Source organism: Aspergillus mulundensis (genome assembly GCF_003369625.1).
Source record: "Aspergillus mulundensis strain DSM 5745 chromosome Unknown scaffold_8, whole genome shotgun sequence".
In the NCBI taxonomy this organism is placed as follows: Eukaryota; Fungi; Ascomycota; class Eurotiomycetes; order Eurotiales; family Aspergillaceae; genus Aspergillus; species Aspergillus mulundensis.
The window spans coordinates 1,369,572-1,438,603 of NW_020797896.1; the positions used below are offsets into that span (position 1 = coordinate 1,369,572).

At 46.3% G+C, this 69,032-nt stretch overlaps 16 protein-coding genes across 16 annotated transcripts in view; 7 read left to right on the forward strand and 9 right to left on the reverse strand.

Annotated features, from left to right (window-relative positions):
• Window positions 1–1,229: 1,229 nt before the first annotated feature.
• Window positions 1,230–2,421, reverse strand: DSM5745_07828 (putative C6 finger domain protein; the record flags this gene model as incomplete). The annotated part of the gene is made up of 2 exons (XM_026749844.1): window positions 1,230–2,251; window positions 2,304–2,421. The coding sequence occupies 2 exons, from the start codon at window positions 2,419–2,421 to the stop codon at window positions 1,230–1,232; spliced, it is 1,140 nt and encodes a 379-aa protein (XP_026601876.1).
• Window positions 2,422–9,997: 7,576 nt separating this feature from the next.
• Window positions 9,998–10,974, reverse strand: DSM5745_07829 (dienelactone hydrolase family protein; the record flags this gene model as incomplete). Its single annotated transcript, XM_026749845.1, has 4 exons — window positions 9,998–10,602; window positions 10,675–10,722; window positions 10,810–10,880; window positions 10,946–10,974. The coding sequence occupies 4 exons, from the start codon at window positions 10,972–10,974 to the stop codon at window positions 9,998–10,000; spliced, it is 753 nt and encodes a 250-aa protein (XP_026601877.1).
• A 1,918-nt stretch (window positions 10,975–12,892) lies between these two features.
• Window positions 12,893–15,741, forward strand: DSM5745_07830 (putative C2H2 finger domain protein; the record flags this gene model as incomplete). Its single annotated transcript, XM_026749846.1, has 4 exons — window positions 12,893–12,900; window positions 13,047–14,334; window positions 14,422–14,720; window positions 15,345–15,741. 4 exons carry the CDS (start codon window positions 12,893–12,895, stop codon window positions 15,739–15,741), a joined length of 1,992 nt encoding a protein of 663 aa, XP_026601878.1.
• A 1,601-nt stretch (window positions 15,742–17,342) lies between these two features.
• Window positions 17,343–18,917, reverse strand: DSM5745_07831 (uncharacterized protein; the record flags this gene model as incomplete). The annotated part of the gene is made up of 5 exons (XM_026749847.1): window positions 17,343–17,963; window positions 18,024–18,137; window positions 18,195–18,429; window positions 18,487–18,719; window positions 18,780–18,917. 5 exons carry the CDS (start codon window positions 18,915–18,917, stop codon window positions 17,343–17,345), a joined length of 1,341 nt encoding a protein of 446 aa, XP_026601879.1.
• A 1,310-nt stretch (window positions 18,918–20,227) lies between these two features.
• On the forward strand, window positions 20,228–22,279 carry DSM5745_07832 (flavin-binding monooxygenase-like protein; the record flags this gene model as incomplete). The annotated part of the gene is made up of 2 exons (XM_026749848.1): window positions 20,228–20,267; window positions 20,346–22,279. The coding sequence occupies 2 exons, from the start codon at window positions 20,228–20,230 to the stop codon at window positions 22,277–22,279; spliced, it is 1,974 nt and encodes a 657-aa protein (XP_026601880.1).
• Window positions 22,280–23,183: 904 nt separating this feature from the next.
• DSM5745_07833 (uncharacterized protein) lies at window positions 23,184–25,778 on the reverse strand (the record flags this gene model as incomplete). Its single annotated transcript, XM_026749849.1, has 2 exons — window positions 23,184–25,327; window positions 25,379–25,778. 2 exons carry the CDS (start codon window positions 25,776–25,778, stop codon window positions 23,184–23,186), a joined length of 2,544 nt encoding a protein of 847 aa, XP_026601881.1.
• A 950-nt stretch (window positions 25,779–26,728) lies between these two features.
• On the forward strand, window positions 26,729–27,421 carry DSM5745_07834 (uncharacterized protein; the record flags this gene model as incomplete). The annotated part of the gene is made up of 1 exon (XM_026749850.1): window positions 26,729–27,421. One exon carries the CDS (start codon window positions 26,729–26,731, stop codon window positions 27,419–27,421), a length of 693 nt encoding a protein of 230 aa, XP_026601882.1.
• A 1,420-nt stretch (window positions 27,422–28,841) lies between these two features.
• Window positions 28,842–30,211, reverse strand: DSM5745_07835 (uncharacterized protein; the record flags this gene model as incomplete). The annotated part of the gene is made up of 3 exons (XM_026749851.1): window positions 28,842–29,199; window positions 29,511–30,034; window positions 30,098–30,211. The coding sequence occupies 3 exons, from the start codon at window positions 30,209–30,211 to the stop codon at window positions 28,842–28,844; spliced, it is 996 nt and encodes a 331-aa protein (XP_026601883.1).
• A 1,562-nt stretch (window positions 30,212–31,773) lies between these two features.
• On the forward strand, window positions 31,774–33,670 carry DSM5745_07836 (uncharacterized protein; the record flags this gene model as incomplete). The annotated part of the gene is made up of 5 exons (XM_026749852.1): window positions 31,774–31,935; window positions 31,994–33,143; window positions 33,213–33,293; window positions 33,358–33,435; window positions 33,507–33,670. The coding sequence occupies 5 exons, from the start codon at window positions 31,774–31,776 to the stop codon at window positions 33,668–33,670; spliced, it is 1,635 nt and encodes a 544-aa protein (XP_026601884.1).
• Window positions 33,671–34,157: 487 nt separating this feature from the next.
• DSM5745_07837 (glycoside hydrolase family 3 protein) lies at window positions 34,158–36,869 on the reverse strand (the record flags this gene model as incomplete). Its single annotated transcript, XM_026749853.1, has 2 exons — window positions 34,158–36,590; window positions 36,660–36,869. 2 exons carry the CDS (start codon window positions 36,867–36,869, stop codon window positions 34,158–34,160), a joined length of 2,643 nt encoding a protein of 880 aa, XP_026601885.1.
• Window positions 36,870–37,341: 472 nt separating this feature from the next.
• On the reverse strand, window positions 37,342–39,535 carry DSM5745_07838 (Zn(II)2Cys6 transcription factor; the record flags this gene model as incomplete). Its single annotated transcript, XM_026749854.1, has 3 exons — window positions 37,342–37,968; window positions 38,014–39,322; window positions 39,384–39,535. 3 exons carry the CDS (start codon window positions 39,533–39,535, stop codon window positions 37,342–37,344), a joined length of 2,088 nt encoding a protein of 695 aa, XP_026601886.1.
• A 377-nt stretch (window positions 39,536–39,912) lies between these two features.
• Window positions 39,913–41,002, forward strand: DSM5745_07839 (uncharacterized protein; the record flags this gene model as incomplete). The annotated part of the gene is made up of 2 exons (XM_026749855.1): window positions 39,913–40,746; window positions 40,808–41,002. The coding sequence occupies 2 exons, from the start codon at window positions 39,913–39,915 to the stop codon at window positions 41,000–41,002; spliced, it is 1,029 nt and encodes a 342-aa protein (XP_026601887.1).
• Window positions 41,003–42,045: 1,043 nt separating this feature from the next.
• On the reverse strand, window positions 42,046–44,167 carry DSM5745_07840 (uncharacterized protein; the record flags this gene model as incomplete). Its single annotated transcript, XM_026749856.1, has 8 exons — window positions 42,046–42,499; window positions 42,591–42,673; window positions 42,697–42,818; window positions 42,853–43,109; window positions 43,155–43,278; window positions 43,321–43,848; window positions 43,923–44,009; window positions 44,071–44,167. 8 exons carry the CDS (start codon window positions 44,165–44,167, stop codon window positions 42,046–42,048), a joined length of 1,752 nt encoding a protein of 583 aa, XP_026601888.1.
• Window positions 44,168–63,668: 19,501 nt separating this feature from the next.
• On the reverse strand, window positions 63,669–65,160 carry DSM5745_07841 (NAD(P)/FAD-dependent oxidoreductase; the record flags this gene model as incomplete). Its single annotated transcript, XM_026749857.1, has 2 exons — window positions 63,669–63,930; window positions 64,049–65,160. The coding sequence occupies 2 exons, from the start codon at window positions 65,158–65,160 to the stop codon at window positions 63,669–63,671; spliced, it is 1,374 nt and encodes a 457-aa protein (XP_026601889.1).
• A 1,249-nt stretch (window positions 65,161–66,409) lies between these two features.
• On the forward strand, window positions 66,410–67,684 carry DSM5745_07842 (aromatic ring-hydroxylating oxygenase subunit alpha; the record flags this gene model as incomplete). The annotated part of the gene is made up of 1 exon (XM_026749858.1): window positions 66,410–67,684. The coding sequence occupies one exon, from the start codon at window positions 66,410–66,412 to the stop codon at window positions 67,682–67,684; it is 1,275 nt and encodes a 424-aa protein (XP_026601890.1).
• Window positions 67,685–68,131: 447 nt separating this feature from the next.
• Window positions 68,132–69,032, forward strand: part of DSM5745_07843 (putative C6 transcription factor) — a gene marked incomplete at both ends in the record, with an annotated part of 2,345 nt that continues 1,444 nt past the window's right edge. The window contains 4 exons of the mRNA XM_026749859.1: window positions 68,132–68,299; window positions 68,350–68,405; window positions 68,450–68,850; window positions 68,899–69,032. The exon at window positions 68,899–69,032 is cut by the window's right edge and continues 774 nt beyond it. Of these exons, the coding sequence (XP_026601891.1) occupies window positions 68,132–68,299; window positions 68,350–68,405; window positions 68,450–68,850; window positions 68,899–69,032 (759 nt within the window). The remainder of the gene's footprint in view (window positions 68,300–68,349; window positions 68,406–68,449; window positions 68,851–68,898) is intronic.

Here is a 69,032-nt window from a genome sequence, read left to right on the forward strand (position 1 = left end):
AGGTGATGATGGTTGGAAGTGGAAGTGGATGAAGCCGGGAAAGCTCCGGATGACGCTCAACAGCCTCGAGAATCGAGTGGACGTCACTACCTCAGTGCTGGAGTCCTCCAATCACCGTCGTTGCATCTCGACCCATTTCGCATATAAAACAATCATCCCCCCCGGTATAACCCCAATTGCGGAGGTCTTCAGCAACACCTTGCCTGGGTATGCATCTTATCTTCCTTACATGCAGTGCCTCTACCCTCTCTCCGTTCCTTACTATTTATATCTATAACGAGGCGTCCAGGCAATGCTGGTCTTAAAAACACCATTATATGGTATAGCTATAATACAACTAGGGTCAGATCGCAAGTACTCAATATCCCCAACTGCCCGCCTGCCTACCTCGTCTTGCCTTTTATCCAATAGTCTCAATCACCAGGGCGTCAAGGTATAGAGCACTATAGCCCTCGCCTCCAGCTTATTCCACAGAGACTCTTCGTGTAGCCTGAATGTGTGGGCACTTCGCTAGTATAACTGCTACTCCTAAGTCTAGTCTAGGATCATGGTGTATGGTAAACCTATGGTACACTGGGATTATCAAGTAGCAGCCAGGCACAAATCTGATAAGGAGCATAATTGATGTGAACGAGAAGGAAGACCGGTATTAATGTATGCAAACATATTGCGCTTATAGCATATGCTTGGGAGCTCGGTCATGCGTAATCCGTGGGTACATAGTAGATAGCGTTCATATATACCCGATGTAGTTATAGAAGTCCCCCGGCCAACTGGGAAGAAACCCAGTTCTAGGCAGATTGGTAATTTCAATTCGCAGGTACAGATGGACGTAAACCTAGCCAGAGAGAGAAAGCGTCCAATGATTGAAGAACTCTAGTTGTATTGCGATGCGATGCATACCAAGCAAGACAGAGGAAAAACATGACCCAACCTTTATAAACAGTAAAAAAAATGCCACCCAGACCCTCCATTGCGCCCGCTAATGCTTAGCTTCCAGTATATATAAGTATAACCCCATCAGACGGAGATTTATGAAAAAAAACCCAAAAGATATGCAAGATATGCAAACCCTATATATCCAGTCGAAATGGGTATATTATGAGAAATCGACCGAAGGAAATCAAAACCGAACCCGAAACCGAAACCGTTGCTCCTTGCCGGATCGCCTTTTCCTTTGCCTTCCTTGTCTATGTTATGTTATGTTCGAATTGTATTTCGTTTGTTTGTTATTGATGGCCGTGAGCTGAACCGGGAGGCCCCATCGGCGGACTTCCATACGCGGCTTGCTGTGCGTCCGTGTAGATTGGATATGGGACCATGTTCACGTTCGGCAACCCACTGACCTCCTGCCAGTTGGGGTATCCCATTGCTGCTGGCTGCGCGGCGTACGTAACCGGGACCGGCGTGCCCTGCATATCAGCGGGCGGACTCTGCGGGTGTATAGGGTAGCCTTGCCCGGGGCTCGTGACTCGTCGCTTAAGGTCGGGAGGCATGGGCTGTGCGAAGCCACCGGGACTAGGGTACTGCGCGGGCATATTCTGCTGCGCGGGGAACGTCATGGATCGGGTCGGGGTCGGGGCCATTTGCCAGACCGAGCCGTCTGGTTGTACGGCGTATGGCGATGACGGACTGAGCGGTTGTTGTTGCGAGGGGACGGTTGGTGCGCCGGGGAGCTGGGCGTTCGGCGGCATCGCGGCGATGGGGGTTGCGGGTTGGCTCCAGACGTGAGGATGATGAGGCATGTTGACGTTGACCATAGGCTTCCCTGCTGCAGCCATATTTGCTAGCATCTGCTGGTCTGGGGGGATAGTCGTGAACTCGTCCCAGGGAACGGTGGAGGGGTCCATCGGGTTCGGCGCTGCTGCATCTACACCTGCACCATACCTCGTCAGTCGCGATCTCGACTCAAGCTGAGGCGGATACCCACTTGGCGCAAATGGAGCAATTGGACTCGGGTAGTGTGCGGCGTTGAAGGTCGCGACTTCTGGCCCGGCGCTCAAGGGCATATGTTGGTAATGGTAGTACGCGTCCGTCTGCTCGCCCATCGTTGGGGGCGAAGACGACGCCGTCGACGGGTCATTCGAGATCGTCTCGATCCGGGAGTTGGGACGCGACTTCTTCTCGATGGGTGGTTGTTGGTCGACAGGGAAGAACTGGCACTCTTTGCGCAGGCGAATGCAGTTTTCGCATCGGCCTTGGGGGTCGTCTGCAGCGACAAGACACCGGATTTTGCGCCGGCGGCAGTGGACTAAGGGGGGACATAAGTAACAACGTTAGAAGGGCAATCAAGGGCAACTAACCGCATGCGACTGAGGTACGATGATATCCCAGCTTGTTGCGCTTCTTGTCGGCTGAGGGATCCATGACGGCGGGTTGTGTGAGAGTGATCGATGTCATGCACTCGACAGCCGTAGTCATGCTTCGTGAGATAGAATCAACAGGGTCGACCTTACAGCAGGCGCATCAAAGCCGATCACCGAGGGGCAGTGGTGGAAGCTGGTCTTGAGATGGGACGGTTAAGAAAGCCGGCCATACAAAGACAGGACAAGGGTGGCGAGGGGCAAGAATCGTAGTAGACGCGAAACTCGGCTAAAGAAAGTCGCGCATAAGAGGCCAGAGGCAGAATGCACGATGGTTGGCGTGATAATAATAATAATCGTACTGTCTTGGGCGCTCGTTTCAGCAGCGGTACTCCACACGTCCGCTGAAGCAGGAGGTGCCGGCTGAATGGATTGACTCCCAAATCGAGGGGCAGGCGATGTGTTTCAACAGAATTAAGTCGAGACCCGGCACCAAGCAACTGAAATGACTGCAGTCTATAATGTCCTCGCGATTAATGGTCGTGGTTGAGATCGTGTCGTGTCGTCGTGAGGCAGATTCCAGTCGGACGTTTGGTGGAAAATCACCCACAAAGATTGATGAATTATTAGAGTAAGGAGCGGTAGAAGGCGATTAAGGGTATGAAGGAGCGAAACAATGGAAGCAGCAATCAATCGGAGAAAGCAAGATAAATTAGGTCTATAAGAGAAGGAAGGGAGAAGGAGCGTGGGAGAGAAGAGGATAAGAAGAGCGAACAAAGTCTCGGGAAATCTTCCCTTCTGCTGCTAGAGTGAGTCTATATATTTAAGATTAAGATTGGGTTGGCTTTCTTTTGCCTTTCGCTTTGAGGAACTGGTAGGACCGTAGGAAAGGAAGGAAAGGGGTTTGGTGGGATCAGGTCGAAAGGCACCTTGGCCCGAAATGTTAAAATAATTAAATTCCATAATAATATTAATGGAAAATAAGGCTGTGGAATGACATCAAAGAGCACAAAGTGGATAGTGGTAGGAGCGCTGCTGAGCATCCGGTGGCATCCAGATATCACGGTCGAGCAAATTCTAAGTCATCTAGCATGACTTGCAATCTCTGGTCATGAACGGATTGTGGTAGGGATATCCTGATTGCTGACAGCGAGGCCTGCCCAGTATAAGATGAAACATCCAGGCAGGGTAATTTTTCCCTGGATTACGAGGTACAAGCAAGAACAAAGAGAGCTTATTCCTGGGCCCGTGGAACAATGAATCTCATTCTCGATCCTGCCTTCCTAGTCGTCGATGCCACTGAGCCTGATGGGCATAAATGATCTGTCTCTCGTCTAGCAGACAGATATCCAACCCAGAATGCACGATTCACTGATTCAGGCGGACTCTGGCATCCCAAGCGAGTGAAAGGAACTCATACGTGGATAATTGGGATCCCCCGACTCAACCAAAGACATCCATGGATCCAGATCTGTGACAAGTACAACGCCCTTCTTTCGGACTAGCGGGGGTGGGGGGTCCCTGAGTCTGAGTCTGAGTCTGAGTCTGAGTCTGACGGCGGAGGGCTGAATGGCTGAATGGCATCATCTTCCAGCAGTGATATGCCACAGATAGGAACGCCATCTTGATCGAGGACGAACTCCGTGTGTGGGGGATTTGGGTTACATTTCCCAGAGTCTCTCAGCAGACATGACCTGTCCGGCTCAAGTCAGGAGGCTTGAAGAGCCTTCCGTTGCTTTTGTCGCTGCTTGGAGAGTAGAGAGTCCGGCTCTGATTGGGTGTCGGCAGTGAGTGGGATAAAGGTGCCGGGACCAATCAGGGGCCGCGACGGCAGCAGCAGCAGCCCGATCTGTCGTAGCGGCAACATGAAACAGACCCTCGAGTCTTCGAGAAGGCTGCACTCGTCAGCGTCTCCACTGCGACTTGAAGTGACGAGTGTCAGTATCAACTTATCAGGAATCGCAGTCACAGACACTGCGAATTGCTCTCCAGACTTGTTGTTACTTGTTAGAGTCAAACCTCGTATACGTCGTATTCCGTACCCAACCACTACAACAAGACTCAGCATGAATCAAGCGAAGACGAGGAGCTGTCAAGTGGGCCAGCAAGGTTTAATTAAGGATACAGCTTCACTGCCTGCAATTTCTGCAACCCGGTGGGCCTAAACTAGCCCTGCAGTGAGCATGCAGGCCTCTGCAAGGGGAAGTTGCCTGGCAAAGATCGTCCTGACGATCTGTTGCCTCACGCCTTCAACCTCACGATCAGTGGGCTGATGACGAGTCGCTGTTCAGTGCCACTGCCTTTGCCATGTCACCACCCTATCTAATTATATCTGCAAATAAGAGCACTGAAACCCAGAATGTCACTTTGGGGCCACTATCTCGGGTCTCGGAAATAGCTCCGAGCCCTGAGGCCCTGGATGATGATGAGACTGAGACTGAGGACATGTCGACTCGAAGGCACCGCTTGCTTGGCGAGCACTCAGGGTCTTGCGCCGACAGCTAGTCAATTGCCGAGCATAGCCGAGGACGCCGTGTTCTTCGGGGCATCTGGAAGGTTGGTTTGGAGTTGTCTTCAGCGCTGGCTTGGGCTCATAGTTGTCCCGGAAACAGATACCCAATGGGCAGGTAAAGGGCGCTGGTCGAGGACCCGCCAACGTCCCCCATACTGGAGCCTGCTAACCTTGTCCGGTAAATGCATAACTGCATAACTGAGTGTCGTGAAATCTGCTTTCCTCTCCTTATTAAATATGGCTGATGCTATTGGCCGTACTGCCAGTAATACGAATAAAATCGTATTAATACGGTACCTAGATACCGCTAGTCCCGCTTGCTAAGCAGCAGAAACCGCTCCCCCGGAATTCCCTCGAAAGCCGAACCATGACACTCTCCCATCCCAACGGCCACGAGCTCAGCGGAAAATCTATCCGAAGCTCTCATTGTTTGACACTTCCAGTCCTGTCATATCGCGTCTCTCAAGGTTCTCTCGGTCAGCTGGCAGTCGTTTGGTTTACTCAAAGTGGTAAGTGTTTCCTCCCCGGGCATGCCCCGCTCTGCTCTGCTCCTAACTTCCTCAGCAGCTGGGTCAGGGCGCTTTGACATTATAGAACCCAGATCATGACATCTAACGGTCGCCTAGTCCTACCTTGAGTCTCGACTCTCGCGATCAGATAACACGAATCCCCGAAGCAGAAAATAATCTCCGTCGTTGGTAGCGAAGCGGAGATCCTTCGCCTCGCAGCCGTTGCCTGTTCAGGGTCTGTCCGAAGCATCATTGTCCTTCACAATAAACTGGAGGGTCAAGCTAGCGATAACCCACGGAGATTTCTCGTCCTCAGACCCCACGGCCTCGCCGGTGTTTCAGTGTTTCACTTCCACCATGTGGTACTCCACTCACCACTCTAGTCCAGGTACCTCGACGGTTCGACCCGACCTTACGCGTCCTGCCGGGCCCTAGAGTTAGCTCACCTGCCATGCTCTCTCAATCAATCTGAATCGGAATCTGGCTTGGTTCGGTTCGTCAGGTTGATGCGGACGCGGTAAATAGCCGACGGTCCGTTGCTGGAGGGTATAACTACTAATCATGTGCATCCTGCTCGGAAATTCGAGTCTCGATAAGATCCACGGCTCTTCACTTCGGTCGTCGGTCCTTCTCGGGCTAGTCGCGATGCTTACAAGATGTCATGTTCTGGTCCTCCGGCTGGAAGACTCGGCAGTATCCTTTGTGGGGAAGCTGTGGATTGATATTGGACAACGGCGTTCATGACTCGCAGTTGGGACAATCTCATTAGAGTCGCACGTGGAACTATCGCGCCTGAGTCCTGATGAATAAGAATTTCGATAGTCGATACAATCCTGCCGGTCATAACGACCGTCGAGTCTCGACCATGTCTCGACGCTTTGTCCTCGACTCCTCTCTACTTCCAACTTCCAAGTTTCCTGGCACTATGTTGGTCCTCAATCGAACCTGCCTGGATGATTGGATATCGAAAACCTAGGCTCGTCCCTGACTCGAAAACCGTTGGAATGCGATCTCGCCCACTTAGCCTTGCCTCGCGCAGGCCCAGATGAGCTCTTCCGAGTCAACCGAGTCCAACCATGATGCCATAGTATCCGCTCTCGCATGTCTACAACCTGCTCAAGAGTCAAGACCGCGCGCTCGAAGCACCAAGCCATGACCCTGGGTCGCATGACCCGAAAGAATTTCCGAGTGGATAGAGAGCAAGCCCAACGGCTATCGGATCGCGACAATCCCGCGAGAAATCAATAGTTCAACGGGGATCAGCTTATGTGGAGCCCGAGGATCAAGTTGGTAACAAGTGAATAGACTACTGTTGGTCGCCTTGCCAAGTTGAGCTCATGCATGTTTGCATGCCCACCGCGCAGGGCTTTATCGACCTTCGGAACTGAGGGCGGCATATGAGAGATGGGTTGGAAACACAGTACATACGAGGGGAGAGGATATCGGGTTTTTCATGCGTGATTTTGGAACGAGTCATGACTGCAGGTTCAGGGCTACCATTAGCCTTTCCCGACTATCGCAATTGATATCGCGTGCCGTGATGATGTTGGCCATCGGACCTAGATCGAGATCGATCTTGACCGTAGCCAACGGCTTGATGTGCTGGCGACATCCAGAAGGACCAATGGCCTCCTAAGCGATCGAGCTCATGGTGGCGGATTTGGACTCGAGAACCTATCATGCCTGCCCTGCTGATGCTGGCCTCCCAGGATACGATGGTTAGCTGAGACATTCATAGCAGTGACTCATGTCAGACTCGGTACCTGGTTAGACATGGCTTCAGCCTAAACAGCGCCTCATCGCTGGCGTGCAGTTCCTAGGACACATGTGGATCACTCAGCCAACAACGCCTCTCCCAGCTTCTCTCAGTCGTGGTATGAAAGCCTCATTGGAGCTCTGCCTTAACCATAGTATCGCTTTTTTGGAAGCACTCAGTCAACGATTCCCTTCCATCACGATAAACCTCGTTTCGCCCTTGGGATCGACCGAAGAATGTCCCGATCATCATTCATGGACGAGTTTCCAAAGATGAGTCGGCGGTATACTGCAAAAGGTCACCAATAAGGCGCGCTACTGCAGCAACGTGAGTACCCTGCATGAGTCACTTTGAGATTCATGTCCTCGACCTGTCATCGGCAATCACACCGTGGTCTTCACTCGTTGGCGCCTGAGATAGAACGCTGTCTCAGCTGAGTGGATCGGGGTAACCTGTCATCAGATTCATCACTGGAGTTCCCGTCCATACCTCCTTTCCCGTCCATATCCTGCCCTATCTTCGATCATCGCTACTTACTTATATCGACGTTCACATCAGTGTCAATACTTAGACTTGCGTCGGAAGTCCACTGGGACTCAAATGACACTGAGATTTCAGGAGTGACTCGAGCCGATCCTGACCGTTCTGATCTGCTAATTGACGCACCGCGCCGCCTCGAGCTGCCCTTCGAACCCTATCGACTCCGCTATAACAGCTCACTTATGGGCAGGTATATGAGCGGCAATTCGGTTCAGTACTTTATGAATGGACCAGAGTCGCAGGGCAGGGCACGCAAACACGACCACATTACTCTTCCACCCGTGGCCTGCACAACTCAGGTAGCTCAGCGTCTTCCTCGATATGACGAAGGCGGATGCTGTGCGCATTCGCATCCGCATCTACCTCCACACCCATGGCTCGCTGTTCTCAGAGAACGGTCGAGTCGGGAATTGTCATTTTTGGCCACTGGTATGCCTGCAACTGCAACCATGCGACACCGAATACGTGGCATGGGGTGAATTCTTCAAAATCTCAGTTCAATACGATAACTGCTGGCGCGCCTCTTGGGCAGCATCGCTTGGGTGAAACACGGCGTCTTCTTAGCTCCCAGCTGCTGCCCGACGCTGAGTTGCCAGGAATGTGTGCCAGATGGTAAAATGCAGCTACATCGCCAGTATCCAACATCAGACTCAAATTCGATCTCGAACATCCGGATGCCGGCTCTACGAAAGAAAACCCGTTGATAACGGCACCGTCGGCCATCGATTCGCCAGCAAGATATCATTCGCATCTGAATCCGACCGTGTCGAATCAAGATCCGCGCTTCTACAGTACATGGAGATATCTTCATATGCAGCGTGACCAGACTGTCAGAACCAGCTGAACTGCGTGGCTGATGGATATAGTTGCCCGTCCCCGTTCACCGCCAGTCCAATTGAAGCAGGCAGGAATGGAACATACGGACCAAAGAAATCAAATCTAGGCAGTCTCCGGGTTTCAATGCCAATCTTGCTTATCGTCAAGGGGAAGATGTTGCGTGCTCGGAATTCATTCTACGCTCCCCCTTGCAGACAAACAAGCTCAGATCGACATCGACACTTGGACACTTTAATCAAGCATCATCCCTTGCTCGCGTACCGTATACTTCACTCGCAGCAACTGTCCCTTACCCGGCGAAGTGGTACAGGTCAACCTTCAACGGGACGAAATAGGATTTCAGCCCCTTTTGTGCGACAACGACCTCGAGCGATCTAGGTCTCGATCCGGAATGCTGGTAGATCGAGGCCCCGTCCAGTCTGTGTACGATCCTACGATGCATGAGCGGGAAAACTGGATAAACGGTCGATCTACATCCTATGCGCAAACAACGTGCTTTCTGCTTCTACTGGCCGGGTATCGGATCCGGAATATCACAATAGGCAAGCAATTTTGCGCACCGAAGCTGGCTATCCTACTGCGGCGGCATGGACTGGACTTGCCCCAGCGCCCAGCGCAATCCACCCTTCTTCGCACCTTCAGACTCAGCTCGGGCAACCCCGACCCACCGTCCGTCAAATTAAGCTATCCTGAACCCTCTTCCCAGGCCCAAGGTTCACGCAACCCCAGGCTTAGACGGCATTGGCGGCACCGCACCCGTAACCTTAAGTATGAACTTACCGCGCCATGCTTAACATATGATCAAGGGTTATCGGCCATGAACTTACCACTCACCACTGACTTTTGGATATCCTGCAATGATGTCTTCCAGAAAGCAATGTGACGCAAACTCGTCATTGCATCTGAACATGACATGACGGGCTAGACTACACTCGACGGCACTGCCGCACTGGGCGGGTCGAATGGAAAGGCCGAGTGAGGTCAGAGCTAGGGCTTTCTCACCGTGGATCCATCGGTCCACTAGGTCCAGCGGGAGAAGAGGGTCGGCCCCGGGGGTTCCTGGTTAGCTCCGTGGAAGTGGTAAGGAACCTAATATATTATTCTTACGCTGCCAGTAAGAGATAAGCCCGTGCTGTATGGTCGGATCTTCTGAAGCATCCTCAGGTGTCTCCGTACTACGAGTAAAGGTGCTCGTCACTTCGCTGAGTCTGGTTTGGCCGAAGGCTCAGCGGAGTGACGAGTAGGTAGGTGACTCCGGGTGCGCGTAGGGCTGGTAAGTTGGCTTTACAAGTCGTGGTTGACGTGGCGTGATAGTGCTTTAACTATGATTTGATTCAATAGTTACGTTTACATCTACCGTTCCTAGGTCTTCCGTAGGACGTTAAGAGTCACTTCTGCATAATAAATCTTGTCGCAACAGCGATCCGTTCATGATCAAATTGTCATCTTAACATGGGTAGACATATATACTCGAAAGGGATAGCAATACCTCGCCAACCTACCAAAGACCCAGCTAGCAACTCAGTAAAAAGCAACTAAACTAAGCATGCTTCGCCAAAAAGTCCAACGCAGTCTGATACCCGCGCTCATACTCCTTCTTCACCTCGCCATCCTCAAGCCGACTCCTCGCCGCCATCCACCCATGGATCTGGCTCGGAAAAGTCTCAACGTAATGATCAACCTTCAAGTTCGCGCCGAACTGGCTCACATCATCGGGCTTCTCGTCTTTACTCGCCAGCAACGCCATGGGGATATTCACGTTCTTCGCGTCATTGGGGTCCAGCATTGCGGGGTGGCACTGCACGGCGGCCTTGAACGTCTTGTTTTCGGTCCCCGACGAGAGGACCACGATTTTGCCGCCCCAGCAGTAGCCCAGGATGCTCCAGTCAAACTTCTCGGAGGGCGCGTAGCTGTTTGCTTCGGACACGACGCCCGGGATCTTCGAGAGCGTGTTGGGGGGCGCGGCTTTTGTCTCGAAGAATTTGCCCAGTTTCTGCTTGTGTTCGTCGGTTTGTGGGGGGAACCAGGAGAGGTCGGCGGGATCGCCTTCGAAGAAGTCGGGGATGAAGACGCGGTATTTTTGCGAGCTTGAGGTGGCCAGGATGTCGGCGCCTTGGAGGGTTTGCGGGTAGAAGCCGAAGATGTCTGTAGATCACAATTGTTAGTTTTGTTTAGTTTGGGTTGGTTTGGTTTGGGTTGGAGGCAGTGGAGGCGCACCGTAGATGACGAGGATGGCTTTCGTGGCGTCCGATGGGCCCGTTACGTCTAGGTTCGTTAGCTGCTATTTTATTTTGACTTGGGATTGCCAATGCCGGTGCATAGGGAAATGCGGCGGTGCGTTGGAGGACGAACAGGTCTTTAGGCCATTGATGGTCTTGTACTCGCCCTTGGGCTCGTAGCCCTTTGCGACGATGGGAGGGATTCTAACGCGATCGAAGGTTAGCTGCGAGCGAGCTGGAGATAGGATCGAGGATGTTTCAGGACGTACGAGCAGCAGGCCTTGCTGACACCGGACATGACGGAAGAGCAGCGGATTGGGTTCGGTTGGAATTGGAATTGGAACGGGGAGCTCGACAGACGTTGCCGTTGGCGAAGCGAGGTGAGGATCGACCTACGGAGCGGGTAGGTTAGAAGCTGGCGGGAGGACATGAGACAGGTAACAAAGAGAGTGAGACGTACGATATTGGTTGGGTTGAGGTGGTTTGAGTTGGGTGAGTTGGGAGATGGAGGACGTTGGAGAGGACAGGCAGGTGAGGGTGACGTTTAGACACCCCGCGTTGATGTCATCGGCTAGAGTGGTGCAGCTACTAGGTGGTGCTACTGTCGGCTGCGGCTTCGGCATTTCATACCATCGTAGTGCTGGATTCAAATCTATCAAGAGTACGGAGTTTTTACTATTGGATTTGTGTTAATTGTGTATGGAAAGCGTGCTTATTATTCAATTGCTGACTGGCATTGTTCCTGGGAGGATCAGTCAGACTGTGACTGTCAGATATATATTTCTCGGCAACGGAGTCCGTCCCCGTGCCCGTCGCATACTCCGGGCCGCTGCATCTGACGCTCGACGCATCCTGAGTCTGACAGCGCCCGGACTTTCTCACGCCAACGCCTCGTCTCGTCTCGGTTCTTAGTCTTACCCAAGCCAAAGGCAAATAAACTACCGCCATGTCGATAAACTACAGCCACCGCGAGGACCATGAGGACGCCACCTCACCGCAGCCACCGCGCCATGGCCTTGCTTAATCTCGGGCCAGCGGTCCAGGTCCAGGCTCAGCGCATTCCAGCAGGGAGCGATCGGCTGGGTCTAGACTCTGCTGGGAATGCTCAAGTTTGGGAAGAACCGGGGTCTGGCCTGAGACCTTGCAAGCGAGGCGAGCTGAATACGAAGACAGCAACAAAGACAGAGTTGACTGGTCAGGTCGCTAGCAAAGTCTGAGCAGTCAGGCAGGACTCAGTCCGAGTCGGGGCCGACCATGGGAGGAGGCGAGAGGCGAGGAGGAGGAGGAGGCGACTCTGCGGTGTCATGGCCGCCATGACCCACCGGCACCGACAGCATGGTCCGGAGCGAGCCTTTCCGCCGGTCAGAGGTCTAGATGCGACAGTTGTGCTTGTAACTGATACGGAGTAACTTGTGAGGAGGGTGATGAGTGAGCGAATAATCATTTAATGATAATCCCTCTGGGATCGAGGCTCGAGTTGGCTCGACCCGACAGGCCCGCATTTCTCCGAGCGCAATGCGCAAACATGCAATCTGACAGGTTGGGATGCCAAGGCCGCTAGGCTGGACTCGGCTAGTGGCATGTACAGCCTAGGCCTGTTGCAGACTAGCGGCTGGCAGCGATTGGCCTCCCGCCCACCTGACCACCCATCGCTTTCTTTCTCTGCTGCCCTGGAATGCCATTCTCCTGGGAGCGCTGACCGTGGATACGAGCGTTGTCTGATCGATCTAGACTAGACGGTGTCAGGGTCAGCTGCCAGCCTGCCAGCCTGCCTCGGACAGTCTGCTGGGTAGAGAGACGACTCCCGCAGGAATGGCAGCTCAAGCAGCTCCAGCTAGGCCCGTGAACGGTGGGACTTCCCTGTCAACCACGTTGCCGAGGATCAACAGAGACGGAGACGGAGGGAGTGACGGAGAGTGACTGAGCGACTGACGAGACTCTGGAGTCTGGAGGAAGAAGAGCGACTAGGTCATAGTAGTAATCTCTGTCTAAGAATGGGGTCCAGGACTAATAATAATAACAACCAGACGAGAGGATTAGCTCTGGCCTCTCGTTTCTTTTTCCTTCTTTTGCGACTCCTTTTTCTCCCATTTCTCCTTCTCATTTTTCACCCCCGCGTTGGCCAGACCGCACCAGACTCGACCTTTCTCTCGCAGACTCCCTCGTATCAACTCAACTGCTGCCCTCCTCTCCAGACACAACAGTTCTTCACGGTCATGTCTTTGTCCCTGCTTTCTTCCTGACTTCTTCTTCACCTCTGTGGGTAATGGTATGCCTAGCTAGTTCCCCCACCGCAGCTCAGCTCTGGCCTTATCTGGCCGATCCTTAACTGTTTGAGAGATCAACCCTGAGATCGCCTCCTGTGTTCAGATCGCTCTCGCAGCCTCGCTCGTCCATTCAAGATCGCTCTCGCGATCCCCTCGCCCTGGATCCTCCTGACCTCTCCGCCCTCTCTGGGAACCGACTCTGGCTGGGCGACCTTGCCTTTCCACAGACCACCCTCGGCCTCCCTGTCTCCGTCCTGCCTTCCGCCCCTGCCCCGAGAGAAGCTGCCGCCAACCTGGCGACCCTCGCGATCCCCCCCGGCATGGGGACGGGCCTGGAGGTCCAGCAACCGCTGAGTGCGCGGCGACCCGCCGCTCCCCCGTTGCCCACCTTCGAACTGCCCGCGCCGACCTTCACCGCGACGCCGGGCAAGTACCCTTCGCAGGCGCATCCGCTGAACCATCCCCATCTCCCTCCTCCAAATCCCACGGTCATCGCATCGCAGCCAGAATCCACCGCGACCGCGACGACAACGACAGCCACAACGACCGCCGTGTCATCGTCTCCGGAATCGACCTCGTACTGGGCAGGCGGCTCATATAGCGGGAGTACCGGTACAGGCCGGCAGTGGACACCGAACCTGGGCTCGTCGTATTCCAACCGAGATCCCTTCAGCCCATCCTTCCATCGCAATCCGGCGACCTCCACCCCCGGCGCCGACTCCATTCCGCAGCCCCAGGCCCCGACATACGACATGAACCAGCTCCCTCCGTTCCAGCAGCCGCTCTCAGCAACCGCAACCGCACCACCCGCTCACATGCCCGCCCACCCCATGCTCAGCTCCCACCCCCCCGTCCCCTCGAACGACCCGTACATGTCCAAATCCTCCTCCGCACCCGCCTACGGCGCCGTCCTCTCCAGCCCACCGGGCTACCAATACCCTCCTGCCGCACCGACCGGCCCACCACCACTACCCATGCACCATCCGCCACGCGTCGCGTCGAATCCTCCCCCACCACACCTCAGCTATCCGCCCCAACCACGGCAGCCCTGGCCGTCATACAGCCTGCCCGCGATGACCGGTCCCGTGATGACGAACGTGCACTCGCCCGGCGGGCAGATGTCGCTGATGGGCCCGCCGCAGTCTGGGCTCCTGCCGGGTTTTAACAGCGGACTGGCGGCCAGCATGCAGCAGATGTATGGCGGGCACCATCCGCACATGATGCACGGGGCCGTCGGACCGACCAACGACCGGCCGTTCAAGTGCGACAAGTGCGGGCAGAGCTTCAACCGGAACCACGATCTGAAACGGCATAGTCGCATCCATCTGGCGGTTAAGCCGTATCCTTGCCATAGCTGCGATAAGCAGTTTTCGCGGAAAGATGCGTTGAAGGTAGGTTTCTGAAGGCGGCCGAGGGCGGTCTCGGACCCTTTTTCCGGAACTTAACTGACATACATTAGCGCCATCAACTTGTTAAAGGATGCAAGGATCCGAATGAGCCAGAGAGATCGGTCAAGGTCGAGGGGGGCGAGCATTAACTTATTCGCTCTCGACCCGCGTTGGCCCATCGCAACGTATCGCAAGAAACGCAACACGGCTCGAACCCAAATCGTGCGCTCGTCGAACACAAACCGGCTATCCACGTTGAAACTGCACCATGTCGATGACGGTGGAAATAGGACAGAGGACAGAGGAATGACGGAGGATATGAGAGGAAAAAGGCAGGTCGCAGCACTCGAAGCACTCGAGCCGCAGCCCGCCGACTCGGAACGAGTCAAGTACAGACTGGGACAATTGTCTAAAATGTTACCGGCTAGAGACAGGACAGACGGACACAAGTACACGGAGTTGTCGAGAGGGATATGGCATGATTATTGGGCGTTTTTCTTTCTTCCCCAAAGACGAACTGACTTTGACTTTGACATTTTTGATTGATTCCACACGTGGAACGCCGGGATTTTTGTTACTCAAGTTCGGTTAGTGAGATTTGACTTGTACTGGGCTGGGCTGCGCGGTGTTTGGTGTCGACGACTCTTTTCGTTCGTTTTGTCTGTCTGTCTTGTCTTGTCTCGAGATGTACCGTATGTTGCACGCAACAAATGTATGTATCTGTAGCACTGGGAACTGGGATCTATTTGTTTGTCTGCTGCTCTTCATTTGTCTAGGCTTATTATGTCGTGCTGGGCTCTGCTATGTCGTGCAGGTGTCACTGCTCCAGGCTTGTATCACATCGCTGATGGGACACAGGGTAAGGTCTCCTGCACGACAGTCTCATATTACTTTCTTTTTCAGTTTATACCATCCAAGATGGGAGAGGGAATAGAAGACATTCACATAAAAAGAAGTCTATATCTCCTCCCTCTCCCTCTCCCTATATAGCGACGTCTCACCCCGCTCCACAGCAACCCCCCCTCGACCTCTTTCTCCTCTTCAGCACATACCAATCCACCCTCGAGTCTCGACGCCCCTACTCCCCAGCTCCAACACCTCCAACAAGGTTCAACTGGTTGTCCTTCTTGCCATCGGCGCGAAACACAAATGCAAGTGTCGAGTACGTTTACGTTTAGGGATGCCGGAGGGACGGGCTCGCTTTCGTTCCCGTCTATCACCACGCACGACTCTCCTCCGGCCCCTTCTACCACTACCAGGGATAGCTGGAGTATGGGCGTGGATGTGGATGTGGATGTGGATGTGGAAGAGGAGGACGGCGAGGACGTGGAAGAGGAAGAGGAAGAGGAAGAGGAAGAGGAAGAGGAAGAGACGCACGCCCTCTACGCGCATCCATGGCTCTCCTTCTGACGGACACACTCAGCCGCGTTCAGAGTGGAGGCGGGATCCGCGCCCCCTGGCCCCGCGGGTTCCGGCGTATCTGGCATGAGGTGGTGGTGGCGGCTGTATGGGAGTTAAGGCGAGGCGAGGGGAGGGTTGGAATACCTAGCCGCCGACTCGGCCTCGGGTGTGGATGTGAGTGAGTGTGGAGTGTGGAGCCCTGCTCAAGCTCAAGCTCAACACCCACGGACTTCAGCGATGGCCTTGCGCTCGACGAGAGCAGAGCAATGGACTCGGCTGCAGGTGGTGGGGATTCTCGCTGGCGACTGTCCGTTGATCTTGTTGGTAACGGGGGCCCGGGGGGAGACTTGGTGTCTGGCCTTCGTGGGACTACTGTATCAATTCCATTAGGTGCCCGCACTCCCAGCAAAACTCACAACGCCCGGCGGTTCCTTGCATTTGCATACTACTTACGGTACTCGGAAGAGCGGGGGGAGATGGATGTGGATTCCAGAAACAGAAACCATTCGCAACAACCATGGAACCCCGATCCCCGTGGAAGCGCATCTGCGTATACTCGGTTCCTCTGTCTGGCTCTCGTATGCCCGTTTTAGCCTTGACTCCTCCTCCTCCTCCCCCTCCTCTGGTCCGGAACGCAAGAACAGATAGTAAGCTCGTTCCACTCGCGCGACGGGCAGACCGTGCGTTGGGGTGTGAGGCTGGCTCTGGGTTTTAGCCCGGCCACGGAGGAGACGGAGGATCGGATTTGGTTCTCTGGCATTTTGTCGGGAATCGGAATGAGGAGTTGATGGGGAAGGTGATGAAAGTGAGCTTGGTTGCGTGGACATTCGGCGTTGGTATGGTAGTGCCTTTTGGTACCTGGCTTAACTGTACGGTGATGGTGATGCTAATGTATTCTATGGGTAGCAGGGAAGGGCTATGACAAGGTGTGGATGGTGGCCAGCGCATTGGTTTATTAACAAAGCACGGCCGGGCACTCATAGCCTCACAGCCTAAGATGGAGTGGAGGTTGGTTAAGGCAAGCTAGATTAAATATCTGGGGTTTGGCAAACGCTATCGGGATTCCATTCATGAACCGTGGTAGTCAGGGTACATCTAGGTAGGGCTTGGGTAAAGCAGTTTGAAGGTAGAAGTTCCCCCCAATCTCAAGCTATTGGATTATCTCCTATAAGCGTACTCTTTAAGTATTTCCGCACGTAAACAGGACTGTAGTGCCGTTCTAGGTGAAGTGTTGAGCCCTTAAGCTCCTTAGGGCCGTGTCGTTACATGTGGTCAGTTCTGTATATCATGGTCATTACTGAGCAACGAGATGACCCATACGCGTTTCTTTAGTTGCGATTGTTAATTTAGCGGACAATAGCGCTTTGAATTGAGTAAAAGGTACCATATATATAAATCCCGAGAACCGAACCCCAGAATGCACATGCAAGGCAGCCCATCGCATCGACCCGACCAGACCCTAACCCTAGAGAGATAAGAAGAGAAAAATAAAAAAAAGAAGGAAAAGGAAAAGAACACTGTAGACGGGAATGAATGAACCGATCACATCATAAGGAATAGGAAATATCCAAAAGAATGGCTGGAAGACAAGGTGACGAAGTTAGTAGGGATCAAACATCCCTCCTCTCAACAATCGTCTCCCGCACAACCTTAATCCCACTCAACTCCTCGTCCCGAATCGAATCCAGACTAGAGGCCAACGTACTCGACCCCTTCGGACTCGCATGTGTCCCACTCGTAATAACCGCCTCGGCGGCCCCGGCATCGCTCCGGAACGCCTCGAGGCTCATCTGTCTCTGCACGCTCATCCTTCCACCCGTCCCAACGCCCATGCCATACTGTCCCTGCGTGTGGTTGAACTTCTTACTCAGCATCGCCATCTCATCGCCCTCCTCCTCGCCCGCAACAGCAACAGTCGTCTCGGAGTCATCGCGCCACTGCGTATCGGGTATGGACAGCGGGTGTCGGAAGCGCTTCTTCTTGCTCGCCTGCGACATCCCCATGAAACTCTTCCCGCCGCCGCCACCGCCCCCGTTGCCGTTTTTGTCGTCGGTTGAAGCGAGTGGGTAGGATTGCGAGTGCGCCGTTCGGTGCGTCGTCATGTACAGGCCTGCGCGTTTTGCGATCCGCCGCAGGAACGGGTAGATCATGGGGGCGTTGCCGATGATCACGGCGACGAAGGTCTCCCTGCACGCCCAGGAGCCCGCTTGGGAGGCGCCGTTTGCGCCGGCCTAGATGGCTGTTAGAAGGCTTCTTTGTGGTTGGGGAAGGGAGGGGTGGACATCGCGTACGGTGACGATCAGGACGCAGCGGAGGATTCCGGCGGCCATGACGAATGTTCCGCCGGAGAAGAGGACGAGGAGTTCGAGTTTCTCGCGGATGGGAAGGCGCGCTTTGAAGAGGATCTGTCCATCGTCCATGTCAGTTTCTTTCCTTCGGGTTCATGGTTGGGTTGTGTGTACCGGCATCGGGATACTCAGCAGGTAGATATCCGTCGCGACGTTCAGCGTCACCGTAACGTAGACGTCGATCTTTGATACTGCGGGTTGGCAGTAGTTGCCTGGGTCGGGGTAGATCTGCCAGTTCTTGGACATGGGGTGGCACCCGAACAGGATGGAGCAGATGACGGCGATATAAGTCGCGCCGATCATGGCGTATGCGATGCGCACGCGCATGCGCATGTTGATGAGGCCAGCCCTACACAAAGGCCATCAGCAAGCGTGTTAGCAGAGTGTTTGGGATGTTGGGACGCACGTCAACCGCCCGTAGAAGACCGCCATGCAAGCCTTCAGCAGCCACAGCAGGGTTGTATACAGCGACCAGCCCAGCACCTGCGTCTTCGACCCGCCAACGCGCAGATGGTATTCCTGGGAGTCGGGATGTTTGCTGAGTTCCAGGCGCTGCGCGTCCGTCATGCTGTTGTTTGCCAGCCCCATCCACCATGCGCCAACGCAGTACGCGGCGCCTGTTTCAAGGCCGTAGACTACCTATCCGCCACAACAACTGTTAGCATCTATATCGGCAAAAAGCGATGGGAAGGAACGCACCCCCGCCAGCGGCATAAGATAGTCATCGAGCTGGAAGTTCTTGGGCCCCGCGATGCTCCATCGTGCAACGACACGGAGGACGATGGCGACGATGGCGAGGGCGAGGAGGGTGAAAGCTTCGACTTCGAATTGGGCCATGTTCGCCTTGCCTTTCCTCGAGACGGTCAAGGGTTAGGTCAAAGGTTCAAATTGACTCGACGCCAGGAACAGAACAGCCAGGGACAGTCAATGTAAGTGAAACGGGACAGGAACCATGGAGACGGGAGAAAGAAACCTGCTGGAGCCAGAGCAGAGCAGAGCAGAGCAAGAGCAAGGGGCCGGTCCATTTTTCAACATCCATTGTGCAGCGTATCATATCATATGCCTCCTATTAGCATTGCAAACTCCACCGCTGTGGCTGTTGCCGTGATCCATCCGACCGGAGACCGACGGAGGACGGAGAGCTGCATTGCATTGCCGGAGTGGGAATGGCGACTGGGGATCAAGTGACGGGTCTGGATGGGATATGAGGCGTCGGGCTTTGTTGGCGAGATTGAAGTTATGCGTTGGGTCTGTCACTGATCGGCGGTGGAGTTGTTGACACTGACACTAGGAGAGTTGACGCCGAGTCTATTCTCGGCGAACCAGAAGTTTCTTCACTCCGCTTCTGCCACGCTCAAGCCGCCCGCTTGCATCCTCCAGCTGCCCAGCACTGCAGACTCGATGAATTGACATGCATGACCCTAGGAAGCCATCCATCACATCGACAAGACGAGAGTCGAGAGCGAGTGCGCACAGACCGGTCGTTTCTTCGTCAGTTCAAGTTTCAGCAGTTCAAGACTGAGCAGTTCAGTTGAAAGAACTCCAACTCCAACTCTATTTCTTTCAACTCGAACTGCTCGATTCTCGAACTCGGCAGATCCCAGATCGCCCAGCCCGGCCTACTGCAGCTGTATGCAGCTCTGCATCCCATCAAAGCAATCCCTGCCGGAAAGTCCCCCCGACCAGCTGCAGCCTGCACTCCGAACTCCCTAGTCCTATCAGATCCAGCGTCCTTAATTTCCGCAGTTCCCGGAAAGCTACGGAGTAGACCATGAGTGACACTATTTAATCATTTCATGTCTGGTGCCGCTATGGAGACTGGAATGTGGGGGTGTGGACGACCGTTGTGCCGCCCGGGACCACCTTGCTTTTCCAAGGAACTCTCGTCGATGTGTCCACTTGGAATGGCCTGGTCGGATGCAAGATGACTAGTCTGGTGTTGTCTCCAACTGCTGGGAACTCCGAGCGATTGGAGTGCAGTCAAGGGATCGCACCGTCGACCAACACTGCAGGCGATATATCTCCAACCTTGTCCGGGGTTCCCTGCAGCCTCGAAACGTACTTTTACTCCGTCAACTCTCCGACTCGTCTCTTGCACTCTGCTGCATCTCGGAATCTCCCTCTGCCGCTGTCACATCAACGCTGCAATGGAGTCTGAGACGCTTGACCTCCTCATCGTTGGCGCCGGTACTTTCCTCCTCGCTCTCCCTTTCAATCTGCTAATGAGAGTAAACATGCTGAGAAAACATGCTAATGAGTAAACAGGCTGGAGCGGCCTCGCCGCCCTCAAAACCTACCGCCAACTCCACCCCTCCGCGAACGTATGCCTCCTCGAAGCAGCCTCCTCGGTCGGCGGCGTCTGGGCAAAACACCGGCTCTGGGACGGCCTCAAGAGCAACAACATGCGCGGGACGTACGAGTACTCTGACTTTCCGATGGACGACTCGTTCGGCGTCAAGGAGGGACAGCATATTCCGGGGCATGTGCTGCAAAGATACCTGGAGAGCTACGCGGAGCATTTCGGTGTGCTCAAGGATGTACGGCTAAACTGCCGCGTCGAGACCGTGGAGCACAACGAGGATGCGCAGAGCGACCTCAAATGGACGGTCCGCTACACCGATTCTACATCGGGAGAGGAACAAGAAAAAGAAATCACCGTGCGCAGCCGCAAGCTCATTCTTGCGACCGGCGTAACCTCGCAACCGTACCTCCCGCACATCGAAGGCCAAGAGACCTTCGCTCGCCCGCTCTTCCACACAATCGAGATGCCAAAATACCTCGAGTCCACGCTGCAACAACCCACCAACCGCATCGCCGTGCTGGGCGGCACAAAGTCCGCCTGGGACGTCGTCTACGCTGCTGCGACAGCCGGCGCCCAAGTCGACTGGATCATCCGCGACAATGGGCACGGACCCTGCTGGATGGCGCCGCCGTACGTCACGCCGCTGAAGAAGTGGCTGGAGAAGCTGGTGACGACGCGGCTGCTTACGTTCTTCTCTCCGTGTATTTGGGCCGAGCAGGGCGCCGAAGATGCGCTCGGCAACAAGGCGCGCGCGTTCCTGCATGGCTCGTGGCTTGGCCGGAAGATCACGGACTCGTTCTGGAAAGTGCTGGGTGACGACGTCGTCGCGCTGAACAAATTCGACTCGACCCCGGAGCTGAAGAAACTGCAGCCGTGGATCTCGCCGTTCTGGGTTGCGTCTGGTCTATCAATTCTGAACTACGAGACGAACTTCTTCGATCTCGTTACGGAGGGGAAGGTCCGAATCCATGTCGACCATATAACCCATCTCTCCGAGGGAACAGTCCACCTCGCAAAAGCCCCCGCACTCGACAATGTCTCCTCCCTCGTCGTCGCATCAGGCTGGTCTCCAACACCAAACATCACCTTCGTCCCATCGACTCTCCCATCGCAACTCGGTTTCCCCAACGCCACCGACCCCCTCCCGACATCTCTCGTCCAAGCCGCAGACACCGAGATCCTCCGCCGTTTCCCCAAGCTAAACGAACACCCGACGCACAACTCCCCCGAGAAATACGAGCCCCTAGCGCCCGACGCACAGACCGAATCCCAGTCTCTGCACCCCTACCGCCTAACGCGCTTCATGGTGCCTGCATCAGACCTCGGCCGCGAGCGCAGCGTCGCGTTCATGGGCGTCGCAATGACAATCAACACGCCGCTCCTCGCGCAAACACAAGCCCTCTGGATCTCCGCGTTCTTCGCCGGAAAGGTCTCGCTCGACTCCATAGCGACAGAGACGTGCCCCGAGCATCTTGCGGCCATCCTATCCAAAACAACATCGCCGTCCATCGACCCGGGCGTCGACACCAAGAAGCCCGCCGTCACAACAACAATCACGAGCCCAAGCCCCGAGTCCGAGTCGCAGTCCCAGCCCTTGAATGACAAGCAAGGGAACGGAAACGGCTACTTCAACACCCTCTACGAAACAGCGCTGCACACGCAATTCGGCGTGCACCGGTACCCCGGCGGTCTGGGCCGCAGAAATCCGGACTTCGTCTTCGATGCCATTCCGTATGTTGATATGCTCCTAAGGGATCTGGGACTCTGCGGCGCTAGGAAGAAGGGCGGGTTTAAGGAGCGCTGGCTGAGCCCGTATGGGGTTGAGGATTATGTTGGCGTGCTTGGGGAGTGGAGGGAGAGGGAGAGGAATGGGGGCAAGGAGGTGGAGGAGGTATGAGTGAGTTATCTATATCGAATCGAAACGGAGGTTGGAGGAGGTTTGATTTGCTTGTTTTTTTGGCTTGTTCTGTTGCGTCGGTCTCTTGATTCTTGCAGCTTGCATTGTGGACATGGACATAGAAACGAGGGCTTGGGTGCTGGGCCGGGGTGCTTAAGCACCTACCCTATCCTATGAGACGCCTCGGCCAGGTGAGGCATCGCGCGGTCGGTGCGGGTGCGGGTGCGTAGTGGCAGCGTGCGGTTTTTCTCTCTTTTCTTTTCTTTTCTTTTCGTTTCTTTTCTTTTCTCATACCCAGTTAGGTACGTACCTAAATCAAGTATTCATTCTGCACTTGAGCTGTTACTCTGAACTGAAGCTGGCGAGTTGCTTACTTACCTACTATGCTACCATAGCGTACCATAGCCACTTTCCCATTTCCAGGCCCGAGCATACCATACCTACCACCTGCATACTCCGGTGTAGGCTGGGTAGCTAATCAATCCCGTCACGCTGCGTTGCTCCCCGTCGTCTCCGTGCATTATTCGCATGTCCTACGGTAGCCCTGGAGGTACGACAATGTGTCCCAGTACCGTAGAGCGGTTTCATAGGAGATTCCATTCTTGGGGCTTTCCTTCAAGAACTAAGACCGATTGAGATAGATGGCAAGGTAGAGTAGTGTGACTGTGTGCTTAGCTAGGTAAACTAGGATGGGAATCTGGATACGTGGACTTACACTCAAACGGATCACTGTATCTACATTCAGTGGGCGAGAGAGAAATGGGACTGCGCTGGTTGAACTGGGTACTGTAAAGGTGCAGATGAAAAAATGTAGCTTTTGACATGACAATCTTATAGTAAGAGATGGCATGAGGCATCAGAACATGAGATATAGACCCGAAATATTGTCTTGTGATGTTCGTTGTCACCAGGAGTCTGAAAAGGCATCCGAGTCTTCAGAGGCTTCAGAGCCATCCGAGTCTTCAGAGGCATCCAAATCCTCAGAATCCTCCACAATCCCACCCTGCACTGGGCCCAACTTCTCCATGAACGACTCCAACAGTTTCGCAGTAGCGTAATGACAATTCTCCCGTGCGAACTGAACAGCGTTATTGTATTGCCTTCTGCCGAATCTGCCATGTATCAAGGCGCCGTGCTCGAGAAGCAGGTGGACCATGTCAATCCGGCCATGTTCCGCTGCACCTTCAAGAGCTGTTCTCCCGGAGTACCTTGCGCCTTTCGCGTTGACATTCGCACCGAGACGGATGAGTTCAGAGGCGATAGGCAGGTAACCTTTGATTGCTGCGAGCTGCAAAGCAGTAGCACCTATCTTCTCGGCAGGCGCGTTATTGACATCGGCACCTCGGCTGAGAAGAAGGCTTATTAGCTCCCAGTTTCCACATTCCACAGCACGCTGTAATGCTGTACGGCCGCCGAATCCCTTTGCAGGGTAGTTGATGTCAATCTCATCGAGATCGAGCAGCTTGCGAACGAGGGGAATTAGTTGATGCTGTACCGCGGCCTGGAGAGCCGTGTAGATCATAATATAGATCTCATTCATGACGAAGTTTAGCCCTAAATGCCCTAAATGGTCGACCGCTATCTCCTCATTGACGTTGGGACTCAATTGGAGGAGTCGATCAACCAACTCCGCTCCGTAAAAGTAGACAGCCAGCGCTAGGGCACGACCGACTAATTCTGGACCCCAGTCATTTGAGGTCGACTGTATTACGGCCTCCAGAGCCGAACTGCTACCTCCTGCTGCTACTATCTCCAAAGCCGAATGAGGTCCAGAAACATAGGCAGTCTGCCGATATGTCCCGTTCGCAGGTTCACATGGTCGACCCCAAGAACCACAACAAGGATGCGGCACGCCCGTAGGGTCTGCGCCTGTTGAAAGAGTGAGTTGTAGTAGATCCAATCTTCGCCCAAACCCAGCGAGTGCGACTGCGCTAGGAGCACGGCCTCGAAAGTTAACTAGTAGGCGTTGAAGCACGTCAATGCTACCGCCTTCGTTTTGGATGCAATGTACAGCCTCAACTAGCTCGCGGTCAGTCACTCTCGACCCGCGGCCAATGAGGCCTTCCACCATGGGCAGGTTGCCCTCTTTAGCTGCAATGCTTAACGGTATGTGGCTGTGGAATTTAGCATTGAGTAGGTTGACATCCCGATCAATGAGCCACCATGCTAGGTCAAGCTTTTGTTGTTCCAAGGCTTTTAGCAGGATGTTTGGGCCAGAATAATCCAAAATACCTCGCAGAGCTTCGGTTTCGTTAACATGCATTGCTGTGTCCGCGTCCTTGATCTCGTCGATACTCAGGTTACTCGGAGTCACGACGAAGTTTGCTAACTGGGCAATGAGCATATGGTCCCCTCCCGCAATGGCTGTTGCGAGCATGATCCTAACCCATCGGCTATAGTCTTCTTCGGTCTTAATTTTGAATATTTTCAGTTGGTGGATGATATCTGCGGAATAATAGTATGTCGGCAACACCTTGTTCAATGTTCGCTGGTTGCCATGAGACAGTGGATTGTGGATTTGAGCACCATTGTCAATCAAAATCTTGCATACCTTCATATTCTTGTTTTTCAAAGCACATAGAAACGGCGTCCAGCCATTATAACTGGCCTGTAGATCGACTCCCGCGTAAATTAACGTCTGAAGAACTTCAGTGCGGTTGAAATCAACCGCTATCAAGAGATGAGAAAGATAGCTTGAACTTTCCCTGACTTGGCCCGGGTTGACGAGCCCTGGGCAGGCTTGTAAGACCCGTTGAATGATCTCCGATCTTCCAGACTTCGCCGCTGCACCCAGTAGCGTGGCTTCACCTCCGGCTTTACCTTGGGCTTCATCTCGAGAAAACCGAAACTGCCTGATGGATTCCTGGTATAGTCCATTCGGATTGTCGCAGTGACTTAGAAGGTCATCAAAGAGGTCTCCCTCTACCACATTCGCAGCAGCAGCGAGACACTCGATGGAAACAACAGTCCCACGATCGCGGAGCACCTTAATGACCGCTTTGTTGTTCTTGCAAATTGCGTACAGCAAAGCGGTAGCTCCTCGGTGTGCTCAGTTGACATTAGCTCCGCAGGAAACGAGGAGTTCGCATAGCTCCACACCCTTGTCCTTCTCAATATACGCGGCCCACCCTAAAGGAGTCATGATGTTTGGAAATGCGTGAATGGGTCTATTCGGATCCATCCCAGCCTCGAGCATGGCCTTGACAATCCTGGTATCCGCTAGCCGTATCGCACTTGCGAAGAGTTCCTCAGCAATGGCCTCAGCCGTCGGCTCGTGACTAGCGAGAAGAACTTTGAAATGACTCGAGTTGTGCCAGCGGAGGCTTCGAGCTGTCTGCAATAGGTGCGCGTCTTGTGCTGCGATTGTCTCGACGGACCGTGTATGTGTATCGTGAAAGGCAAGAGCATTGGACAGCAGGTAAAGCTCCAACTTCAATTGGGTTGTTTGCAGAGCTTGGTGTTGTCCCTCGAATTCTTCTGGCATTAGAACATTCAACATTGCGCTTACCTGAGAGGCGACGCTCCTGTCAAAAGTAGGAAGGCGCTTCACGACCCCCTGTAGACGATTCATCACTTCGGCCTCCTCCAAGTAAGACGTGAATCCTATAACCTGAGACGAAGCAGCCTGAAGCGATGAAACTGCATCTGCTGGGAAAAGTCAACACGATCCAGTGCCTCCTGACCGTCGAGGCGGCAAGTCTGCGTACATTGAGTCTGTCCGCGCAAAATCTCTGTAAACCTCAGCCAAGGGATCGATGGCGTCCAGATCGGACGCAATCTTGGGAAAGATGGTTGAAGATTAACATGTGAGCTGGGAGATGACGGTGTTCGAAGAAGCACCCCATCGGGTGTTACTGGGGAAGGAGCTGTCCACGGTCTTCCGTCAGCGCTTCAAAGTCTCCTTGAACTGCTGCATCTCGGGTAGTCGGGTTCGTCATCGGAGCCTAAATTGGGCCTAACCGATCAGCCCAGCTGGGGACAGTCTGGTTGATCAACTTCGTATTCCGTTTACCAGAATGGAGTTGGAGGCTGGTTACTGCTGTCAGCAATGTGAGCACTGAGAAGCGAGGACATTTCCCAAAGGGTTGGATCGCCGCTAGGAGCAATTGCTCTGTGCACCCCGAAGTGCCTCAGTTGACCCTCTTATTGGCTATTTCCGAATCTGGCTCTTTGCAGCTGGAGGCAGGCCAACGCCCCTTCTTGGCCCATGTCTATGCACACCTCACCTAAACTGACGCCGTTGATTGGAGGAGTCAGAATCTCGGTCTCTTGGAAGGCTTCTCGAAAAGCGTTCATACTTCGGGATGTTTCTTACCGGGGACAGCCTCAACAGCACAAACCTTGTATAAATCGCCCCTCTTCAGCATTCCTCTCCAAGGATCGGACTTTCCCACCGGCTCTCACCTTCCCTCTACTGTCTCCTCCCTTTTGCCTTCGTATCCATCATCCATGGCATGGCTAAGTACTGAGTTTGAACCATCTGAACTGGAAGCCTATATGGCCACGGAGAGCTTCACTGAGCCTCAGGTTACTGAAGCGGCTCGAACACAGCTTCTGTTACCTGCAGGTGATTTCATAGACGCCCTTACCGTATGCGACCCTTTATCTCTAGACGCCACCATTGTCAGCTCGGGACACCTAACGAGTTCTGTGCGGAACCCATCTCGCAATCCAGTCCAAGTAAACATGGCCATGACATCAACCATGGAGCAACCTCGTGCTGTGTTCTCCACAAGCCATGACCCGGGAATGCCCCGCGCAGTCCCCTGCCCTATTGAACCCCGCTGTTCCTCAACGCATGCGCGCTCGGTGCCAGGCGCGCACGGCTATGCTAAACCGGCATACACAACTTTCTCGAATGCGCAGACATTCAACAGTTGTGCGTGCGCAAGCATCCGACCCCATCAGTGCAACATCGGAAACACAGACTCAATGGACGAGGACCCGCAATCGTACGTTCATCCTCCTCCGCTCCATTCCTCTATTAACATGATACCCACCCAGTCTCGCCGCGTTACCCGTATTCGAATGCAAATGGGAAGGCTGTTTGAGTCCCAAGCCCTTCCGACGCGAGGGAGATCTCATTCGCCATCTGAAGACTATACATATCTCTCCAACGAGGTATCCATGTCTCCTCAATAACTGCACCAAGGGTTTCGGGAGGAAAGACCATTTGCTGCAGCACCAAAAACGCCGTCATCGGGATTTTTAAGCGATGGAATCCAAAATTGAGCGGGATAGAAGCGCTGGGGATCTGGCTGGGCTGCTTTGGCGTTTGCAGAGGGCGTTGCTCGGGATTTGCTGTGAAAGTAATGATCAAGCGGTTTTGTGTTTAGGTTCTTTATGCGGCGTTTATCTTGCCATACTGTTGAAAATCTGAATGAACTCTTTCATAAATTGCGTTTTAAGCCATAGCCTGAAGAATGTAGAACTGAAGCCAACATTTCCGCTCATGCTACTGGTGGTTCGAATGAGTCTACCGTAGCGGAGAGGATGCGGATCACCGACAAAACCGGACCTTAGAATCGCTCAGGAGCGAGTGAACCAGGCCGCACTGCTGATAAGGTCCTTAAAGACCTGGAAAAGACATGGTGGTGGATTTCTGAGCGATGGATTGTCCTTTGAAGATTGAGCTGGGGAGACTTGAGGATGCCAAGAATCAGACCCGAGCGGGAGAGCCAAGCGGAACTGGGTTCTTCCGCGCCCGTGTCACGTGCTGACCTTCCCCTGCCACAATCGGTCTGGTCTTGGTCTTGTCAAGATTCCACTACCCACCTTCACTACTCTGTACTATCAGGCAACCAGTATCATAACAAACTTGCTTTAAATATATTCTCTGATCTATCCATCAAGCTTGTTGTGTTTATGGTGCTCCCACTTCCAGGTTCCAACTTCAGCTGTGTGTTTACGAACAGCTTCCTCTACCTACAGTTCGTCTCCACAAGCTTTCCCGAGCTTCACGGTGGACAGGTTGGAAACCGAGCTTGGGTCCTGTGGATTATCCTCTAGCGGGCCGGTATTACCGTGTTCTATCTTCAACTTCCAGAGCGATGGGCTACAGCGGAATGCCTTCAGTCTCCAATACCACCGTGCTCGCTCTGGTGCTTGACCGGACGTGAATATATAAGCCTTGACAACTACTTTCTTGGAAGGTCTAGGTAAACTGCCTCGTCTCTCTCTCCTTAAGATTTGCCTCTGGTGGCTTTAAATCATCAGGGCCCAAGACTTTAGTTAGCAGAACTGCACTGGAGACGCTCATGAGGCTGCAGATGCCCAGCCATGCAAAGACTCGAGCACACGAAATGCTCGCCTGCTGTCGGCACATTGCAGCGATGGCGGTATAGGAAATTTCCCCCCTGGTCGCTGTTGAAGGAGTAGTGGTACATATCCCACGCGGCGAGGTCAGCCTGGCGGAGGAGTCCCTCAACATACAGATCGAGATTATTGTACGTTGGTAGCGAGGTGGAGTTCATGAGGGTGATCATGGTCATTAGATCGGACGGCAGCCAGATCGTTTCCTGCACCCAAGGATCCGCGGTGCATCGACATCGTCGAGCGGCGTCTAGTCCTCGACGACTTCGCTGGCGAGGTACCGACTCTCCTTGCTTCGTGTCACGCCGGCCGTGGAAGTGATGTTGCCGAAGAAGTAGCAGTTATCGTTCGTCCCATCGCCCCACGATAACAGATACCGATCGAGAAGGTCAACGTCGCCGAAGATAGTCGGGTCCATCCTCGAGCAGTGCCGACTCTCCACCTGTGTCCTCTTCACCATGATTGCGACAATTTGGGTCTTTGAAAACATTGTTGCAGCGGGCTTTGTATCAGCCATCTCGGGGTACTCTTGTCCTTCAACCGTGTCGAATATAATTGTCAACCCGGGATAATAGTAAGATGAAGGCGGATCATCGACGATACTCAGACTGCTGAAGTCAGCGACGTACAGTCACTCGACCCTCGGCACTTCTTCGCCGACTCTATGCCACTGGATCTCGTCAATCAGAATACAAGACAGCACCGCGTCGCGCAAAGTCGCGTTCTGGTCGAGCCCCTGCCGTACCGGAACGATATGCCGGCACCCATTGCACGTCAGCGAGGTCCCGTTAGGAGTCTTGCTGCGATCGTCGCCTCACATTAGACTGGCATATCCCGCTGCGGTGCATAGTCGCAGCTTCTTGGTCAGACTTATGTCGTTGCATGGGTAGTTTTCAATAGAAACCGCCGAAGTTGGTACTTTCCAGCACAGCCGGCACGGAGAGGGTTTCGTCGGCCGCGGCGATCGAAGTCAAGGTCCAGCTGACTGTGCCGGTAATGATGGGTGTGATGAACGCCGGAAGCTTGAGAATAAGGAGCGCGATAGAGATCATCCATTGGCGCGGTTTCTGGAGGAGCCTCGACCAGAGTCGCACCCACGGTGGTAGCTTCCAAGTTCCAGCGTATCATCCAGCCCACCTGCTTTGCTTGGGTGACGACGTGGTCTGCCTGGCGTTCACTTGCCTCTATCGGGTCGGTGATGGTGGCAGTAACGGCATTGGCGAGGAGGTAATGTCTGCAAGCGTAGACGGCGAGAGTTGTCCACGCGCCAAGTGACACCTTGACGATAGCCGTCGCGGCGGAGATAAGCGTCGTTACATGGCCCACGCGGAGGACCAGAGTCCGGCCGATGTATCGTGCGTACGAAGCGGTGTCGTCGTCGAGGGTGTGGTAAGCGTCGACAGCCAGCGATGGTGAGGGCGATGGCAACGCAGACGGCTTGATCTAGGAGAAGGATAGCCCAGGCATTTTCCTTTGGAGGGAATCGCGAACTCAATTCCACTTTACTGGCTCTGGCTCCGACTGAGCGTCTGAGGTGGCGTTTTCTTGCTTGTTATCATCACCCTCAGGGCAAGGTCTTTCTGCTGTTTCGCAGAGTACTTCGTTCTTGCTCGTGTTCATGGTCGCGGTTTCACGAAATTGCGAAAACCTAACTGAACTGGGTACAAGAGCGCCAGCTGAGATGCATAGTGGATGAAGAAGAATCAGAAACATTGGGGATAGGGCGCAATTAACTGGTAAGAACCATGCTCTGCACCTCGCTGTTTTCTGTCGTGGCGCGGCTGAACAGTCCGACAGGGATATGAGTACATTGGCCGCTGGTGTCTGATCCCATCATCGCAACCGCAGAGAATACGAGGATCGCAACCGGCGACGTTGTTTGCTGCAGGCCTCTTTGCCGGCGATTGGGTGGCTCAAACGTCGTGTTGCCCTCGCTCACTTCGACAATTCATCCACGTTCGCCCGCGGAGTTCGGCGGAACCGGCGAGGCTGAAGACAATGCATCACAAGATATCTTGCCATTACATTAGATGGAAATTGAACCCGAAGGCAAGAGGCAGGACGAGCAACCACTGCCTTGGCCTCAGCCTCGTGCTGAATTTATGTCATCGGTGAAGCCGGGGGCCGCCTCCGCCAACGAGAAATAAGGTATGGTTTGATACAACGGAGTAGGTCAATTGACAGCGTTAGGCGACTCCTGCTCTTGACGAACACTATCTGCCTATACGAAGGGTATCAAGACAGTTCAGTATGAGTGCATCGGGCTCCCCATAGGTGGAGCACCTATTGCAGCACACGCATACCGCGCCCAGTCTTCAGGATAAGCCCCCTTCATGATCCGCGTTTCGTGAATCTCTCTAGCTGCATGTGGTTGTCTCCAACAAACCAGCCCCCATGCTCCAATCCATCATTTCTTCTTCAACGGCACGACCGTCGTCTCCCCATGCCTAAACACCGTAATGCCCGTCCTGACAATCCTCAACTGGCTCGGACAATGCGGATCCGGACAAGCGATAACCGCATCTGTTGTCATCCAGTCGTGCTCGTGTGTCATGCGTTGCTTTGCGGCGAGGAGGGGGAGGACCGATGCTGCCCGCCGTACGGTACAATGTTAGCAACACCCAGGCTCATTGCGGTGTATGGGCAACGGACCGAGGCTGTATATACTAATTCCTTGCCCCTCGGGCAAATACATCATTTCGCCCTTCAGTGTGAAATAGTCGCCTTCTTTGGCGCCGCAGAGAATGCGTTTCCCCTCAGGCACGATGACTTCGACGCGGAGGTCGTAGAGTTGGAAGGTGTCGTCTGCGGCCATTTTGATCCCGACAATGATCCAGTGTGGATTCACAGAGTTACTTTGTCAATTTAGGTGTTGAGCTTAAGCCTAAGCTTCTTATCCGATAAATAAGAAAATTGGAGACCGGTCTCCAAGTCTTATCTAGGACGCCGGCGCCACTAGCCCTCCATCATGCATCCATCGCGCATGCACGGGGTAAGTAGCGTGTGTTGGAGGCAAATGACTCGCTACCTATCTAATCTTGACTCACCACTTAGCAAGAAAAGATAAGCTCTTACGATCGCTTGAGACATTTTCGCTTTTATACTACCCCATACTTCTCGTCGCCCCAGTCCACCGTAAGGGGAATCTAAGACACATCTCCATCGCACACTCCACCTGCATCATGGCGGCACTAGGTTACTTCAGGGACAAGAAACACGCCGATACAACAGCAGAGACAGACCTCGAGACATACGCTGTCCAAAATGGCGACGTCGAAGTCGAGCAGATCAAACGAGACCTGCAATCCCGGCACATCAACATGATTGCCATAGCGGGGATGATCGTACGCCCCTTTGCACCCCTTCTACTTTTCAGTTAGTCACTAACGGATTGACGTCCAGGGAACAGGTCTCTTCCTCAGCTCCGGACAAGTGATCTCCATCGCCGGACCCGCCGGCGCCTTCCTAGCCTACATAACAATGGGCCTGGTAACCGCCGGCGTCGCCTACACAACAGGCGAAATCACAGCCTTTATGCCGCACACCGGCGGATTCATCCGACACGCGACCAAATTCGTCGAACCTGCTCTCGGCGCCGCAACGGGGTGGAATTTCTGGTATACAATGGCCATTAGCGCGCCGGCGGAGATCACGGCCGCGGCCACGTTGGTGCAGTTCTGGCACGTGGATGTCAGTGTTGCGGTGTGGATTACAGTTTTCAGCGTGTTTATCCTCTTCATTAACTTCTGTGGGGTTAGACTTTACGGCGAGAGTGAAGTTTTCTTCTCGAGTCTCAAGATCATGCTCATCATCGGCTTGATTATCGGGGGCATCGTGATAAATGCCGGCGGAGGCCCGAATAATGAGTATATCGGGTTCCGGTACTGGAGGACGCCCGGGGCGTTTAACGAGTACATTGAGACAGGCTCAGCGGGACGGTTCCTCGCGTTCTGGAAGGTCCTGCTCACGTCTGCGTTCAGCTACGGGAATATCCAGGTCGTTGCGATTTCTGGCTCGGAGACACGGAATCCGCGGAGTGTCATCCCCAGCGCCACGAGGAAGACCTTTGTCCGCGTGTTCCTATTCTATGTCCTCAGTATTTTCATCGTTGGGCTCATAGTGCCCTCCGACGATAAGTCTCTCTCCCTGTCAACGGGGACAGCCTCGCAGAGTCCATTCGTGCTGGCGTTTACGAGAGCCGGTATCGATGTCCTCCCGCATATCATCAATGCGGTTGTGTGCACGTCCGCCATTAGCAGTGGGAGCGGGTGTATCTTCATTGCCTCCAGAACCCTCTACGGACTCAGTCGGGACGGACACGCACCCCGGATCTTCCAGAAGTGCAACCGCTTCGGAACGCCGTATCTTGCTGTCGGATTGTCGGTTATGCTGCTCCCGCTGGGATACCTGACGCTTGGGAGCCAGGCGTCGACGGTGTTCAGCTGGTTTGTGAATATCACGACTGTGGCGGGGTTGATTGGGTGGGTTGTTATTGAGGCGACGTATTTGAGGTTCTATGCGGGGTTGAAGAGGCAGGGGTTTGGGAGGGATGGTGAGTTTGCCTTCCGAGGTTGAGTTTGGGGGACTTGTGGATGAAAGTGCTAATGGATTGGTGGCTTAGGGCTCCCGTACCAGAACTTCATGCAGCCTTATGCGGCGTGGGCGACGCTGTTTATGGTTGTTATGGTGCTGTTGTTTTCGGGTATGCTCAACCTCTGCCTACTCCCCGGACGACTAGAGAGCACTCTGGTATTGACCTCGCGTAGGATTCGACGTCTTCACGACCGGAAACTTCACAGCCTCCGGCTTCCTGACGTCCTACCTCAACATTGGCATTTTTGCAGGTGCGTCAATGCAGAAATCTTACCATTGTGGCCCTCGGAACGGAAATTCATCGCTGACATCCCTCACTTAGTGCTTTACGTCTTCTTCAAGATAACCCTAAAGTCGAAAGTAGTCCCGCTAGACGAAATCGACTTCCAGTCCGAGTTTGACGCCATTGAGCAGGAGAAGGCGACCGGTGAATACGTCGTCAGGTGTGGCCAGCCGTGGTGGAAGAAGTTTATTCGTTGGTTCTAGCAGGAGTTGCAATGTGGATAGGGGAGGAATGCGCTTTTATATCGGGCGAGCCTCCAAGTGGTTGTCGGATGGTACCATACCTATACCACCTGCTACTTATTAACGTGGACATAGACAACACAAGCCTTTTTTCCACTCTCATCCTCAATCAAAGTTGGAACCACCTCGGTGTCTGTGCCTAGCTTGAAGAGGCGGGCTTGGGGACTTCAACAAAGCACCCCTAAGTAACCGCACGGCTTACTGCAAGCTGAATGGATCACTTGGTAGCGCATGCTATTTACCAGAGCCCGGGCCGATGTAACTTGAAATCACTGGCCCCATGAGGTGGCCTGTAGGAAAACTGCTGGTAGGTATGGTATCATTCAATCCCCCAGGGCGGGCCTGGTACGAACCCTATATTTCACTATGTTAGGTGAGCGTTCAATACAACCATCCATTTGTCTACAAATAGCCATGACCATATCAAGTAGCTACGGTAGGGTAGGTATTAACGCAGCCAGACATTCATCTGCCGCTTAATATCCCGCGATGAACTTCCAACCAGGAACCCATACACCCCGGGTACAACCGTCCAGCCGCCGACCTCCGTGCTCCAAATCGACAGATCCTCTTGCGACAGATCAAACCTCACAGTCGCAGTCTCATTCACGTCCAGCGCGACTTTCTCAAACCCCCGAAGCAACTTGGGCGGCTCGTCAGCGGCCTCAGGGAAACGCACGTACAGCTGCACGACCTCCTTCCCGAAGACAGGGCCCGTGTTCGTTACGGATGCTGTGACGGTGACGGCGACTTGGGTAGAGTCAGACCTCAAGTCAAGGTCGCTGTAGACCGAGAGATCCCCAATCGCAAAGCCCGTGTACGACAATCCATGCCCGAACGCAAATAACGGCGTGACATCGAACTCGTCGTACCATTTATATCCCACATACAACCCCTCGCTATACGTCGCCGTCAGATTAACGCCAGGGAACTGCGCCACGCTGGCTGTCGGGGACTCCTCACTCGCCGCCGGAAACGTAATGGGCAGTTTGCCGGAGAAGTTGACGTCTCCGAAGAGCAGCCTCGCCGTCGCCGAGCCAACCTGCTGGCCCGGGTAGAACATCTCAATTACGGCGTCGACGTTGTCAAGCCACGGCATCAGAATCGCGGCGTTGGTGTTCAGCACCACGATGGTCTTCTTGCTGTGCTGTGCAATCAGCGAAATGACCTCGTCCTGGTCACCGGGCAGTCTCAGACCAAGCGAGCTATCGAGCCCCTCGGTGTGCGCGTCGTTCACGAAGACGATGCTCACGTCGGCGGATTGTGCGGTTGCCACGGCATGCTCGTACAGACTGGGATTCTGGGCAGGGATGTTCACCCCGACTGTGATGCCGTATGTCCCCGGGTCGACGGAGTAGCCCATGCTGTAGTCGAAGCGGATGGGGATGGCGGTGCCGGACTCGAGGTCTGCGACGCCTTGCACGACGACGCCGAAGTTGCTGCCGGCCATGTCGGCGACGAGTCTCCCGCCTAGGTATAGACTGCCACCGCCGTTTCCGGAGAGTGAGAAGTGGTAGCGGCCGCTGGCGTTCGGGTGGAATGTCCCCTCGTACCGGGACGAGAAGACGTCCGGCCAGACGGCGCCGATATCAGGGGGATAAGACTGCGATGTTATGTTGTCCGCGTGGACTGTGCGGTTTGGTGCGCCGGAGAAGTCGGTTGTTGTCCAGTATGTTACGTTCAGACCCTCTGGACCGAACATGGATGAGGGGATTGTAGGGAACGCGTTGGTCCCGGGGTATGCCTCTGAATACAGGACGGTGATGTTGTCCTGCTGAGCACGAGCCCTGATGAAATCAAGCGGTTTCTGGACAACCATCGTCGTATCAAGGACAAATCCCCCATGCAGCTCCGTCACAGCCGCTTGATCCGCTGCATCAGCGCCAAACACCGCAATGACCTTTTCTTCCCCCAGCCCAAGAGGCAGCACACCCTCATTCTTCAGCAAAACAGCCCCCTCCTCCACAATCGTCTGCGCAAGATCCAAATGCTCCTGCGTTCTAGCGACACTATCAATCCCCGCAAGTCCACTAGACGGCCTATCAACGCCCCCAACCCGAAACACAGGCCTCCACAGCCTCTCAACCATATCCTCGACCCTGCTCACAGAAACAGACCCATTCCCCAGCGCATCCTCGAGCAAACCACCGAAGAAATCCGGAAACCCATACCACTCCATCCAGTCCCCGCCCGGCTGGCTATTATCCAGCCCAGCCAGCGCCGCGCGAACCGTACTCCGCTGCGCAAAGTACCAATCCGTCACCACGAACCCGTCGAATCCCCACTGCTCTTTCAGCACGTCGCTAAGAAGCCAGGAATTCTCGCACGCGTGTTGCCCATTCAGCTTGTTGTACGCACACATCACGGACCCAGCACCCGCTTCTTGAATGGCGGCTTTGAACGCCGGGAAGTAGACCTCCCGCAACACGCGTTCGTCAACAACCGCACTGACCGCGTCGAATTCCGGCGCGAGTCCGAAGCGGTTTGTTTCCTGGTTATATGCCGCGAAATGCTTCACGCATGCGATGACATTATTACCGTCTTGTATGCTTTTCGTCACAGCCACCGCCATGCGAGACGTGAGATAGGGGTCCTCGGACATACTCTCCGCGGCGCGTCCCCAGAGCGATGAGCGGATGATGTTTATCGTTGGTGCGAGGACAACGTTCCGACCTTTGGCTTTATGTTCGGCGCCCAACGCATCCCCGAACGCCTCGTTCAGGGTTGTGTCCCAGGTCGAGACTGTGAGTATTGGGGACGGGAAGGTCGTTACGTTGGCGAGATTATTCCCTACGCCTTCGGGGCCGTCGCCCATGCAGATGCCTGGCATGTTTAGATGGGGGATTGGGGGGATGTAGCCTATGCAGGCGTTTGTTTCGGCCTACCGCTAATTAGAACTAGCTTAGGTGAGGTTGGGGGGAACTGCATGTGGGAAGGGAAGGGAAGGTACGGATTTATTCCCCTGCACCATGGCCAGTTTCTCTTCGAAGGTTAGGGCCGACAGGAAGGAGTGCAGGCGGTGTTCTGGGGTGTAGGACGTGTTGAGCCATGGGTGGGTTTCTGCTGCTGCTGCTAGGGTTGGGATGGATGTGGAAAGAAGGAGGAGGAGGATGGTCCAAGCCGCTCTGCCTCTTGCAGCGGGATCAGGACTGTAACCCATGTTGTTTCCTGGTTCAGCTGGAGGGAGGCATTCAGCTAGCTGGCCTGAATGCACCTGCAACGTCTCTGCAGCTTGGACGGGGCCGTGGTTATGTACTGTGGAAACCCGTTGATCAAAGCGAGAAGTCGGTCCGGAGCTTCGATACTGTCGGTGAGCTCAGCTACCTGACTTAGGTACCCGGGTACCCCAAGATAACGGTTGAATATTTGGAGAACACGCGGTTTAGTCGCCGGCGTGGTCTGCGTAAGGCCCCGTCTACAGCCCTGATTGAATGCCGGCCATCAACCGGTGGTATGGGCCCGCCGGGGCCGGGGCAGTTGGGTAGTTCCTGCATTAGGGCTGAATCCGTCATATATGACAACTATTTATCTATTGATACCAGTATCTCTGCCGATCACGCCAGTCCGGTATCACTACATGCGAAAACTCGGTCTTGATCTATTTGTTGAGATGTTTGGAAGCATGAAGAAAGCTATCGAAAGAATACCCCCTCCTGGATACTAAACCCCGCGCTGGCAAACATGTCATCCCACTTCTCCTCGTCGAACAGGAAGCCCAGGCCCTCACTTTCCGGGTCAAATGGCGCAGGTGGACTCAGATTCGGATGCATGGACGACTGATCGCATTCGAGTTGGCTTCTGGTATTCGTAGCGTGAGTCAGAGTGTGGCCATATGTCTGGTACAGGCCAGGGCCTGCCGATAACATTGAGGATTGCCCTGATACTCGACCAGGTTGGGCGCTGATACCAAATTGGTGCACAGCTTCTGAGCGGTTTACGAGGCCTGGTCTTGTTCTGTCGAGGTCGTTATGATGCGGAATAGGAATACTGTTACGGCGGTTCATGGTTTCCTGCAGGCTCTGTTCACCAAGCTGTGGAGCAGAATGAGATTCCACTAGGGGCCTTGGGCTATGCTGTGTACGTCCATATTCAAATAGTATTTTCTCCAGAAAGCGTGCCTGGAACGCGCAACTCGAGGTTGGAGGCGCTGATAAGCCCGCGAACGTTCCGGCCGCGTCGCGAATGGCCTTCGTTGTTACTGGCTCTATTTCCTGCCGTATTGGGTGTGGAGAGGATAGGAGGAGCTTTAATGAGGGTAGCTATTTTAGCCCTGAATACTGGGTGCTGGGGTGGAACGCACGAACCTTGATGAGAAATATAGCCGCGTAAGCAGTCATAACATGGACTGAATCCTGAGCAAGATATAATAAACCCGAGGACTCGGTCACAAGCTGCATCATATCCAGGGCGCTCTGGTAGCTAAGCCAGAAGGGCTTGAGATCGAATGTCCCATCTGCGTTCCGGATACGTGTTTCCTGTAGAGGCACTGAGAAGAGCTGTAAGCGGAGGTGTGAGCCGTAGAATGTGACCAGGAATTTGTGGCAGGCGTGTTTCCGGTTTAAGCCTCCATGGCTTGATAGCGCGCTGGAGTTACTCGAGATAATCTCCAGCCACCTTTTCTGCCATGCTTGAATCCGCTGATCTATAACCCCCAGGAGACGGTCTACCCGATGTGGTGCTGTCTTCGCTGGGCTCAGTAAATCAAATGTATCCGCTGTGATCAGCCTCAGCGCCGTGAACGCAGAAAGCAACTGATCATTCGAGTTTGCAAGGCCCTCGTCATCCCTCCACCAACTCTCCGCAGCATCAATCAACTCGTTGCGCTCAATCATCCACGGCTTACCCGTTTGCAGGCTGAGACTGCGATCATACACAAACAAAACAAGAAACGTGCGCTCGATATTCCGCGCTGCTCTCTTTTGGAGCTCACTCAATCCAGACTTACGACTGGCACTCGGCGCCAATTTGTGCCATCCCATGTCGAAAGCCATCCGAATCGCAAGGCCAACCGACATCCAAGCCCTCGTGTCATTAGGCTCTTTCCAATACGTAAGCAGCAGGATGGCCTGGACGATCTCTGCGGATTTATCCCCTCGCCTGACACACTCAACGAAGAGGTTCTCTGCGTGCTCGTGGAGCGGCGGGTATAAAGCGGACTCGAAGGCCTTTGCCGCCACGGCAAGGGCGGCTGTGAGGAGGAATGGCACTTTCTGGAGGTAGCGGAATGTATGTAATAGCGGGTCGAGCTGGCTGATATAGGGGTTTATCTTGCCCATGAAGTATTCGTGGAGGTGCGTGGCCACATGCATGTTGATTAGGCCAAGGGCTATGGGGTCTTCTTGGGAAACAGCTGGAGGTTGTGGCTGTGGCTGTGATTGTTCATCGGACGGTTGCTCACCATCAAGACCTGCAGCTTGCGTATCTGGCGAAGTGCCAGGGCCATGGTCTACGCTGAGGATATTCTGCAGCGAGAACTTCCCCTGCATGGCTTGGTGGCTCAACAGACCATGTGGTTGGAAGCCATCGGATTCAGCCCAGAAATCAGTTGGGCTGGGTTGGACTTCTTGGACGGTGCTCGCGCCATGTTCTGGTCTGCGCTGCTTTCTCGCTAATCTTAATTCAGGGTGTCAGCAGTTGTCGCTATGATTTGCTGGCCGAGGTCGATGAGGCATACCGCATCCCAGGCCTCCTCCCCCGGCAGTGCTCGCGGAAGACACATGTCAATGCCTTGCGAAGACAGCGATCGCACCTTTCACTTTCCGTACTGGTCACGCATTTCATCTTCACCTTGCGGCAGGAAAGGCATGCGTTGATACTGGGTGGCATCTTCAACCTCGACAACGTGGGTCAACCGGCACCAAACGACAAGGTGGATAGGACAGAGACGGGTCACCGAGCTCACTGGCACCGGGGCTCGGTGAAGAGCTGGCCGGGCTTATCGCAGTTCATTTGCTGTGGAGAAGTTGGAGAAGCTGGAGTTGGAGTCACCGGCGATTTACGGGTTAATGCAGCGCATTATAGAACGCCGGTGCTAGTAATGGCCACCGGATAACCAACATGGCCTTATTATTTACCGGTATCAGCTGCCCCGGCCTACCTTGATAAGCTCGGGATCTCTAAATCATCTGCATCTACATCACAATCCAGGACGGCCATCTGTCAAGTACTAAGCGTGAGTTACTGAGAATAGGAGAAGCAGCACAATGACAACCACCAAACCAAAGGCCAAAACGGCCCACGTCAACATGATGACCGACACGATAATCGGCAACCTGCCGCTTGACGGGTTACAGAGCATAATGCGCAATCTCCTTACGACACAGCCAGGCTTGACACCGATTTTCGAAGAGCAGACGCGGAATTATCTATATGAGACAGCGCACAAGCTCAGCAGGGCTGCAAACAGTGCCCTGGATACAGAGGCCTTCTTTGCAAGCTTGAGAAAGCGCATCTGTTGTATGGTGGGGTGTGGACTGTGCTATCAAGCTTTGCCGTTGTTACATGAAGTTGTTGAGAGAGTTGCATCGTTGAATGCCATTGAAGCAGAGGAGTATCGAGGTGAAATTGCGGCCGTTGACGGTGATATTGTGCAAGCTCTTACTGCAATCCAGAAGACATTGCTTGTGCCAACAGGGTCTCGAGACCTGACGGACGAAGAAGCACGGCCACTCCAAGACCTCCGAAGTGCACTGCTAGCATGCCGTGAATCCTACCACACCAAGGGACAGGCGTTTCTATTAGAGCGAGGCCTCGATGCCACAATCCAACTGCTTGACCCTTCAGCTACTTCACAAACAACGACCACTGTCCAATCGACCCTTCCACCCGAGCTCCCGCCTACTCCCATCACCGAATCATTCACCCTGAACGACACCATCCAGCTCCCCCGTATCTTCACCGGGCTGTGGCAACTCTCCAGCCCAGCTTGGGGCTCAGCATCGCGCTCAAAGATGATGGAGCAATTCTCCAGTTATGTCAGCCGTGGCTTCACGGCGTTCGATATGGCGGATCACTATGGGGACGCGGAGATTATCTTCGTACGTCCGACACATCCTTCTCGATTGTGCTGTGCATGATGAGTAACTGACAAAGTGCTAGGGCCGATATCGTTCATCAAGCGCATACTCCAACTCAATGTTCGCCGCGACGAAGTACTGCGTCTTCCACCCCATGGCCGTGTCCGAGGAAGCCGTGCGCGCGAATGTCACGGAAAGGTGTCGAAGACTGAATATGGAGAAGATTGATTTGCTGCAGTTTCATTGGCAGTTTGTATGTTCTCCTGCTTCCAAGTAATACTCTGCGCACCTGACGATAAAATGATAGTACGACGACGACCAATACATCCAAGCCCTGCAATACCTCCAGCAAGACGAGCGGGTCAAGCTCTTAGGGCTATGCAACTTCGACACAGAACACATGCAGCGAGTCGTCGAGAGCGGCGTCAAAGTCGTCAGCAACCAGGTTCAGGTGCGTTCACATCCAACAATCTACAATCAGCCGCTGATCGACCCGTCAGTTCTCCCTAATCGACTCCCGCCCAACCCTCAAAATGGCCGAGTTCTGTCTAAAACACAACATCAAGCTCCTCACCTACGGGACCCTCTGTGGCGGCCTCCTAGCAGAGAGGTGGCTGGGTCAGGATCCGCCAGATCTCTACAGTGATAAGACGACGCCGAGTCAGCGCAAGGTACGCCGTGCAACCACCCAACTTACTCTCTCACCATTACCTAGATATGCAAGAGCTAAACGTTGTGTAGTACTACGCCTCCATCCGCACCTGGGGCGGGTGGCCCCTCTTCCAGGACCTACTCCGGGTCCTGAAGACAATCGGCACCAAGCACGGCGTTAGTATCTCGAATGTTGCGACGCGGTGGGTTCTCGATTTCCCCTACGTCGGGGCGGTCATTGTCGGTTGTCGGATGGGGGTTTCGGAGCAGAGTGCTGAGAATCTGGGCAGTTTGAGCTGGAGCCTTGATGAGCAGGATCGGGGGGCTATTGAGGGTGTGCTGTGCCGGAGTGAGCGCGTGGCGATGTTTGAGGGGATGGGGGATTGTGGGGGGGAGTATCGGTAGTAGGAACCCTATCCCATGTAGCAATCATTCATGGTGCAATCCATCCTTACAATGTCTGCTGGCCAGTCCTGTTAGCTCGCTTCATCTTTAGGCTTAATAGGAGCAAAGCCTGCTGAAGCACTCATGTGCTGCCGGTGCAAGCCCTAACTCCCGACCCGGACGACGAACCCTGCATAATCTACAATATATCACAATATCAATCAAAGGTCTTCCATAATACAGAGTCTAACACATTGACTCAACAATGCCCCAAAGCATCGTCCATCAAGGCAACTCATGCCGATTACTCACCCCCCCATCCTGCAACTCCGCGCGCATCGAATGCACCGGCGCCTCCATCTCCACAACCGGAACGCCCTGTAACCCAGGCATATCCGTCTTATCCTTATCCTGGACAGTCTTCGTCCCGTCCTGAACTGGCGGCGATACATCCCCACCAGCAACGCCTGAACTGACTTGCTGCAGGTGCTTTCTCTTCCGCCTAAGAACGAACCAAACTAGGGCTAGGATCGCAGCAAGCCCTGCGACCCCGCCAACGACCACGCCTGCAATGGCGCCGGTGTTGGTACCGGACTCGCCATCTGGAGCGTCACTTGTGGGATCGTCTGATGGGGACGACGGGGCGGACGAGCCGCTCACCCGTAGCTGAAGGATCGAAGCGAGCGTTGGGTCTGCGAATCCAGCGGCCGGGATGGTTTTCGTTGCGCCGCCGGTGGAACTAGACACCTGGTTAGCGTTTACGTCCTTCAAAGGCCCCCGCCGGGGGAGGGGCATCCATGTAGGTATCGATTTGGTCGGGAAGGACTTACTCCCCCCCAATATCGCGATAGATCACCGGCGACACCTCGTACGTCGCACTGGTATGGTATCCAAACTGGCGCGCCACTCGTAGCTGGACAGATCCAGCACACGCACCGGATGATACACCTCCCCATCCTCATCACCCTCCCCATCCCCATCCCCACTCACACTCCCACCGCACGCCCCATTCTCCACATACCTTCCACCAGAGTGTACATCACCCCAAGCACCACCATCTGCGCCCCATCCCCCCGTAAGCCGTACACGCACTACCCAGCGCATCCCGTCCAATCTCCCGATCACCACCCTCATCCATCTCGCCATTCGTCACCCTCGCAACATCACTCGCGTCAATCCACTCGAACGCCGGGATCGCCAGCACATGTACGTCCTCGTAGCTGCGGCCATCGCGCCGGCTCCACCCGCCGTACGCGGTGATGTGGAACGCAGACCCGTCCGGGGCCGTCGAGAGCACACCCTGCAGCGCAGAAGGAGACGCGGTTGGTAGGCGCGGAGCCGGACGCGCGCTGCGCGTACCAGGTGTGGTGCGCGATGTCGTAGAGGTGGATTACCCTATCTGCCAGTCGGCTTCGATAGGCGGGTTTGCATTCTGGGCTAGCGTTGCGGTGATCGTGATCTGACAGTTCGGTTGAATGTGAGCCAGCTGAGTTCGTGAGGTTGGCAAGGGCATGTACCCTAGGTTAGGTTAGGTAGATAAGGAGAGGCTTACATTCCTACCCCCAACGACAACGAGCATTCCCGCCTCGGCTGCGGGGATATAGACCATCGCGGCGCCGTGCAGATTTGTGACGTCGACGCCGTACGAGCCGTTGGTTAGCGTGTCGTTTGTCCAGGAGAGATTATTCGGGTCTGAGGCGTCGAAGCGGATCAGTCCGCCCATGTGCGGGGACTGCCCGCCGGCGGGTGTGCTTCTGGGGCGCTTGCGAAGGAGGCGGATTCGCGGCGGCCGATGTTCAGAGCGCCACCGGAGACGTCGACGTCGGTCCATTGTCTTGTTGTGGTGTTGTAGCGCGAGATCCGGTTCGCTGCTGTGGAGGATAGGCTGGAGCACACCCGCCGAACGCGTAGATCGTGTCGTTGAATGTCCACAGGGCGCCGTCGGAGTCGCCGCCGTTTGAGTCTGCGGTGCTTTCGTACGCGAGTGTTTCGGAGGGGATTGTGGTTGAGTTGAGGAGGGAGGATGGGATGGGTGCTTCGACGGGGAAGGATGGGAGCTGTTTAGGGTGAGGTGGTAGAGGGATGGGGCTGGGTTGAGCGTCAGCACTCGGCTCGACTCATGGTGTTTGAAGATGGAGGGCAGGGTGTATAGGTGTACGGACAGGGTTCGACTTGGACATCCTGCCCACCAGCTGTTATGGTGCTGTAGTTGCCGCCCAGGAAGTACAGCCGGTCGTTCACAATTGTGCCTACGCCGAATGTTAAGCCATTGACTCTACAGCATCAGGTATGCCAGCGTCGGTCGCATACTTTTCGTCCCACTTAAATAGCAAATGTCGCCCTCGGCGCCGAATGCGCCATTCACGAAGCTGAGTCCTACAGCAACTGCGAACCACGTCCGGGGCATCATGGCGACACGGCGTGGAAAGGTCCCCGGGGCAAAGACAGGGAAAGCCCCGCGATTTGAGGATTCAGGACATTTAAGGATACCGTACGCAGCCCTTGCAAGGTGCCCTTGGCAGAGCGGGAGGCTGTGTGGCGTGCCAACAGCCCGAGGAGCCGCTAACATGCAGGACGCTGCCGTTCAGGGTGTGGACGAAGAAGATCCTCGAAAGCCAAGTACTAGGTAGTTGCAACCCTAAACTATGTTCGGTGTCATGGCGCGCTGCTAGCCCAGACGCTTGTCCAACGCCGAATCCTGGGGTATGTATGACGCATGCCATGCCAGGGGAGGCATTTTCACACCTGGCTTGAGGGGCATGTTACCTATTGGATTCTGGATGTCTGTATCCAGTAAGCGGTCCCAAAAGACGACTGGGGTATTCGCCTAATTACGGTTACACGTAGGCAGTTATATTCCCACTTGAGTTCTCGTAGACTGGGAGGCAGTGTCCGCAGCTATCTACATGGTCGCCGCGGGCGCTGACTGTATATAATCTTAAGGTTGGCCGTTAGAAGACTGATCATCAGGGTCCAGGTATTCGTTCAATAAATGTTCATATAAAACAGTGGTCACCTTTGTATGCCGAGTAGAAAGTGGGATCGTATTGAGATAAACCTAAACAAACACCACAACGCTGCATGCAACAACACTCTTCTGAGAACCATTCTGGGCCTCTAAATCCCGGACCTTGTACAGTACTACTGCACAAGTCCCGTTCTAATCACCATCCACCATCTGCACCCAGACTCAATCACGCAAGCCCACTAACTTTGCATGTCTCCGGACTAACCAATGCTGGGGCCCAGTTAATATATCTTTGTCTTCAAGGCCTAGGCGCTCCTACACCAGGGCGGAGGGAAGGGGAGCTGCTCACGCCATATGATTACCTAGTTGTCTAAGAAACATTCTCCGTCATGTGGAAACTAGGACGTCGCGCACGAGGCTTCTGCCCACCTCAACGGCGCGTAGGAGGAGGCATTCCGGACAATTCCAGACCTAAGGTAACAATCGGGGCCAGTTGGATGTCTATCACCTGGTCTTCCTAGCTTTTCTGCAACATTGCTTCATTGGAAAGTGGGTCTCTGAGCTCCCGACCGCGCAGAAGAGCGCGCTGGTGCTGCGCCGCGTGGCTGAGGGGGCAGCTGGTTGAGTGTGCGCGGGCGTATATCCTTACTAGTTACGGGCATGAGGCGGTTTATCGGGATGGGGGTGGCAGGTGGGTTGGTAGGGCGCAGGTTAGTGAGGAGCTGAGAGGGGAGAAGGAGGGGCAGGAGGGGCTTACGCGGGATTTGCGGGCGGGTGGGGAGTGTTTGTCGGGGGTATATTGTTCTTGCTGTTATGGGAGGGCGCATTATGGTGCGGAGGAAACGTAGTCTGCTTGTGGATGTGGTGAGGTTGACTTAAGGTTGCAGGGTGGGAGGGACGTTGTTCACTTGTGTTCGGGGTAGGGTTTGGTTCGGACGGGGACCTTCGATGGCGAGGGCATGTTTGCTTTGGTGTTTCTTTTTAGGCCCGGATTTAGGTAGGTAATGTATCTATCTCTTAGGGTACTTGACTTGACACCGGCTCTGCTTTGCCCACGTAGACTGGGGATCATATGGATATGGATGGGCTTCTATCTTGTGGCTGGTTGATTGATTTGCAGTACTTTAGGACTGCAATTTAAAAGTTAGTTGCGGGAATAACTAGGTTAACAAATTTTAATTAAGCAAGCTTTACCGTTTTTAATTAGCTACCCCCTTTTAACTAATCTTATAAATAACTACTTAAAGCTAAAGTAATATTATATAAACTACGTGTTTTTACTTTAAATTAGCTTGCCTTTTTACACGTGACCCGCAACCCTTTTAACACTAGTTTATTTTTAAATAATTTAAAACTTATTATTATAACCCCGCTATTTACACCTTTATTATTTATATTTTTTTTTATAAAATTATTTTTATTAATAAACCTTTTTTATAATTATATTTATTAAATATATATATTTTTTTACACACCTGTGGCTAGGTATTTTTTATTATAAATTTTTTTATTATACTAGCTAATAAAATTTACTTATAATATAATAAGCTTAAGTTTATATTAAAATTTATTTTAGCTAAGTATATATTAAAACTTACTATATAATATTAAAAATATTAAAATATAATAAAATAAATTATATATATATTTATTATTTTATAATTATAAATATTAATTTTATTTATTTTTTTTCTAGCGGCTTGCAAAAGTTTAATTTATTATAATTAATTAACTTACTTTAATACTTTAGTTTATATTAATAATAATAAAATAATATAATATTAAGGCTATTTTACCTAATTTTTTAGCTATTACTTATTTAAACTTTATAGCACTAACTACTACCTTATTAAATTATATAATTTTTATTTAATAAATTACTTTGCCTCCGCGGGCAGCTAGCTATTTTTAAGGTTTTTTTATTTTTTATTATTAAGGTATTTATAATTTAAATATAAAATTAATAGCTTTAGCTTATAGAAAGTAAGTAATTATTTATAAAAAATATAAAATTATTAATTATATTAAAAAGGCTTATTTAGCTACCTTTATATTATTTTAATTAATTACTTTTATAAGTATAAGTAATAAAGGCATGGCTTTACTAACTAGGATTTTTTTACTAGTTTTTTTATTAATAACTTTTTTTTTAATTACTTTAATACTAGAACCTTTTACTTTAATATTAAATTTTTTTTTATTTTTAGCACCTGCGCGAATAACTTCTTTTTTAATTACTTTAATATTAAAAACTTTTATTTTAATACTAGATTTTTTTTTATTTTTAGTACCTGCGTGAACGCCCTTATTTTAATATAAGTTTATTTAATTTAAAATATTTATTATAAGTACTTTAAGCATATTTAGTACGCCATGTAATACCTTACTTAAACCTAAATATAAACTTAAATTTAAAATTAAACTTACTATTAAAATAAACCTTATTATTAATATTTAGGATTTTAAGCTACTAGCTAGGTTAAAATATTTAAAAAAACTGTTTTAAAGCCTAAGTTTAAAATTAATAATAAGTAATTTTATTTTAAATAATAAGGCTATAAATTAATGTATTTACATAAACTATACTAGGTTAATTTAACTTTTAATATTAATATTTTTTTTTAAAGTAAAATATATCTTTTTTAAAGCACGAGATGTATTTATAAAGTTTTAAAATATTTATATATTTATACTTAATTTAAAGCCTAGGCAGGAGTTTAACCTAGTAAATAAGTATTTTATAATATTTTTATTTTTAAAAAATTAGTATAATATAGTTACTTATTTATTTATAATTTTAAATTATATATAAAAATACTAATGCTTTAAAGCATATTACCTTAAAAAATAAAAAAAAATTTAAAAAGGTTTATTATTATTTTTATTATTTTATATTATATACTAAAAATATATTTTTAGCTAAGCCTTTTTAAGTATTTTATTACTGGCTATATTTTAAATATAATAATTTATATTTAAATTATTATAACTAGTTAATATTTATAAGTTAGCTAGTAAATATAAATATAGTACCTTGCACAAGCGCTCGCGTAATAATAAATTATATTATTAAATATATTATAAAGGTAAAAATAAAAACCATGTTATATAAAAATATAATAATAAAGTTAATTTTATATTTAAATTTAAATAATCCCCTTTTTTTTATTATAATAAAATTAATAAATAAATTAATTTTTAAGCGGGATTAATTAGCGCAAGAAATTTATTATTTTTTACTTTATTTACCTTTAACGCAGGGGTTATAAATAGTTACTTATATTAATTATTATTTAAAGAATTAACAAGAATAGTTATTTACTATTAATTAGGCTAATAATAATAATTTAAAGGCTAATAGTACTTTTAAAAAAGGCCTTTTTTTTATTATTAAATATAAATAGCGCCTAGATAAGTATAAAAATATTACTTTTTTAAATTTTTTTTTAAATTATAAGTATAGGAGTGTGGTTAAAATATATTTTTAATATTAAAAAAGGCACGTATCTTAAATTACTTTTTTAAGTATTTTATTAATTAAATTAAAAATCTAGCATGTGTAAAGCTAATGCTTTATTACTAGTTTTAAAATATTAATAATTTAAAAATTATTAAAAATATTAAGTATTTAACTTTTTATAACATGTATATTATTTACTAAAAAGCCTATAATTATTTAAATAATTTTTATTATATTTTTATTACTTTAGCTTTAGATAAGAATAATAATAATAATTTTAAGTAAATAAATAAAAAAAAGTAAAAAGCATGGGTTAAGCTTGCTATATAACTTTTAAAAAATAATTTTATATATTTTAAAAATCCTAATTTACTTAAAAATCGCGATATTAATTACTTTTATAACTAAAATATTTATATTAATAAATATCCTAAAATTATAATAAAACGCGAATAATAAAATAATACTAAAATAATATTTTTAGTTACTATATTACTATATTTTAAAATATTAATTTAAAAATTAAAGGTTAAGCAGCAGGACCTATATAATTTTATAATTAAGTATTATTAATTTATTTTTACTAGTAACTTTCCGCGCTTTATTTAAGTTAACTTAAATAATTAAATAGGAATTAATAAAATACATGTAATTAAACTAATATTTATATATTTATAAAATATAGCCATGGCTACTAGCTAAAAAATATTAATTATTTATATTATTTTAATTAAAGTTACTATAAATATTATATTAAGGTATATTTTACACGCACTTTTTTATTTTTTAGTTAATATTTAATAAAAATATTAGGTATTAAATCCGTAAAACTTACGCGTGCTTTAAAGTTTTTTTTTAATATATATTATTTTATTATTAATAAAAAGTTTATGCTTAGGTTACCATGCATGCAGTAAATTAATTAACACTATTATAAAATATTTTTTATTATTAATAATAATTTTAAAAAAATTAGTTTTATTCTTGTAGGAAATTTTTATTAATTATTACTTATTATATAACGCCTGTTATTTTATAATTAGCTATTAAAAATATTAATAAGGTTCACACATGCTATTTATATTATTTATTTAATATTATTATTAAGCTTAATATTATTTAGCGGCAGGATAAAAGTAATTTATATATAAAAGCCTTTAAAACTATTTTATAAAACCTTTATTATAATAAGGTAATAAAAAATAATTAAATTTTTTTTTATTATATATATAATTAATTTATGGCAGTAAAAATAGTTTTAAAAATATATTATATATATATTATAAAAAAACTTAAGTTTTTACTTAAAATTATAACATGTTATAAGATTTAAATTATATAATTTTAGTTATTAATATTATATATAAAAATAGGGATATAAAAACTATATTAATTAAAAATATAGGTAATTTATATTTTACTTTATATTTTTATATAAGCGCCTGTGTTATATTAATAAAAATTTATTAAGTTAAAGCCAGCCTAGTAAATAAATTTTTAGGTACTATTATTAATATTAACTAATTACCTAACTTTAATCCATGTATAAATCTCCCGGGTATTATTTATATTAAGTTTAATAAGTATACTAGGCCAGGTATTACTATTAATAATAAGAATTATATTATACTTATTTATTTTTTAAAGTAAAAATTTATTAAGGTAAATATAACCTATTACTATACTTAGTTTTTTTTAATTTTTATATATATTCCTTATATTACAGTTTGTAATTAAGGCTTCTTCTACTGTTATTTGGGCTTTAATTAGTCCGTGGTTCCTACTAACACCAGGTATTTTAGTTATTAGTAATAATTACTTGCGTATTTTATTATTTTTAGCTTGTATTAACCCTTGTGTTATTAGGGTTTTAATCCCCTGGCACTTTTTTTATAAACCTATTATACTAACTTTTTTTATATATCTTACAGCTTATATGCCGTAAATTTTATTAGTGTAAATATTTATTTATGTAATTATTATTTTAAGGGCGCCTAGTTTATATAAGTAAATAGTAGTAATTAAAAACTTTTTATATAAACTAGGCCTATAGGTTTGCTTGTTTACGCGGTTTTTAAGCATAAGTAATATTTTTTATATTATTTTTACCTATTTATCCTACTTATGCTGCTATATTTTACCCTAAGTACTTATACTTTACTAGTTTTTACTACCCTGGCCTTTGCTAACCTATTTTTTATTAATTCCTACTAAAATTAAGCTATAATTACTTTTTTTACTTTTTACATGCCTTTAATAACATGCCTGGGGACCTTTATATATTATTAGCCTAATATTTATACCTATTTTTTATTATTTAATTAATAACTTACTAGGAGTATGTCCCTATTAATAGGTTTTTTATAAACTTTATAACTTGTTTTTACCCTTTTTTTTTTTTTACCTAATATAATTAGTTTTGCGGGTATTTCCGCCCCTTTACTTTCTAGGATTATTATATATTTCTTGTAAACTTTTCCTACCCATGTTTTACTTAAGTTAAACTTTTGTACTAGTAGTAGCTTTATTCCTAGGTACCTAGTAATAAGTTTAACCACTTATTATTATATTACCTAGGATTTTATAAAGCTACTTAACACTATAATACCTAAAATATTTAGCGTTAATAATAAAATTAATAGCATTATTTTTTCTAGGCTAGGTAATACTATTAATATAATTTTAAGCTACTTAGTTATTTACTTTTTTAATTAAAGTAGTGGCATATATTTTATGCTTTTAAAAATATTACTATTTTAGCTAGTTTAATAAGTTTTAGCTATAAATTCCTAACCTTGCATGGCTATATTACTTTATACTAGGTTATTTTTTACCCATGGTTATAGTAGTTTACTATAATAATTATATTTATTAAATATTATTATATTTAGTCCTGCCAAGGTAAAAGTAAACATGTATATTAATAGTATTATAATTTAGTTTAAAAAAAAGGTATATAATACTAGTGTATTTACTAGTTTAGTTTACTCGCGTTTACTTTATAGTTTTTTTTTAATATTAATTTTTATTATATATAAATATATATCCTATTTAATTAGTGTACGTACCGGACATGTTATATTTTTTTTTTTATAATAAATCCTTAATTTTTTAACGCCACTTCTCCCGCTGTTATTTAGCTTTTTTTTCCAGGTATTTTACTTTTTATTTTACTTTTTTTTACCTTTCTTTTTCTTGCTGGTTCTATACTTTTTTATTATTCTAAATAAATCAGTTAATAAAGTTCTTTTATAATTAATAAATATATAAAAGTTAAAGCTCTTTCTTAACCTTCTTGGTTTTATTTAGGTGCCAGTCTTAAATTAAATTAATAGTTTATTTATATTTTATATTATTTAAGTGTAAATAATAAATTAGGTCATGGTTAATATGCAAAACATCCCATAATAAATTATAAAAAAGTTTATAAGATATATTATTATAAATAGGGTAATAGGAGCGTTTCTCCATATTAGTAATATAATAAGTAAATATGGTTTTAGGGAATTAATAATATTACATGGCTTTTATTTTAATATATTATGTGTTATTTCCTTATCTTTAATACTTTTATATATTATTTATTTATATATATATATATTTTTTTTTATTTTTTGTTTTAGGCTATCCAGTCCGGGTATTACTCTTTTAATATTTTAATTTTTATGTATTTTTTTCTAGTATAGCTTTATTTAATATTTGCTTTACTTTAGGCTTTAACATTTATAAATTCTAGCTGTTTACTATATTAATACTTTATTAAGTATTTTATTTTTATTATATTTTTCTTGGTATATCTTTATTACTAGTATTATAAGTTATTTTATTACTTTATTTTATACTTGTAAAACCTGCCTTATCCTAATCCCTAGGCAGTAAAAGTACTATAATAAGTATTTTTTAATTAATTAATAATCCCCTATTTAAGTAATTAATAATACTTTTATATACTGGCCTGTTAGCATGCTTAATATATTATTTATTACTAATTAATTTTAGCCTTTATCCGCGCTAGTTTAAGCCTTAAACCTATTAATTTACAGGGCTTAGCCTGTGCCCCTAGTATTTATTCCACCCTTATATTTAATTTTCTTACTACTAACTCTAGAGTCTAGTTTAAAGCTAGTTTTACTATTATTTACTACTATTTTTTATATTAATTTTTTTCTTATTCTTAATAATTAGCTACGCCCGGGTAATTAATTAATAAAGGGTAAATACCCCTATAAGGCATGGTATAATTACTAGGTTACTATTAATTATACCCGCTACGCCCCGTGCTAAAAGCATAAGTATAATATAGTATAGTTTACGCGGGAATATAAGGGGTATAAAAAAAAGCTTAATTTAGTTAATTTACTTAAAAGGTATAGGCTTTATTATTTTCTTTTATTATTTATAATAGCACAGGCCCTAATTAACATATTTATAGTTATTACCTTTTTTTTTAAGCATGGCACCTAAATACCCTTAGTTTTAAGTACCATGTTTATTATTTACCCGTATTATAACTCCCTGTTTATAAAAAAAAAGGTTAATTAGTAGTTAAATTTAATTATTAATTACTTAAATAATTATAACTTCCAAAAATGCTATAAAGCTAGTAAAATAAATATTAATACTAACTTTAATTCCTACCCTAATCCAAATTTTAATTTATTAATTTATTAAATTTTTAGTAGTTTTTATCCCAAGTATTATAATTTTAAGTGTTATATTTATTTTATAAATAATACTATTACCTACGCTAGTTTTTTTACTAAATATTATTCCCGTGTTATTATTAATAACTACTATTATATATTTTAAATATAGGGTTTAATTTACCATTATATAGGCCCCCTTAATAATCCCTAAAAAAGTAATAAGATTATATTTATATAAATATATTAGCTTAATTTAGTTAAGGCCCTTTACAAGCGTTTAAGCCATAATATATTTCTAAAGGTTATTAAGTATACCCTAAATTATATTACCTAATATATTTAATAGGTAAACCCCTGGCATAATATTTTTTTTTAGGCTAAAATTATACTTAAGCAAAATACTAATCTTAGTTTCCTGCGCCTAACTTCCTATATGTGTTTTATAGCTAATAATTAGCTAGGCAAGCGCTTTAACCTTTTTTTTTAATTAGGTATATTTAAAATTAGGGTTTTTATTCTTAATAATAAGTAGTAGTTTAACCCAGCTATAGCCCTAAATAATATATTTTATAAAACTAATATATAAAATCTTATTTTATTTCTTTGCGAGCCCCTAGACCTTTTTTAAAATTTTTTACTTATTAAATTATATTTAAAAATAAACCCTTATAATACTAGCTCCCTTATTATATTTTAAAATAATATAATACCCTAAAGGTTTTTAACCACTATTAATTTAAATTACCCTTTATATTTACTACTTTATTACGTCCTGTTTTACGCGGAGGGTAGTATAAATTATTATTATAACTAAAAAATCCGCATATTAACCCAGGCTAGGAAGGTATAAAGTAACAAGCAGGCTATTATTACTATAGCTACTTTTTACTAATATTATGTTTTTACTTACAAGAATAAGTTTAATATTTTATATTAGGGTGCCATGCTTTTCTAGTAATTTTTAATTAATATCTAGCTTTATATAAAAAACACACGCCTGTAAATTATTTATAATATATAAGAAATTTATTATTTTACTTTTTATAGCACTGCCTCTCGCGCCTTAAATAATAAATATAATCTTATATAGGTTAAAAAGTGGATTATTTTAAGTGCTAACTTTAAAAATAGTAATTATTATATATACAAGTCCTATTTTAATTTTATAGCGCTAGTTTTATAGTATGGGACCTTAACATTATTTATTACTTTTATAGCTAATTTAAAGTGGGATAAAATTACCCAAAAGCTTATTTATAATAAGAATGGTGTTTTAATCCAGACTTAAAGTAATTAGCCTAATTTAATATATTAAGTTTTTTATACCAAGGACCAAATAATGCTTTAAGAATTTAAAAATAATATATTTAATTAGTATATTATATATTATTTTATTATTAAGTTTTAAAAATAGGGTTTACTGTATTCCTATACCCTTTATTAGCTTAAATATAGGTTTTTAATATAGAAAAAGATTAATAATCTTATTTTAGCTAAAATCCCTAACCTAAATACCCCAGCCAAAGGTAACTTTAATTTAAAGGTATTATATAATATTATTACATTAATTATAATCTATGGCCCTTGCGGTACACTAAATCTAAAAATATAGTATTATTTTAATAATAATAAGAAGCCCTGGAAGTGCAGCAAGAGATTTTTTAAATTCTTTTGCCCTAAAATAGTTCTTTATAAAGGCTAATACCCAAAGTATTAATAACATAATAATAGTATTTATATTAATATTCCTAATCCTAATAACAAGTCTTGCATTATACCTATAGGTAATTAATAAATAGTACCCTATTTTTTATATTTTTTTTATTAGTATTATATATATATTAATATAAAGGTGGTTTAATATATAGCTATTATTAAATATATTTATAAGTACCTTTATAAAGGTTCCCCCAAGGCTTATATTTAGTTTAATATTATTAATAAAATTACTTATTATATAAATAATTAATATTTAGGTGCCTTTAAGGCTGCGTGGCACCTATTAGCATATTTAATTTACTTATACTATCCACCTATAATATAGCTTAATATACATAACAAGAACTATAATAAGTTTATTTTTAAAAATAATTAATTAAAAAAATAAATTAAAACCAAGGGTAAGTTAGCAAAAACTTTGCTGTAGGCCTTTTTTAAGTATAACTAGGTAAACCTTACTAAAAAACCATGCCTGTATTATAAGATACCGGAAAACCATGTATAAAATATAAAGTATATTATTAAATACTTTTATTTTATTATTTATTAACTATTTTAGGCTCCGGGTATAAAAGGCCTGCCAGCAAAAATTCTAGGTTAGCTAAATACTATATTTTAGTCCTTTTATAAAAAATAAATATTATTTTTAGCTACTTTTATATATTATTTAAAGCCCTAAAAGTTTTTAGAATTTTTATATAATTAATAAGTATATTTATAACTTTTATAGGAACGCCTACATCGCCCATGGCGTGGTATTTAAAAATAATAAATAAAATTTATACTTTTAAAATACCTATAGGCTATAGGTTAAAATAGCTCTTTAATACATGTTTATTTTAGCCATGGTTTTTAATAATCTAAAAAATATATTTAAAATCTAGGCCAAGTATAAATCCTAAATTTATAAAAACCTTCCCGTGCATGTTAATTAATTAAGTTTTAATTATTTTTTAAAATAAACCCCTACCCAGGTCGCGTGTAACTATAATTTATATATAATTTAAAACCTACTTTATAACAAGAATAAGACCTTGGCTAAGTTTTATTTTTTTAATTTAATTAATAACTAGGAACCCTAGCCTAAAAACCCTTTTATTATTATTAAATATGTGTATAATAAGCAGCAGCTAGTAAAGAATATTACTAATAAAAAAGCCTAATTAAACACTAATTAGTAATTAACTTATAACTAGATCCTAGACACTATGCAAAACCAGGTAGACTTTACTAATTTTTATTTTTTTTTAAATAGTCCGGGCGGCACGGGCAAGACTTTTATTTACTAAATATTATATTTTTAACTTTATTTTAAAGGTTAAATTATGCTATACATGGCCTTTACCAGCATTACTACCTAACTTTTTTTTAATAAATAAATTATATATAAATACCTAAAAATCCCGGTTCCACTTGGCCTGTTAAAAATAGTTAATATTAATATTAAAACCTATTTAGCTAAACTACTTTAGTATATAAATTTAATTATTTAGGATAAAACACCCATAATATTAAGTAAAATCTTTAACGTGGTAAAAACCATGCTATAAAATATTTATTAAAATACCCGCCCTTTTAAAGGTATTTTAGTTATATTTAGTGGTAATTTCTAGTAAATCCTCCTGGTTATTCCCATGAAAGGTATAAAAAAGATTATTAAAATTACCATGCATAATATAAATATTTAGTTAAATATTAAGGTGCTCTGCCTTTAATAAAATATATGTTTTTAACATGCTAATTTAAAAAATATTTAGTTTAGGAACTAGTTATAAATTTTATGCAAGAATCCCACGCTTAAGGGTTAGATTTAAATCCCTACTTTTATTAATACTTAATTTAACCTATTAAGCCTAGTAAATTAGGTTTATTTATAATTAGCTATAATATACAAGGACCTAAAATACTTTTAAGGCCAAGCTATTTTAACTACCCTAAATTTAACTATGCGCAAGTTAAATAACACCCTACTAAACTAAATCCCACGTGATAATTTAGTGTTTTAAGCAAAAAATAAATATAATATTTTTAACCCGGACTAAAAATTTATAACCCCTAAGCTTATATAAAGCCTAAATTTAGCTATATTACCCCTTTTTATTTTTTAACTTAAAATTAGGGCTTTTTTAATATTACTTAATAACCTAGCCCCTAAAAACAGCCTATATAATAGCACTTAAATAACTTTACTTTATGTATTTACTTAATATCTTAAAGTGTGCCTTAACAGCGGCTAGTTTAATAATAAAAAATAGCTAATTTATTAGGCTAAACTTCCTAGTAAAAAAAATAATTTTACCTATTATATTTATTATTTTTAATTTTTAGTGCGCCTTACTTTTATTATAATAATTAATAAGTCCTAAGGTTAATTATTAAATTATATTAATATAAATTTCCAGGAGCCTGTTTTTTTTTATAGCTAGTTATATATTATACTTTCCCGCGTAATTAATATAAAATAACTTTTTATTTTTTTTAAATTTAAAAATAAAAAGCATGTTATTAAAAATATTATTTATAATAAGGTACTAGACTATATAAATCTTACTAGTACCCTTAAGTAGGTAGTTTATCTTTTATTTTATATTTATTTTTAAGTATTATTTCTTCTTAATTTATTTAATTTTTAACCACCATGTCCTCCTAAAATTAATCCCATGTTTTATTTTTTACCTTTTTTATTATTACTAGTAATACTTCCCAGGGCCTGGATAACAAGAGAATTTTAATTTTTATTATAGCCTTTATAAGCTTCCAGGATAATCTTCCTAGTTTAAAATAAAATAAAAATAATAAGATCTTTTTAACTATTTAATGGTATAATTTATATAAGTAACTATATATAAATAACTAGTTTTTTTAAGTTAAAGGCACTTTCTTGGTTATGCCAGGCCCTTAAAAACCAATTATAACTATAAATATAAACTATGTTTATTACCAGGACAGTAACCCATTATTTAAAATTTATAATAATAGTAATATTAATATTTATAACCCTTTTTTTACCCTTGCCGGCAACATAACCACTATCCATAAAAATAATTATAACTAACACTAAATTTTTATAATTTAGGTATAAAGTTACCATGACCAGAAAAAGCCTAAATTTATAAAATTTCTTATTTACTATATGCTGCGCCCTATTATTTAGTAAAAAAAAACTATAACTTTAGGTATTAACTATTAATACATAGTGTTTAGCTATATAATTAGCTAGCTATTTATTTATGGCTAAAAATTAATTACTATTTATATTATAGCTTTAACCTACCTTTTTAATAATAGGTAAGCTACGCCCTAACCTATACTTTTTATTACTAGGCCAGGCGCCTCTTCTTCCACGGTAACTCCCTGGTATATTTAGTATTAATTTTATTTACCTTTACTAATATATATTTTATATATATATAAAAAAAAATATATTAGGGCGTCTATAGTCCCAGGGACTTTTATTAAGTTTACTAAGCTTAAAGGTAATATTAATACCACCTCCTCCCGCTAGCCTAAATCTTTAAAAACTACATCCTAGTCTATTTCCTTCCTTTTTATTAGGGCCACTAGTTTAATAATTAAAACTAAATTTCCTATTACTAATAATATAGCAAAAAATTAAATTAATTATAAGCTTCCCTAATCCATGTTTCCAGAGCCTTCTTCTCCCCCTAAATAAAAAGTAATTTTAAAAAATAAAAACGCAAGTTCCAAAAAGCATAAGCAAAAAAACATAAAATCTTGTAAAAAAAAGTAAAAAAAAAATAAATACTTTTTTTATAATCCTAGTACTTATACTTCTTTATTTCCTCCTGGTTCTCCAGGGGAGCCTTAATAAAATACCTACTTTATATATAATTACTTTCCCGGGCGTTGCTAACCTTTTAATAGCAAGTACTTTTACTAGGCTATTTAAAAAAAAAAAAAGGCCCTAAAGTAATTATGTACTTAGTTAGATAGTAATATTTTTTTATTAATAATATATTTATAATTTCTTTATATATATTATTAGCTTTAAAATAGCGGTTTAAGTAGCAGTTCTCTTTTACTAGTACTATATTAATATTTTTTTATATTAATATAGTGCTTTTAAGTGCATACTACCTTAGGCTTTTAATATTAATAAATACTTTATGCCTTTACTACTTTTTTACTTAGTTTAATACCGGGCTTTTTTTATCTTAATAATTTTAGTTATTTTAATAACTAGTACCCTAATATTTATTAAGTATTTATTTTTTTTTTATTTTAATACTTATGCAATTGGGCTAATATAAGGTTAATTTTATTTATTTATTAAAAAATATTTATTATTTTTTACCTTTTAAGTTTACTTATTAAGTTTACCCTTTAAGTTTGCTCTTTAAGTTTGCCCTTTAAGTTTGCTTATTAAATTTACCCTTTAAATTTACTTACTGCCCCCCTTTAAGCCCTTAGGTATATTAGTAACTTAATAAGGGGCCTGCTAACTAAAAAAATTAAAAATACTTGTAATAATATAAAGTATAATAAAAAAAATTAAATATTTAAATCTAGGTTTATTAACTATTTTTAGTTTATTAGTAGTTTTTAGTTTATTAAAGTTCTTAGTTTATTAAAGTTCTTGGGTTTACAATTTACATTTAATGCTAAAAAAAAAAAATAATAAGTATTTAAATTTATTAAGTCTAAATTTATTAATTATTTATTATACTTAAATAAACTAATTAGTTTAATCTAGTTAAACTAGTATAATATATTTTAATAAGGCTAATTAATCCCTTATATAATAAGGCCACCCTAAACCTTGCTAGCTAAAAAAATAAAATATCCCTAAATATTAGCACTTTAACTTATTTTTAGGTATTAGTATATTAGCACTATTAGCTATTACTAATAACATGCCTTTATACTTATAAAGTATTATTAATTACTATTTCTCCGGCCAACCCCGGGTATAATAGTTACCTAAAAATTATTACTTACTATTACTTTATATTACTAAAATATACTACCTATGCCTTTACCACCATGTAAGGGGGGTATATAAAACATAGCTTAAAGTATTTATAAAATTTTTTATTATTTATTACACTTTTATATAAAACAAATAATATATTACTCCCTAAAGTTTAGGTTAAAATAAAATTACCTATTTAGCCTTATAACACCCTTTAGGTTAAATTCCTATAGCTTATAACTACCTAAAACAGGCATTTAGGCGTAATATATATTTCTTATAAGCTAAAAATTTTTATTATAGTAATTTTAATTAATTAATATATAGCTAATAGTAAAGTATTATTATTTTAATAACCCTTTTTAGCTTAGCCCAAAGCTAACCCCTAATACCTAAAGGCATAATGCCCAAAGGCATGCCCAAAGGCATAATACTTAAAAAAAAGCTTTAATATAATAAGTTTAAAAGGTTTAGGGCTTTAAAGCCCTATTCTAGTAACTTAAAGGCTATTAAATAAAAAGTATATTTTTAATTAAGTGTAATACTAGTATTTATTAAGTTAGCATGTTTATTAAAAATAAGCCCCTGGCCAGGAAAATTTAACCTATTATTTTTTTTTATAACACGCTAAAATAATATATATTTATTATTATAGTAAACATGGCTCTTAAACCTTAATATCTTAGTATTTTTATATATACTATTAAACAGGGGCAGTAAGCCTTTTTTAACTTAATTTTAATAACCTAGCTTACCTTAATACTATAGCTAAAAGCGCTAAAACTAAATTATATAAGTAGTTTTAAAGCTAGCCAGCTATTTTAGTACCGCTATTAACTATTAATATATTATAAATTTTAGCTAGTATATTTTTTAGGGTAAATAACCTTATAAATCCTAAATATTTTATACCTTAGGATGCTAGCGCAAAGGTGCAGTACTAAAGTATAGTAAATTTAATAAACTTATTAATATAGCATATGCAAGAGCCATACCCTAAAAAATAGCTACTTTTAAAAATATTATATTATTTCCTTGCTTTAAAAAAAACTTTATATTTTAGGTTTACCCTATAATAATAAGCTATTTACTTTATTAAAAGCTAACCTTAATAATTAAAGCTTATAAGCTTGCATAACAGCTAGTTAAATATAAAAAAAGGTAAAATACTTTTTTAAACATGCTAGTACTTAATATCTTGGGTATAAATTTTACTAGCCTGTAAATAATAAGTACTAAAAGTAGGTATTATAGGTAGGGTTTATAAGGCAGTTCCCGCCAGCTATTAAATTTATTTATTATTATATTTAATAAGGGCCCTACTTTATTAGCGCTATTTATAAATAATTATTCCTTAAATACCTTTACCACCAAGAAGCTTGGGGCTAAATATTTAAGTTAGGACTTTAAAAACCACCCTAAATATCTTTACTATTAAAATACTTAAGGCTAAATATTTTAGTTAGGACTCCGGGAACCACCCCTAATACTAGTAAATATACTATTAATATTATAAGTAATTAAAAACCCTTCCAAGCCCCTGGGTATATTAAAAACTTAATGGGACTTTTTATTTAATATAGGTGTTTATTTCTTGCTTAATTAATTTATAAATAATTTTTAGTCCTTTTTTAATTTTTAGTACACCTTTAATCCCTAATAACTTTTTAATTTTTTAAAAACTAATTAACTATAAAACTATATAAAATAAAAAGGGATATAGCCTATAGAATAAGGCTGGAGGGCCATAAGCAAGTAAACTAAGTAAGTAAACTAAGCAGGTAATTAAATATAGGCTATTAGTATCCTATAATAAAGTCTTATAGTAAAGGGCTTACTTGCTAAAAGGTGGTTATTTATAACCTTTAATTAAAAGCCTTGCTTTTTTTTATAATAAGTACTGCCTTAACTATTATTATTAAAAAATAATATTTTAAATAAATTATGCAGCCCGGTCTTAATTAATATTTAATATTTAGCTTAAAGCCGGCCCCTAAGTTTATATTATTATTAAATAAATACTTTTAGCCCAGGGGCTAGCCCCCTAAAGTTTAATAAATTAATACTTTTTATAAATATACCCTGCTTATTACTTTTTTTACATGCTAAAGTGGTAAAAATTATAACTTTATATAGTTATTACTTTTTTAATAATATATTTAAAAAATATAACATAAATAAATACCACCCGTGGCACCCTAGGCTATAAATAACCTTTTTAATACTATATTTTATACCTACCTTAGTTAGCTTGCTTAAGTAATTCTAACCCAAGAACTAGTAGCTATAACTAAACTAAATTTTATAGCTATTTCCCCACGCTACGGTGTATTAAAATATTTAAATTATACCTAGCATGGTACTATATAAATAACCCCTAAAATTTAATATTCCTAAAAAAGACGGCTGTGCCCCTAAATTATTTTATAATCCCCTTTAATATTATAAAAAGCTAGCTATAACACTAATAAAAACTAAGCTTGCTTACTATTTAATAGTTTATTAATATTAAATTACTAAGGGAAACAATTTACTAGCTCCAACCGCGGCGCTGCGCGCCGCGGCCTACGCTAGTATTATTATTTATAAGGCACAAGAAATAACTATTAATAAAGTAGTTTTAAATATATTAAAAAAGGATTTTTTACTAGGTTTAATATATATAATAGTTTTTTATGTTAAAATACTAAATAAAATTTTATTTAAAAAGCCTTTTAACTATAATTAGTTTAAGCCTTAAAAGTTAAAAACTAATAATATAATTTTAATATACTTAGTAAATATTAAGTACAGGGTTAATTAGCATGTATATATATTTTATTTATTAAAATATTTAGTTAATTAATTTAATTATAATATTTTTTAGCTTTTAAGCTTAAGCCTTTTATAATTAAGTTATTTAAATTTTAATATAAAATTAGTTTACCTATTTATTTATTTTTTTTTTACTTTTAATTATTTTTTTTATATTACGGCTGGTTATTTTTACTTAATTTTTATTAGTTAAATAGCTTACTTAAATATTTATAAATTAAATAAGGCTATAAATAAATATAAAAAACTTAATACTATAAAGTTATATTAAATTTTTAATTTATAAATTTTTTAAATATTAAAATAATACTTTTTAATTTTTTATAATTTTAAGTATAAGGTTATTTTAAATATATTTTAAATAATAGCTTTTTATTAGCCCAAGGCTATTAATTTAAATAAGTAAAAATTAATACTTTTTTTTAAAGTTAAGCATGTTAAATTTTTATATATAAAATTAAAATTTAAAAATTTATTACTTTTTAAAGGTTTTTACCGCTATACTAGCCTAATTAAAAAGTAATAAATTAATTTTTTAACTTTACCTAATTTAATTAATTTATAAAAAAAAACTTATATAATTATACCCAGGTTTAAACCCGGGATTTTCTAATTTTTAAAAATTTTTAAAAAGTAATTTTTAGCCTAGTTTTAGCTTATTTAAACCTAAAAAAAAATAAATACTTTTTTAATAAAAATAGGTGCTTAGCACTTTTTAAAGGCTTTAAGTATTTATATAAGGCTTTTTAAAGCTTAAAATAAGCTAAAATTACCCTTTAAAAGCTAAATTAAGTTATTATAATACTAGCACGTGATTATTAAGTTAAAGGGCTATGTAAGTTATTATTTACCTAATAAAATAACCTTTATTTTTTAAAGGATTAAACTAAAGTACTGCAACCACTTAGCACGCGGGCTACAGGGTATTTTACCTACCCTACGTATCCTAGACCAACATAACATACCCAAGGCACTCCTACGGTTTAAGGTTCCGGTGCAAATACCCCTTGCTCGGCATGGACTCGGCAGGCCGGGAGGTCTTTATACAGTAGGATTTGGTCGCTGCTCTGGTCTCCCTTTCCCCTTGCTCCAACTTGACCTAGAGCCCAGAGATGAGGCACCATCCCGAGGTACGTGGCACCACTACCAAAGGCTCCAGTAGTCGAGTATGCTTAGGTATGGTAGGTTAGGTATCCTCCATTCCGAACATCCATATCTATATACATTGAACCATAAGTTTGCTCCTAACTCTCCCCGTCCTACCTGGCGAACCATCCCAGCTCTACATCACAACCAGCTCACCCTCCACAATCCAGTCCAGCCCAGTCCTCCAGATCCCAACCTGGAATCCACCGAGTTAGCTGAAATCTAAATCCTCGCCCTCCTCGTCGCCAACGCATCCGTCAACCCAAGCAACCGATCCCTCTCCTGCGCACTAAACTCCCGTCGATCCGGCCCGCCCCGACTCCCATCCCCGCCATTGCGACTGTTGCTCCCCGTGAACAGCTTCTCGCGCGGCTGGTCGCGGTACTCGGTGTGGAACTTCCACTTGGCCGTGAGTTCGGGCGACAGCGTGCGCTGGAACGCCGAGCCGATGTATTTCCCGATCACGGGGAGGAATTTGAAGGCGCTGCGTACATACGTCATCGTGTTAGCTTGAGGTTGAGGGGGAAGGGGAAGGGGAAGGGGAATATAGGCGGGTGTGCAGGTAGGAGTAGCTAGGTATGGTAGATATGGATGGCACGTACTGTCCCGTCCCCCCCGTCGCAACAAACAGGTTCTGATACTCGGGGTGGAAGTCGAAGATGAAGTCGCCCGTCGGCGTCTCGTTGTACCAACACAGACAGGTCTTCTCGAACCCGCGCTCCGCGATCTCGGGGAGGATCTCCCTCAGTCCAGCGCTCAGCCGCTCCATGCCTTCTTGCGGGATGAAGTTCGCACGGGCAGGGATCGCGCGGCTGGGCGGTGCGGAAACAGACTTGTTGACCGACTCGCTGGACAGCGTGTACCCGAAGCTATGGCACGCAACCTTCAGGTACCCGCTCTTCTCATGCGGCGGGAAAGAGAAGAAGCCGGTCGACAGGTTGAAGATGATAGGCAGGTCCTTGAGCGCCTGTACCTCGGACGGCGTGAGGCGCACGAAGCCCACGATCTGCGCGGTCGCCACCATCGAGTTCCACGATGGGATCAGGCTGGCTGTCCAGGCGCCCGTTGCCAGGATGAATTTGTCGCCGGGGATGCGGCCGCCGTCGAGGGTGCGGGCTGCTGTGATTTTGATCTCGCCGCTGTCTTCCTTCCCGTGCTCCAGGTACGAGACGTGGCCGTGTGGCCCTGTGACGAACGACACACCCGCTTCGATGCAGCGGTCTCGCAGGCCTGCGATCGCGACGCCTGCGTCTGCCCACCCGGCGGCGTTGTTATAGAACCCCTCGAACTCCTCGCCGATGGGGCGGCCCGCTACGGCCGGAAAGCGCTGCTTTAGCGCGTCCACATGAGGCAGATCATGCCACTCCAGGCCTAGATCATCGAGGATGTTCTTCGTGCGCCGGATGAAGTCCGACCCGCCTGCTAGCCCGCCTTTCTTCTGCGACGTCCACACGCACGGGCCCTGGTGGAAGGAGTCTGCGTAGGCCGGGGTGTTCCAGAGGTCGTAGGCTTCCTTGCCGAGCTGCGCGTAGACCTTGTCGCCGTAGTCGAAGCGGATGACGCGCGAGATGTCGTTGCTGGAGCCGTCGGGGACCGGGGGCATGCAGCGGTCGAGAACTGTGATGTTTGTGAAGCCGGTGGTGGCGAGGTCGAGGGCTGTGGAGAGGCCGAAGACGCCGGCGCCGATGATGATGATGCGGGTGGATTTGTCCATGGTCGTGATATGATTATGAGGATGGGAGAGGTAGCAGTGGTATGAGGAAGTTCTTTACTAGGTATAGGTATAGCTATAGCTGCTGTATACACTGGTGGAGCTCCCCGCAATGCAGCGTCGGCTCGTGAACCGTGTGAGCCGGCTTGGCGTGATAAGCTGGCGGAGGTTCGTGGGTCGGTTGGGAGTTTGAGTTTGCTTTTCTTTGTTTGCTGGTGTTTGCTGTGCTCAGATAACATTTGAAGATAGCGGTCGGTCATGCAGTTGTGTTGATAGCGTTCTCTGGGTGTGGTGGGAGAGATGCAGGACTCCGGGTAGCCCTAGATCGATATCGTCGACGGATGGAAACCTCTGCAGACTCGATGTCTATTCATTTATTGGCTGGATAACGAATTCGGAGAGTCCAATTCTCTCTTACTATACCTGTTTTTTGTTACAGCCCCATGCCTTCTTGTCGCTCACCGTTTACTCCATGAACATACAAATATATACATCCAGGGGAATTAGGGGAAAGAAGCCGACATCAAAGGGTATCCCTGTGAGAAGTGAGATATTGTTCTAAAAGTCAAAGCTTAATCCGGAGATGACTATTCCGCCTTCCGCGTAAGACAGGAATGTTCAAGCCCCGGCCGTGACCACCGGTAGGACCGTGTCCCTATGCGTACAGAGCAGGTCATGGGACTGCAGGTGGGAACGTATAACCCATCTTGACATAGTGCTGATGCAACACATCCTTCAACGTACCTTATCTTTGCCACGAGGTCAAAACTACGCAGCATGACTGTCGTGGTACACGCCCGGCCACATCGGGCGCCTGCATCTGCATCGGGGTTGAGCCGGACAGTGAGCCGCCGCCATCACCGACTGCAGACGGCAAACAACACGGCTTCGTCATCTGGACACTGAGACTAGGCAGCTCCAGACAAAGAAGTCACAAGGCTGCTGAACCGCCTACTGATAGGCGTGCTGTGGCGTCCGGAGTCCAGACCGTCCCGGCGGACTCCCATTCATGTCTCCGTCCTGGACGGACGGCTATCGTCAACATGACTTGACCTGAGGTTGTTCACGGCTCAACACCAAGTCTCTTGAGCCTATATAGAGGCCTCGAGTCCGCGAGACAAAGACAATAACAAGACCTTGAGTCTGAGACCACAACGACCTCGAGTCCAAGACACAACGACCTCGAGTCCAAGACACAACAACCTTATTTCAACGTGATACCCATCCTCTCCACTCCACCAAAACCAACACAATGTCCTCCCTCCTCAGCTACCTCGGACTCCGCGAGTCCCCCTCCCCATCATCCCCCCCAGGCGGCACCCGCGCCCTGCCGGCCTCCTGGTACACCAGCCAAGAGATGTTCGAGCTGGAACGCCGCGCCATCTTCAGCCGAAAGTGGCTCATGACAACCCACAGAAACCGCCTCGCCAACACCGGCGACTGGCTGCGCTACGAAGTCGCCGGCTTCACCTTCGTGCTGGTCAAGGACCGCACCGGCGCCATCAACGCCTTCCACAACATCTGCCGCCACCGCGCCTTCCCCGTCGTGACCGAAGACCAAGGCTCCAGCCGCATCTTCTCCTGCAAATACCACGGCTGGTCCTACGGGCTCAACGGGAAACTCGCAAAAGCCCCAGGCTACCAAGACCTCAGCGGCTTCGACAAGAGCAAAAACGGCCTCCTCCCCATCCACGTCCACGTCGACAACTACGGCTTCATCTGGGTGAACCTCGACGCAAAAGAGAGCCCCGAGATCGCATGGGACGACGACTTCGCGGGCATTGATCAGCAGCCGCGCATGTCCTACATCAACTGGGACGACTACGTCTACGACCACACCTGGGAGCAGGGCGGCGACTTCAACTGGAAGATCCTGGCGGACAACTACAACGAGTGCTACCACTGCGCGACGACGCACCCGGACATCCCGGCCGTCGCAGACCTGAGCACGTACTCGGTCGACACTCGAGACGGGAGCATCATCCACGACGCACACAGCAAGCCCGAGCAAGTCGAGCGCGGCCTCAAGGTCGCGGCGACATACTACTTCCCGAACGCGAGCATGAACGTGACGCCGAACTTCTTCTTCACGCAGCGGTTTGTGCCGATCAGCCCGACGAAAACGAGCATGAAGTACGAGGTGTTCCGGAACAAGAATGCGTCTGACGAAGACTTTGCGCTGGTTAACGAGATGTATAAGCGCATTATGAGCGAGGATAAGTACCTGTGTGCGTATGCGCAGCGGAATCTGAATGCCGGGGTCTTTGTGAATGGGGAGCTGCATCCGACGATGGAGAAGGGGCCGCTTTATTTCCAGAAGAGTGTGAGGGATCTGGTGGTCGGGCACTTTGAGAAGGAGGAGAAGGGGAAGGGCGAGATCTGGCCGGCCAGGCAGATTCTGCCCAAGGAGAGTGAGGTTTCTGAGAAGGATGTGCTGTTTTGCTCGGGCTTGAAGTGTCAGGAGGCTGGAGGGCCGACGGATGGGGCGTGTTTGGGGGCTCAGCCGGCGGCGGCGGTTGCTTGGTAGGAATTTACTCTGATGGGATGGGAGATGGATGCAGACTGTTTGTTAGCGATGTTTGTTGTGCATAGTTTGTTTATGTTTAGTTATGTTCATGAGTCTGACAAATTGTTCACTTTATGCTCTGATAAGCCAGCTGCTATCGACGATCTCTGATTGGCGGAAGTAGTCGATATCGTGCGCGCTAACTGAGTCTGGTCAAGCGTCTCCCAATCAAGACAAAGTATCCCGACCCCGCAGCTTGGCCTGTCCTGTCGGTCAGTGCCAGTGTCCCTCAGTCAGTGCAAAGGGTCTGCCTTCATTGATCTCTTCATCTGTCACTTCATCCATTGCTGCCTCCTTGCACCGTCCATCCTAGCCCTCATAAGCCTTAGTCAGGGTTCTCCCTCCTCACCAAGGTCATCTCCAACACATCCAAGCCACGCACCCATTCCCGCACCGTACCTCGTGGCGATGCCGCCCGACAGCGGGACACGTCGCCGCCTCCGCTCAAACCACGCCTGCATCAACTGCCGCCGCAAGAAGACGCGCTGTCCGGGCGAGAAGCCCGCCTGCTCGTGCTGCGTGCGGTTGAACCAGCAGTGCTCGTATGCGGCGGCGGGGGGAGTCAGCGGGCCGGATGTATGTCTCTTATCTACCACAGTAGGAGCAAGATTGCTGACAGCTGGTAGAAAGACCGACTCGCGGAGCTGGAGGAAAAGGTCAACCAGATCCTGCGAGGGGCAGCGTACGTACCACCGATCTTAAGCGTTGAGAATGCTAAGTGGGCAGACAACACGAACAACCGCCGCTCGAAGAACACGACTTCAGCAGCACGTCGCACGGCGAATACGCGAACGAGACGGCCTTTCCCTCGATATTCGCCCTCGACGAAGCGAGCCCGCAGGCGTCGTCGCTTGCCGTTGCGAAAGCCATCGATCTGTACCTGGAGTGCTGCCACCGACAGCCGGTCTGGTGTCTGAACATCAAAGAACTCGGCAACATCGAGTCGCACCCGGAGGAGCTGATCTACAGTATCCTTGCGCTGACGAGTCGATTCACGAGAGAGGCTGAGCAGGGCCAGCGATATGCAGATAGCGCAAAGAGCCTGATTATGCTGAAGATCGCGAACGGGACGGTCGAGCTGGCCACGATCGAGAGTCTGTGTTTGCTTGCGTATTCCGCTTTTATCGGTATGTCTGCCTCCTCACATAAGACAAGAAGTGAATTAATATCAATAGATGGCCACCTCCAGCTCGGTCGGTTCCATCTAGGCCTGGGCTTCCAGCTCTGCCGCGCCGCCATGCTCGACACCGACGCCGCCTACACAACCACGCAAGACCGGCACGCCGAGCAGAAGAAGCGCCTGTTCTGG